At 34.5% G+C, this 72,089-nt stretch overlaps 6 protein-coding genes, 1 long non-coding RNA gene and 1 pseudogene across 7 annotated transcripts; 6 read left to right on the plus strand and 2 right to left on the minus strand.

Annotated features, from left to right (window-relative positions):
- The first annotated feature begins 422 nt into the window (after positions 1 to 422).
- LOC145580851 (BAHD acyltransferase 1-like) lies at positions 423 to 1,689 on the plus strand. The gene is made up of 2 exons (XM_081637937.1): positions 423 to 1,364; positions 1,453 to 1,689. Exons 1-2 carry the CDS (start codon positions 423 to 425, stop codon positions 1,687 to 1,689), a joined length of 1,179 nt encoding a protein of 392 aa, XP_081494063.1.
- Positions 1,690 to 8,134: 6,445 nt separating this feature from the next.
- LOC145580852 (BAHD acyltransferase 1-like) lies at positions 8,135 to 10,058 on the plus strand (annotated as a pseudogene).
- A 2,141-nt stretch (positions 10,059 to 12,199) lies between these two features.
- On the plus strand, positions 12,200 to 25,619 carry LOC145581960 (importin beta SMX1-like). The gene is made up of 21 exons (XM_081639001.1): positions 12,200 to 12,389; positions 12,501 to 12,673; positions 12,784 to 12,954; positions 13,072 to 13,182; positions 13,279 to 13,356; positions 13,665 to 13,861; positions 13,945 to 14,005; positions 15,484 to 15,558; positions 15,735 to 15,812; positions 18,283 to 18,345; positions 18,419 to 18,502; positions 18,616 to 18,791; positions 19,041 to 19,080; positions 19,162 to 19,305; positions 19,416 to 19,535; positions 19,634 to 19,849; positions 20,883 to 21,059; positions 22,196 to 22,874; positions 23,467 to 23,675; positions 23,911 to 24,046; positions 25,232 to 25,619. The coding sequence occupies exons 1-21, from the start codon at positions 12,248 to 12,250 to the stop codon at positions 25,378 to 25,380; spliced, it is 3,279 nt and encodes a 1,092-aa protein (XP_081495127.1). The 5' UTR covers positions 12,200 to 12,247; the 3' UTR covers positions 25,381 to 25,619.
- A 2,642-nt stretch (positions 25,620 to 28,261) lies between these two features.
- On the plus strand, positions 28,262 to 32,770 carry LOC145582983 (ADP-ribosylation factor). The gene is made up of 7 exons (XM_081640063.1): positions 28,262 to 28,411; positions 28,799 to 28,953; positions 29,697 to 29,767; positions 31,550 to 31,669; positions 31,811 to 31,929; positions 32,078 to 32,159; positions 32,568 to 32,770. Exons 2-7 carry the CDS (start codon positions 28,806 to 28,808, stop codon positions 32,571 to 32,573), a joined length of 546 nt encoding a protein of 181 aa, XP_081496189.1. The 5' UTR covers positions 28,262 to 28,411; positions 28,799 to 28,805; the 3' UTR covers positions 32,574 to 32,770.
- Positions 32,771 to 33,439: 669 nt separating this feature from the next.
- On the minus strand, positions 33,440 to 34,611 carry LOC145581961 (uncharacterized). The gene has a single exon (XM_081639002.1). The coding sequence runs from the start codon at positions 34,579 to 34,581 to the stop codon at positions 33,541 to 33,543; it is 1,041 nt and encodes a 346-aa protein (XP_081495128.1). The 5' UTR covers positions 34,582 to 34,611; the 3' UTR covers positions 33,440 to 33,540.
- Positions 34,612 to 35,552: 941 nt separating this feature from the next.
- LOC145581962 (U4/U6 small nuclear ribonucleoprotein Prp31 homolog) lies at positions 35,553 to 42,613 on the minus strand. Its single transcript, XM_081639003.1, has 5 exons — positions 42,426 to 42,613; positions 42,242 to 42,313; positions 41,605 to 41,670; positions 36,767 to 36,904; positions 35,553 to 36,549 (listed from the first exon to the last, which is right to left on the minus strand). The coding sequence occupies exons 4-5, from the start codon at positions 36,770 to 36,772 to the stop codon at positions 35,674 to 35,676; spliced, it is 882 nt and encodes a 293-aa protein (XP_081495129.1). The 5' UTR covers positions 36,773 to 36,904; positions 41,605 to 41,670; positions 42,242 to 42,313; positions 42,426 to 42,613; the 3' UTR covers positions 35,553 to 35,673.
- LOC145580853 (zinc finger BED domain-containing protein RICESLEEPER 2-like) lies at positions 38,159 to 39,819 on the plus strand. Its single transcript, XM_081637939.1, has 2 exons — positions 38,159 to 38,969; positions 39,245 to 39,819. Exons 1-2 carry the CDS (start codon positions 38,159 to 38,161, stop codon positions 39,817 to 39,819), a joined length of 1,386 nt encoding a protein of 461 aa, XP_081494065.1.
- An 866-nt stretch (positions 42,614 to 43,479) lies between the features above and the next one.
- On the plus strand, positions 43,480 to 50,058 carry LOC145581963 (uncharacterized). Its single transcript, XR_014099712.1, has 3 exons — positions 43,480 to 44,062; positions 47,025 to 47,123; positions 49,464 to 50,058. It is a non-coding gene; the product is annotated as an uncharacterized LOC145581963 (long non-coding RNA).
- The last annotated feature ends 22,031 nt before the right edge of the window (positions 50,059 to 72,089 follow it).

Consider the following 72,089-nt stretch of genomic DNA (forward strand, 5'->3'; position numbering starts at 1 on the left):
TGTGATAAACTGATAAAAGGAGATGTTATAAGTCATGATGAGTTGTTCCCTTGGTATATGAATCTTTGAATATCTAACGTTGACTAATGCGTGATACACGTAATTGAAGAGTACGTTCATATCAAATCAAATAAACAAATATTTATCCAGCTCTCCCTTATTTGTACTCCGTATAATTGAAAATAAAATGCATTCATGTGATGCATCAACCATTTTATTTAATACGAAGTAAACAACTTGAATTGGCCGGCATTTATTTAATGAAACTACACATTAGGTGCTGCCAAACGTCTACTTAAAGGTCCAAAGAAGCTAAAATATGGAAATTGCATGCAACTCAACAAAAACAAAAACAAAACCAAATCCAAAATTATTTCTTCCTTTCTAATTACAAGCAATCCTTGTTGTTGATCAATATTTCAATGGAGGATCAACTTGAAGTAGATGTGAACATAATATCAAAGGAAATGGTTAAACCATCGTTTCCTTCACCCTCAAATCCCACAACGTTCACCTTTCCCTTCATCGATCAAATTTTCCCTACCTTTCACATTCCCTTGCTCCTTTACTACACTTCGAGCTCCTCAACACCACAAGGAAAAGTTGATATAAGTGGTTTGAAAACATCCCTAAGCCAAACACTTGATCAATTTCTCCCTCTTGCAGGTCGACTCATGGACGAGTCAACCATTTCATGTAACAATGAAGGCATACCATTGATTGAAACTAAAGTCAATTGTCATCTCTCTATCGCATTGACATCACCTTATAAGGTGAAGTTGCTTCCCAAATTTCTCCCTTCTCCAGATTTACAAGCTTCTGGATTGCAACCAATCTTAGAACTTGTACCTTTAGTCTTTCAAATCAATGTTTTCCTATGCGGAGGGGTGGTAATTGGATGCTACATGCTCCATAAATTCCTCGACGCAGGCTCCATTGGAACTTTCTTTAGGTATTGGTCAGCCCTCAATAGTAAACGATTAAAGGACCTAGCTCCGCCTCACTTTGAAGCCACTGTCAATGCATTTCCACCCTACCCTAAGAAAGAACACATACCTTCGTTTAATACTCTAGATTTACTTCCCCCACCTGCACAAACAAAGTCAACTTTTGCGATCAAAACTTTCATTTTCGATACAAGTTCCATACACATACTTAAGACCAAGGCAGCTAGCAAGCTAATTTCTAAACCTACGGGATTTGAAGTCGTGCTAGGATTTCTTTGGGAGCATATATTAGCCACGAAGCATAATTTGAGTTTGCAAGTTGAACGTACACCGGTAACAATTGCTATGAACATGCGGCCGAGGATGAGCCCACCACTCCCTAGAGAATCCATGGGCAATATCATCATAACATCAAATGTATTAGTGCCCAAACAAAGTAACAACAACAAGTTTCAAGAGCGAGCTTGTTAAGGAAATCCATTCAACTTTGTCAACTACTTACCAGAAAATTAATAGTAGAATTTTTCAAGGGGAAAATGCGAAAGTTGAGTTACTACGTTCGATGTTGCCTGTAGATGGTGCCTTAATGGTTAGCAGCTGGTGCAAAATGGGGTTGAATGAGGCAGATTTCGGGTTCCGAAAGCCTTTATGGATTGTTCCTACAGATGGAAAACAACCCCCTCTTTTGGTAAAGAATGTTTGTTGCATGACTGATTATTCTCATCCTATTATTGGAGATTGAATTGAAGCATGGTTGATGTTGGAGGAGAAAGAGATGGAATATTTAGAGTCCAACGCAGATTTTCTTGCCTTCGCTTCTCCTAATTAGCACCTCATTCACTACTTTTTCAGAGTGTTTGTCATAAAACCCACAACTTCTTCGCATCACACACATTTATTTCATTTTATTTATAATGTCTTGATTTTTATCTAGTCGTTTTTAACTTTATACTCAATCGATAATCAATAAATAAAAGTGTGATTATTAATATTACTCTCTCTATTTTACAATACTTGAAATTTTTTTCTCTTTCAATCGTTAAAGAATAATTGACATACTATTTTAAATAAAATAGATCATCATTATTGAAAATGTACATATTTACAAGTTACAACACACACTATGGTCCAATACTTCTCCCAACATCACATGTCCCATTTTATAACAATATAAATGTATCTACTATTTAATTTTACATTAAGCAACACACTTTATGGCCCTCAGCCTCACCTATTATTTTCTTAACCTATTTGGTAGGAAGTGGCTAATTATTTCGAAACTGATGAAGTACTATATAAAGTGAAATCATTATAAAGTTTGTTTAAAATGCCAAGTAATTTTTTAATAGTAAAACAAATTAAAAATCATAGAGAAGCACTGGAACTCTGGTAATCCTACAATTTCATTGGGGTGGGCTGTTTGACGAGAGAAAAGAAGTCAAATTAATTAGTTGTGTAGAATTGAAGTCAAATCATAGAATTGAAGTTTTGTCTAATTGTATTACAAGTTGTTGACTAATTTAAGTGCATGATTGTTAGTTAGCCTCTTGTTATCTTGGTTCTTAGAGCCATAAATTATCAACCTCCGAACATTAGAACAACCCTTGTTGATTTAGGTAACCTTCTTTGATAAACATGTAAACAAAGGAAACGTCTAGTTGGTTGTCTTTGAACACGTACTAGGCTATTTCTTCCTAGCTATAACCCTCATAGTGTATTGATAAAAACACCCACCAAATTAAGCTACTTATTATTACTTCCTCTGTTCATCCATATTTTTTTTGCCTTATTGCTAAATTTGGGTCAAACTTCATTCAATATTTTCTTTTACCATAGATTCATGATAATTTACAAGAGATAATATAGTCATGTGAAATTTTCTTAAAATTCATCTCATTGTATATTATTAATATCAATTGTGTATGAAAATGGATAATATGTTTTAAAACATGTCTTAGAGACCGTAAAAGTCAAATAGGGCAAAGAAATAGATTTGGAGGGAGTACTTATTACTCCCTCCGTCCCCAAAACTTTGACCCTTTTGGCCTAATTTTGGTCCCAAAATGATCGACCCATTTGCATTAAAATACCCACAAATTTACAACAATATTTGTGCAAAATTAGCTTCCTCATGTAAAATTTTGTTTTTTCATGTATTTTAATATTTTATCTCTCTACTTTTTTACAAATCCCATATAAATTTATCTTTCCAATATGTTTTTATTTCTTTTTATTTAAGTTTCTTAATAATCGCAAAATCAACCTAAAAGGGTCGAAGTTTTGGGGACGGAGGGAGTAATAATTAGAGATGTTTACAACTGAATCTATTCAATAATAAATGTGATAAGTTTGACTTTTATTTGACTATATTATATATTCAGTAATCAATAAGCTAAGACTCTGTTCCCTTTACCTTAAAAAAATAATATTCAGTTAAATAATTTAGATTCAGTAAAAATAATTTTACTTCAGTAAAAATAATTTCAGTTCAGTAAAAACCAGTAAACTTAAAAAAATATATAATAGAAAATCAGTAAAAATAATTCCAGTTCAGCAAAAATAATTTCAGTTCAGTAAAATTAATTTCAGTTTAGTAAAAATAATTTCAATTCAGCAAAAATAAGGTAAAGTGAACGGGGCCTAAGTATTATTTCCATCCCAAAATTAAATGTATGTGGTTTTCAATAAACGTCTTTGACCATCAATATCTTTAATTACAAATCAAGAAATAAGAAGTAATAGCACACACGTTTTCTGTGTGGCTGGCCACACTATGTGGTTGGTTGACAGATACCAAAACACTTACCGAATAACTCTTGATCGAGTAACCTCAGACCGACTAGGCGACTAACCCTTGGTCGAGTAAACCCTGACCGATCATACTACCTTTGTCATATAATGCTCTTAATTGATTTTGCCACAATACCTATGCATTAAAATCTCATTGTTGTTGGTATGTGAGGTGTCTCACATTTAAGAAAAAAAGTGAGCAAAAAGTTGTAGCAGGTCAGAACACTTGCGCTTTTATCATATTAGGTTAGATCCCGTATCACGCACGGTAATTTTTAACTACTTATTATTAGTTTAACACTGAATATAATTATAAAAATTTAAATTTTGCAAAATAAGATGAAAATTTTGTAATCACAAAATATAAAGAAAATTATATCATACTAAAGAAAACAAAGAGAGTATTAAAGTTAAAAAAAATAATATAAAAAAATAAATAAAAACAGAGAGAGTATTACATGCACAGCTAATGGAAAATTAGATAACATTACAAAGTTAAGATAGGAAAATATTATTATTTAGTTTAAATTAAAATCAAATAATAATTTTGTTAAATGTGTATCAATGGAATATACTTACCAAATAGGAAGGAAAATATTGTTGTATAGTAATATATATTCTCTAAGAAAATTTGGGAAAAAAAAAAAATCTTTTGGAGTGAAATCTTTTAACCAAGATATGACACATGTCTTTCTTGGTTTAGCCTAGGGGTGCTAATCGAGTTGAGCAGCTCGCGAGCAACTCGAGATCGACTCGGTCAACGCTCGGTCAAAACTTGACTCGAGTTGGCTCGACTCGAACTCGACTCGAACTCGACTCGACTCGAAACCTTAACGAGCACGAGTTGAGCAAGGTGTAACTCGACTCGATAAGCTCGCGAGCAGCTCGATAATATTTTATTATTAAATATTATAGAAAAGTTTAAAAATAAAAAAATAAAACGTGACATATACAAAAGAAATTATACTACTCCAGTAATTATATTTACCCAAAAAGAAATATTTACCCAAAAAGAAATTAAAAAAAAAAAAAGGTAAGCACTCCTCTGTAATTACTACGTACACTACTAGTCAGTAGTCACTCACTTGGCCTAACTCATTCAGTAAAAAAAAAATAAAAAAAAATAAAAAAAAAAAACCCTAGACACTTCCTAGCCGCCAACTCCTCCATCCTTAGATTTTTGCTCTGTTTTTTCTCTTTTATTTTCAAATCTCAAGTAATAAACTCATAAAGGATATGAACTGAAGAAGGAAGAAGGGAGAAGGGATCAAGGTCAACTAAAAGACAATTTTAACAAGGAACATGCTTTTAACATGACAAGTGCATTTTATTACTCTCTTTTGTTGTAGATCTGTAGTTGTTCTTGTAGTTTTATTCGATTATTGATGAAATTTATTCTAAAAGTTGGACAATTTTTCTATTCTTGATCGAGAAATTAAAGGATAAATTTGGGCGATTTTTAGCCGAATATACAATTAAGTTGGGTGTTTGTAATATGTGTGGAAAAAAATATAATTAATTTAGGCGTTTCCAGTAGATCTAGCTAAGTTTGCAAATCGATTAAGTGTGGAAATTGATATCTTTTATCTGACTATGCTAGCCCATTAAAGCCGAATTTGTGTTTACGTTTTTGTTACTAGTAGTTGATCAACTCATAAATTTCTCAATTAAAAACTGTACTTTTTATGTTCTGTTTTACCCGAATGTATATGTTCTTTTTAATACTCCTATATGAGCTTAATATTTATTAATTTGATTTGGAATATTGTTTTTGCAGGATATTGCAATATTGGAGAAGATTGAATGACGGATTTGCAACCATAGACGAATTGAAAAAAAAGAATAATTTTCTGTATTAATATTCTTTGGTTTTGTGATGATGATTATAGTACTTAATTTGATGGTCTAATGGTTTGTTGCGTAGGAATTTGAAAATATACTACATTTCAAAATGTTAGATTTCATTTGGTAATTTTTTAAAAATTGTATATGTAAAAATAAGGAGTTTATATTAGTTGAAAATATAAAATAATTAATAAGTTACCAAAATAGAGAAAAAAAAACATAGATGAGTTGATTTAGTTCAGCAATCGAGCTTAGTGAGTTACGAGCTGAACAATTGAGTTTTTGAGTTATAAGCTGATTCGAGCAATTAAAACTTAACGAGTCACGAGCCAAGTCGAGCTCGAGTCAAGCTACGAAAAAAATTAACGAGCACGAGTCGAACAATGATTTAACGAGCTTAACGAGTAACGATCACGAGTCGAACACGAGACACGATTTTCGATCACGAGTCGAGCACACCTTAGCTCGCGATCGACTCGCTCGATTACCACCCCTAGTACTTTCACCTTTAATATATAGTCGTAAAAGAGATAGATAAAGGGAAATAAATAAATAAGTAAAAAGAATATATTGAAAGCAAAACTTGGCAAGTCAAAATCACAATTGAAGTACTCAGAAAATAATATTGCTAATATTATGTAACTATCTTTTAATAAGATACTTAAGCTTGCATCATAAGTCATAATAAAAGAGAATAATTTTTTCGGAAAAAATTAACTTAATCAATTTTTTTTTTTGGTACAATTTTTTATTTTTTTATTTATGTAAAGTGGAAACTGTATGGAGTATATTAGTTAAAATATAATTAAGGGAAATTATAAAAAGTAAGATATTACATGAAAATTTTAAATTTTCATTAGAAATTAAAATCGTATCATTAAAGTTAACTTATTTACTGCCTAAAAAATTTTAATGTGTTTATAGATATTTACCAAAAAAAAAAAAAAAAAAAAAAAAAAAAAAAAAAAAAAAAAAAAGTGGTTGATTTGATTACGCGTATATATAAACATTACATAAACTGATAAACGTGCTAGACAAGAAGGATACTTGCTAATAATAAAAAGATTATTGGAGATTTTATTCCACAAAACCAAGAAACTTCTGCAAATGCTTACTCCAATAATTTAAGCATGAAAGTACATTAATACTACAGTGCATTTCTGGTGCAGCTGGCCGCACCATGCGGCAAGGTGTCAAATCAGCAAATGACAAAGTAACCTCACCAACCTAGTAATCCCTCCAACCAAGTAACCCCTGACCGGACCAAGTAACCCTGATCGGACTTAGTAACCCCTGACCGGACCAAGTAACCCATCTAGTAACCCCTTAAGTAACCCCTCAGACTTAGTAATCCCTGACCGGATCAAGTAACCCCTCAAGTAACCCCTCCGACTTAGTAACCCCCCTCTAGTAACCCCTCCGACTTAGTAACCCCTTAGGTAACCCCGCTTAAGTAACCCCTCAAGTAACCTCACTTAAATAACCTCCCAAGTGACCCATTCAAGTAACCCCCTTCAAGTAACCCCACTTAAGTAACCTATCTAGTAACCCTCTTAAGTAACCCCCGACCTTGTAACCCTTGACACACCACCACCCCCAAAACGCCACTAGCCTCACCCCCAATACGCCATGCCACCACCATCACCATACACCGAACCCACAAAAAAACATAGATTCAACCAAACCCACAACCAAATCGTAAAAAAAAAAATTAAAAAAAATCGAATAAATACCTTTAAAATTAACAATGGGTTTCGAATTCCCCTTCAAATACGGCTGAAAAGGTCAAATTCGACCATGAAAACTCTAGATCTAGAGTTTTAATGGCCGAATTTGGCTTTAAAAACCTTTAAGTTGAGTTGATTTTAATAAAAATGGCGGAAAATCAAATTGAAGCGACGACTTCGAAGATCGTACCAATAATTGCAATTTCTCTCCTCTTCTTTGTTATTGATTCTTCTGTACTATTGAGCTTTCAAATCGCTGCAACACAAATTGTTGAGCATAATACCAGGTTAATAATCAAAATTGGTGAAGAATCAAACAAAAATGGAGCAAAAATCAGTGGTTTTCTAGAAATTTTTCTCACTAGTGCAAATGAAAGAGGTAAGAGAGAGAAAGCTTGAATGATACAAACAGAAAAGAAATGTTCGCTTGGAGAAGAAGAAAAGAGGAGAGAGAAAACTAGTTTAAAATTTTATTTTTTTTAAAAAAAAAAATGGTGGTTGGCCACACCGTGTGGCCAGCCACATATGAAAGTTTGTGTTAATACTAACTAATGAGATTCACGTCATTTAAAAAACATGTGTAGATGGATTAAATGCTTAATAATTTGATAATATAAGATTTGATTCTATCTTCAATAATGGTGTTTAAATTAGCAACTCTTTATAAAAAAAAAAAAAAGTAGGATTAGAAATATATTTTTAAAATCAAATTATTGGCATTAGATTAATGACCCCTTAACTAAAAGGCTTGAGGTCTATTTAAAGGTCCCATAAGAAATGAAGAAGTTTAATTAAAGCTAGAAAATAAATCCAAGTTCATTATCAATGGGAAAAGAACTTGATATTATTGATAATGAACTTGAAGTAGAGGTGAATATAATATCGAAAGAGATGGTAAAACCATCCTTTCCACCACCCTCTAATCCCGCAACGTTCACCCTTTCCCTCCTCGATCAAAATTACTATATCTATAATGTACCTATGCTCTTTTTCTGCAATGCCAACTTCCTAACTCGACAAAGCGAGGTTGATATAAGTGGCCTAAAAACATCCCTAAGCCAAAACACTTGATCAATTCTTCCCTCTTGCAGGTCGACTCTTAGATGAGTCGACCATTTCTTGCAACCACATGTTGGATATATTTTGAATTATTTTGAAAAATAGATAATTATCAATTAAGTGAAGTGGTCCATTTATTTTGAAAATTAGTTTCCATGATCAAGGAAACTTACTACCCATTATCCCACTAACTTAGAAAACCACTCATAACCAACTCACGTAAAGTAGGAGTTTTTGAAGGCAAAACTTCCTAAATATATGTAATTCAACGTGAGTCTCACAACAACAAGGTCACTGCATCCAACTCTCAAAATCACATAACCACCATCAAAGGTGAGAGTGAGGGTCCTGCACCAAAGTTGATAAGAGTTCATTCACGGTTTTTCTGGCATCGCGACGAGGTTGTTCGGGTCTTTGTGTTCCTCGTAGTTAACTTGCAATGGCTGGAGGTATACTAAATTATCGCTTCCGCAATCATACATGTTTTGTATGTTTATAATTCAAGCTATGAACATGCTGTTTGTTATCCTTGATTTAACACCACAAAGGCATATCATTTATAGAGACTAAAGTCAATTGTCATCTCTCGTTTGTTATGACATCACCTCATAAGCTTAACTTGCTTACCAAGTTTCTCCCTCCTGAAGAGTTACAAGCTTCTAGGTCGAAACCAGTCTCAGAACTTGTACCTTTAGCCTTTTAGATCAATGTTTTTTGTTGTGGAGGGGTGGTGATTGGATACTACATGCTTCATAAACTCCTCGACGCAGCTTCACTAGAAATCTTCCTTAAGCATTGGGCATCCCTTGCTAGTAATCGATTGAAGGACCTAGTTCAACCTGACTTCAAAGCTATTGTCAATGCATTTCCTCCACTTCTTAATTCAGAACACATATTTTCACCTGATCTCTTTTCAGAGACCCCTGTTAAAAAATCAAATTCAACCAATGTCATCAAAAGTTTCATATTCGACGCTATAGCTATAAGCAAGCTTAGGGCCAAGGCAACAAGCAAGCTTATTCCAAACCCTACGAGATTTGAGGTCGTGGCAGGGTTTGTTTGGGAGCAAACCTTAGCCGCAAGGCTTACTTTAGGAGTGCAAATTAAACAAACAGAGCTCTCAATTGTTGTGAACATGCGGTCAAGGTTAAGCCCGCCACTCCCAAGAGGATCCATAGGTAACCTTATGACAAACACACAGGCACGCACGCAAGTTGTTCACAAAAGTAATAACAACTCTAGGCTTCAAGAGCTTGTTAATGAAATCCATTCAGCTTTATCCAATACTAGCAAGAAAATTACTAGTACAACTTTTCAAGGGGAAAATGCAGTGGAGACCGTTAAATCTGAGCGGAAAGCTGAGTTGCGAGGTGAGATAGAGAATGAAGTGGGCAATTTCTGGGTTACGAGCTGCTTCCATATTGGGTTAAATGAGGCGGACTTCGAGTTTGGAAAGCTTGCGTGGATTGTTCCCACAGATAGGAAAGAACCTCCTCCTGGATTTGTGAACTTTTTTTTTACTCTCACTGATTATTGTCATCCTATTAATGGTGATGGAATTGAAGCATGGTTGATGTTAGAGGAGAAAGAAATGCAAATTTTAGAGTCCAACCCGGATTTCCTTGCTTTTGCTTATATCCTAATTGAGTTATTGCCCCCTTCCCCCCTTTTGCAAATTTTGCAAATTTAGGTTCAAGTGATCGAGAATCATTCTATCTAATAAATAATTTCTAGTTTTATTTTATATTTTCAAATGTAATTTAAATTTGACATTATTTGCACACTAACCTTTAATAATATTAAAAGTTCGAGATGTTAGATTCATATTAATTTTGTCACCAAATTAAAGATATTTAATGATAATAAACATAATAAATATAAGGCAAAAGCTAACGAATGTCCTGCGAGCGGCGTTGGATAAGTTAGCTAAAAGTAGAAAGATTAAATTAAAATTAACATTAATTACACCGATGATGCGTGATTTTGTCACGCTTTCCCAAATTGATACAACTTTAGGTAATAAATGTTTATCCAACGCTCTAACCTTGGGGGGCGTTCGTTAGCAAGATCCTAAATATAATTCTAATTTGATATAGCCTGTTTTGAGCAAATACAAATACTACGTATTCGTTTAGATATCCTGAATTGAACATATTCTAAATAGGAGCATATGAATCTCTTTATACGATATTTAATCGTCCATAACCAAAACCTAGTACTTTGTACTCCACATTATTTACAAAGCGAAAATTTCAACAAGTCAATTTCTTTTCCGAATTCAAATTAAATCCAATTTAAAACATTACAAATATTTGGTTTGTACTTGGTGTGAATCCTGTAAATAGGGCTGTCAAAAGCTGACACGATACGATAACCCGACACGAAATAAGCGGGTTTGGGTCAAGGATTCTCGACAGTTTACATAATTGGGTCGACACACGCATGACGCGAAATTAAACGGGTTAGGTTTGGGTTGAAATTTTCAACCCGAAACCAACACGCATAACCCGATTATATAAATGGGTTGAACGACAACCCGTCAACCCGAACCCAACACGCTTAATATATTAATTAATTAGTAAAAAAACTGAAATTGTTTATTTAAAATTTGTAATTTTGTAAATTACATTAACACCATTTATACATTTTGGTAATTTTTTTGGCGGTTAATTTGGCGAAAAAATTATTATTTTTCATCTTTGGTAAATTAAAATTTAATTTGGCCATTAATCTAAGACAATTTTTATGTATGGTTGTATTGTTAAAAACTACTAGCTTTAAACTCTTGTGGTATCGTTTGCTAAAAACTATTAACATTAAACTGTTGTAGTATACTTAATGAATTAATGATGTCTGTCGTTTTTATTTTTGAATTGAATATTAATTGATTTATTACATACTATGTGGGTAAAAGGTTACCCGAATAATCCGTTTAATAAGGGGGTTAGGTTTGGGTCAAGGGTTTTCAACCCGTTTAATAAACGGGCTAGGTTTGGGTCAAGGGTTTTTCAACCCGCTTAACGTTGACACGAACTCAATACGACATGACCCGTTTGACAGCCCTACCTGTAAATCACTACTCATCGCTGATTTTCACTACTTAAAGTGTAGTTTTATAGAGTCTATTATGAGCTAGTTTTTTTTTTTTTTTTTTTTTTTAGATCTATTATGAGCTAGTTTCATTTTCGCCCCTTGTCAAAAAAAAAAAAAAATTATGTAATAATCCTATTGAGGTGTTCATTCAAATATTCAATATTCGATCGGATTCAATAAGGGGAAGTACTCGATCAAATTCAATATAGCGTTCATACAAGTCAAATCTTAATCGATTAGTTTTCGAGTAGATTAAATTGAGTCCGTGGGGTAAATTTTTGACATCTCATTAATCCCTCAACTAGTGTGTAGCCCGGGCGTTGCACCGGTTACTACTTTAATTAGAGCTTGTGATTATTATATACATTTATTTTCATGTATATAATATAGTTTGAGATTGGCTTAGATGGTTAAGTAATCATCTTTCTTATAAAAGATTAGGTGTTCGAATCCCCTTATCATCATCTTTTTAATATGAAGCAATATTCTAGTTGATTGAGTAGCGATGATGTGGCATACTGAGAGATGGAGTAAGTGACGTGGCGTAATCTACGTGTCACAGAGACGTTTTTAGTAACGCCTTTTAATAGATTAGTATAGATTAGTATAGATTTGGTAACGGGTATAACGGCATTTGAAGTTTTGAACAACGCGAAACACTTTTTCCCGGCTTTAAATTAAAATCAGTGCTTTATAAAACCCCATCATTTTCCCGCCATTTACCCACTTTCACTTACTACTCCAAAATCCCCAAATTTTCTAGGGTTTTCTCTCTCCTCTTCATCAATGGCGGACACTCTTCGAATTGCTCAACTACTCGATGAAACCTTCAATTCCGACGGCCAAGTAGTTCGCAACGCCACAAACCAACTTGATTGCCTTTCGGCCGCCTCCGATTTTCCTTTCTCACTCCTCTCCATTGTCAATGGTAACTCATTTCTGCTCTTTTTGGAATTCAGTTTGATTTCTGTATGTAATACTTTGGATTTCATTTTGTGGTTTTGAAATTCGATAAGTTTGGATTTGATTGATGGTGTAGGAGATGGAAATCAAGGTCAAAAAATAGCTGCTGCTACTTATCTTAAGAATTTGATTAGACGAAATGTTTTTGGCGAAGGAAAATCTGGTTCTTTTAGTAAGGATTTTAAGGAGAAGCTACTTGAATCGTTGCTTCGAGCGGAATTTCCGGTTCTTAGAGTTTTGGTTGAAGCGGTACTTAATTTTGAGCTTGATCTTAAGATTTCCTTTTAAAGTTTTAATTGAGTTTTGTTTTTGTACGATACGAAATTGTGATTAGTCGAATTTTTGTTTATGATTTGCAGTTTAGTTTTGTTGTCGATGCTGAATTTGTGAAGAAAAATGAATGGCCTGAGCTTGTGCCACAAGTAGGTTATGCTATCCAAAATAGTGACATTATTAGTGGAAATGTGAATAGTGGGTTGAAAACACTTAACGCGCTCAAAGCTCTTCAAACATTACTTAGACCCTTTCAGGTAATTGTGATACAATCAACTGTTGGCAATTACTTGTAAATAATTGGATAAACTCATGACATGAACTTGTTATTGTCTAGAATTCACTCTTTACATTATGGTTTTAATGTTCTCCAGTACTTCTTGAATCCAAAAGTTGCGAAAGAACCTGTCCCACCGCAGCTGGAGAAGATTGCCAATGATATTTTGGTGCCTTTGTTGGCTATATTTCACGGTTTCGCTGAAAAGGTTCATTGCTTCTGTCTGCTGTTCTCAGTTGAGTCAGTTCGTCCTTGTTTTGCAGCTTTGCCCTTATAATGTCTAATAGTGGTAACTTATCTACAGGCTTTAGCTACTAAAGGAAGCTTGGACACAGAGACGGAGCATGTCCTTCTAATTGTGTGCAAATGCACATACTTTGCTGTAAGTAGCTTAACATCTCTATTTCTGATTATTCGGTGCCTGATGCTATCTCTTAAAATTTTGTTCTTAAGTTTCAAGTAACTGACCAAAGTTTTTATAATCATAACCATGTTCTGCAGATGGACATAGTTGATGTAGCCATTTTTGTTTGCTTATCCCTTTTTTTTCCTCTACCCGTTATCCATTTAAATTCACAATGAAGTTTTGCCTAATATTGCATCCTTTTAGTTTCAAAGAATGAATAACTTATGCATAAACACACTTTTGTCGATTTACTTATCAACGCTGATTGCAATTTGGATATTTAGGTTAGGTCATATATGCCAACTTCTGTTGCAACTCTGCTGCCTTCTTTCTCTGGTGACTTATGTGGCCTTTTGCAAACATTAAATCTAGAGGATTCTGTATCTTCAGAAGGCAGTCAACAAGTAAGACTAAAAACTGGAAAGAGGATCTTGCTTATGTTTTGTGCTCTTGTTACTCGACACAGAAAGTATTCTGATAAGTAAGTTAATTGTGATTGCGGTTTGTGTGCAGACTTTCAAAACTCGTATTAACATTTTTTTTCTATTGATTTCACTATTTCAGGTTGATGCCTGATATTATGGAATGTGTTCTGAATATTGCCAGATGTAGCTCCAATATCAGTGTATGTTTTCACTTGTTTGTTTATTGACTTTGTTTGCAATTTAGTTTTAAGAAGATTATTGTGATGTATCACTGTAAGCATTTTCCAATGCCTGTAATTCTTGTTTGGTAAAATGTGATGATTAAGCACTCTCTTTGGTTTTTATAAAGCAGTTAAAAGAGAATGGCTCTTTCTGATCCATACTAATTGAATAACTTGTTAGTTAGGCTCATTATATATTAGAGATGTTTCTGTCATGTCAAGGATCATAACAATGGAAGACTAAAAAATGTGGATCTAATGATAATTTTCCCGTATTGAAATCATAATACTTCTATAAGCTGAGGTAGAAATGAGAGGTGGGAAGCAATAGGTAAGACTGCAAGTAACATAGAATTCTGGGAAATATTTATAAAATTTAATAAAGATGAAATAATGTCTGATGAATTTAAATATTGCATCTTAGGGTCTCAATAAGACCCACATTTAAGAACAAGTATTATGGGGTGCATTTTGATGATGATGTGAGAGGTCATAAGACTAGCGCAAGTGATGTAAAATGCTCATTCTTTAACTAAACTGTATAAAAGAATATGGTCTAGTAGTCTACAGAATCCTACATAGTAAACATAAGCTATAAAAATTATTGAATTTTTCTACTAATGCATCATAATAATATCACATGACAAAAAGAACACCAGATTGATTTTATGAAGAACTCAAACTTTATGGTTTAAATAAGTGTCTAAATGAGCCTTAAGGCACCCTTAGCAGCTATAATCTTTTGAAGTGGCTAACTTGCCTTTTTGTTTGAATAGCAGAAGACCTCGATGGCCTCATCTTATCTAGGGTATCCTTTGTCTTACTATAGCTTGCTTACTTTATTAGATAGGCAGGCTTAAAAATCCTTCTCTTTCCCTTGTCTGTTTAATGTTGTGGAGAAAAACTAATGGAACAGGACAGGAAGTTTCCATGCTCATATAATTTAACTCCGTTCTCTCAATTTTAAATAAATAAATATACGAAGGGGACAATCATCAACACAACAATCTTTAGGCATTCCCCTGAATGCAGTCATGTCTTTGTTTTAAACACCAGGCTTCTACTTAACACTACTTTCCCCCTTTTTTTTCTTGCATTGAATATGGCTGCAAAAAGTTGGCTCAAGTAAGAAATTCTCATAACAAAGTAATTAAGAAAAGATTTCCAACTTGTGGTAGAATACTTCATGGGGCAGGCCAGTCCTGAGGTGTCTGGATCTCTTAATTGCCTTTATATCAGTTGCTTTCCTGCAACTCAAATGGTTCTCACTGGGTAGCCTACCAATTACTCCAAGGATTCCATTAGTAGCAAGCTATTTATAGTCTTTGTTCATAAGTTCTCTTTTTAATTTATTTTCTAAAACATATCTATGTTTAATTTGTTACTTTTTTCTTGCAGCATTGGTGATCTGTCATATTATATACTCTGAAGTGAAAATTTTGTTTATTCTTATGCAGATTCTGGACTGCTTATCAGAGAGGGTCATCTCATTGGCATTTGACGTCATTTCTCATATCCTGGAGACTGGCCCGGTGAGCTTCTACAGTTCATAGTTACTTAAGAACTATTTGGATGTTGCAATATTCAATGTCTGGATTACATTATAATAGCTTTCGATTGGTACAGGATTATGTTTTCTTTTGGTTGTATCTGGTACTTTTAGTTATTATTTCCCTTATAGTATTCTGATAGCGTCATTTGGAAGCAGGGATGGAGATTAGTTTCACCCCATTTTTCATCATTATTGGACTTAGCTATTTTTCCAGCGCTTATGATGAATGCAAAGGTTTGTTTCTCAAATTTACATATTTACTGTTTCTTTCAGTTATTTCAAATATGCTGTCTTAGAGGCGAAATAATCAGGTAGTTTCAACCTCATCTGATAGTTTAAGTCCAAGGTAGACATATTGTGTGATGAGTAATATAGCAGCATTATACTATATCTTTTATCGCCTTAAAATATGATAGTGAATTAGTGGTAATAGGACAAAATTGTGTGCTGAAATTACAAATATGAGTTTGTTTGAGGATCAATCAATCAATCAATCAATCAATCAAAGCCTTAATCCCAAAAGTGGGGTCGGCTAACATGAACCAAATTTGATTATTCCGTGTAGTCATCAACATAAATCTTTCTCCTCCATCCCTTACGATCCAAAACTTCATCCTCACGTAAATCCATGCACTTCATATCCTTCCTCACTCCTTCCAACCAAGTCATCTTTGGTCTCCCTCTTCCTCGTTTAATCCCTCCATGGTCCCACTCTTCCACTCTTCGCACCGGTGCACCCTCGGGTCTCCGTCTTACATGTCCAAACCAACGCAGACGATTTTCCCTTAATTTATCTACAATGCCCGCCACACCTACTTTCTTGCGAATAACCTCATTTCTGATTCTATCTCTTAAAGTGTTTCCACACATCCACCTTAACATGCGCATTTCCGTAACCTCCATCTTTTTAATATGCTCTTTCTTAGAAGCCCAACATTCTGTACCATAGAGCAACACTGGTCTTATGGCAGTCCTGTAGAATTTTCCCTTCAACTTTAAGGGAATGCTGCGGTCGCATAGCACTCCCGTGGCCGCTCTCCATTTAAGCCACCCTGACTTAATCCTGTGGGTCACGTCTTGATCAATGTCACCATTCTTCTGGATGATCGACCCTAGGTACTTAAAACATTCACTCATGGTCAAATCCTTTCCATCCAAACTCACCACTTCATTGCTTGTCCCCCTCTGAGTGCCAAAACGACATACCAAATATTCAGTCTTACTCCGACTTAGCTTAAACCCTCTAGATTCCAACCTTTGCCTCCATTGCTCCAACTTGACATTAACCCCATCCTTAGTCTCATCCACCAAAACGATATCATCTGCGAACAGCATACACCATGGAACCTCATCTTGAATTGGTCTAGTTAATTCGTCTAGAACCGTTGCAAAAAGAAAAGGGCTTAATGCAGACCCTTGATGCAATCCGATTGTAATAGGGAAATCTTTTGTCAACCCTCCGCATGTCCTCACATTTGTTGACACATCCCGATACATATCCTTAACTAGGTCTACATACCTTCGTGGGATACCTTTCTTCAACATTGCCCACCAAAGTATCTCTCTTGGCACCTTGTCATATGCCTTCTCTAAATCAATAAAGACCATATGAAGATCTTTCTTCTTTACCCTATAAAACTCCATCATTTGTCTTATCAAATGGATTGCCTCCATAGTAGATCTCCCAGGCATAAAACCAAATTGGTTATCTGAAATGCTTGTGCATGCCCTCAACCTTTGTTCAATCACCCTTTCCCACAACTTCATAGTATGGCTCATAAGCTTAATTCCTCGATAGTTAGAACAATCTTGAGCGTCTCCTTTGTTTTTATAAACCGGGACCAAGGTGCTCTTCCTCCAATCTTGTGGGATCCTTGTAGCCGTCCATATCTTGTTGAAAAGGTTTGTTAACCAATCAATACCAATCTTACCCAAACACCTCCACACCTCTATCGGTACCCCATCAGGGCCAACCGCCTTCTTAGGTTTCATCTTCCTCAGTGCAATCTCCACCTCTACTCTCCTAATCCTTCGCACATACTCCATGTTGATTTCTTCATCACTCATAGAGGTATCTCCTATCACAACTCCATTACTTCCATTAAATAATTCATCGAAGTACCCCTTCCACCTGTCCTTGATGCCCTCCTCTTGCACTAGGACCATTTGGTTCTTATCTTTGACACACTTCACCATGCCAATATCCTTCCTTGCCTCTTGTCTTCTCTTTGCCATCTTATAAATGATCCTTTCTCCCTCCTTGGAATCAAGCTTTTCATAAACCTCCTGATATGCCTTTTCTTTTGCTTGGCGAACAGCTGCCTTTGCCTTACTCTTAGCCTCCTTATACGCTGCAAAGGTTTCATCACTCCTACATTTTCCTAAGGCTTGATAGCATTCCCTTTTTTGCTTAATTACTGCTTTCACCTCTTCATTCCACCACGAAGTATCTCTCTGTACCGAAGTTCTTCCCCTTACTTCCCCTAAGACCTCTTTGGCCACTCTTAGGAAACAGTTCTTCATTCGTAACCAGGTCATGTCCGGATCCACCTCTCCATCCCAATCCGCTTCTTCAATTACCTATCACGCCTATCACGCAGATTCTTATAGCTCTCGCCATTCCACCTTTGTATCCTCTTTTAATTTACTACATATCTTTGTTTTTTCTAAGACTTCCCCTCTTGGTGTTTTGTACTTGTATCAGGATATCTTGGAATGGGAAGAAGATGCAGATGAGTTCTTAAGCAAGAATTTACCATCTGAGCTGGTATGCTTTTTATTTTTTAAAGTTTTGCTTCGCCCAACAAGATGCTCTGCTGATGGCGTTAACTGCCTTTTAGGAAGAAATATCTGGTTGGAGAGAGGATTTATATACCGCCAGAAAAAGTGCTATGAATTTACTTGGTGTCATTTCTATGTCAAAGGTCAGTCAAGAGTCCTATAAGTTTTCTTTGCGTTTTCTGAAAGAAAAATGTAGTGTGATTGCCTGTTCAAGATCAAAAACCAGAAACAGCTTCTTATCTTTTAAGTTTTGCAGGGGCCTCCGGTGGTGGCTAACAGTCACAGTTCTTTGTCATCTTTAAAACGCAAAAAGGGTGATAAGAAGGGAAAAGACCAACTCTGTTCAGTTGGAGAATTGCTAGTTCTTCCTTTTCTGTCAAAGTTTCCAATTCCTAGTGATGCAAATGCTTCTGACGTTAGTATTTCAAATAAGTAAGTTTCTGACTACCATTGTTGTTTGGCAAGTTGGCAGTCTACCTACTTATTATGTATTTCTATCACTTTCCAACGCTCTGTTAATTTGGAGTTCTATTATGACTTGGTAGGGTGTTTCCTTGGTGTTATTCTGATGAAACTTCTGACAGCAATTCCTTAATAATTTGTAAAGACTGTCTGTATTGTATAAAACTTTCTTAGTCACTCTACATTTGTTTTCTTATGGTGTTCCCATGATAATGACAGTTATTATGGTGTTCTCATGGGGTATGGAGCTCTACAGGATGTAAGAACATCTCCTTTCTTTTCCTAATCCGTTCTGATGTGAAACAGTTATTTATGGTGGTTTTATCATTTTTATCGACAGTTCTTAGGGGAGCAAAAACCTGAACGCACAGCAACCTTAATTAGACACCGGGTGCTACCACTTTACAAGGTCTCCATAACCCGCCCTTATTTGCTTGCTGCTGCAAACTGGATACTTGGAGAGCTAGCATCCTCTCTACCCGAAGTTAGTATTTTAGTTATAATTTTATGAAATTTTCATTTCATGGTCACAGAGCTCAATTGAATGTATTCTTTCTAACTCTCAAATATCCAATCTACGACTATGGTTTACAGGATATGGCAGCTGATGTATATTCTGCATTGCTTAAAGCACTGACGATACCTGATTGCGAAGACGTGTCTTGTTACCCTGTGCGAGCAAGTGCTGCTGGGGCAGTGGTCAAGATTCTTGAAGTAATTCCCTTTCTGAAGAAGTAAACTTGACTTGTTGTTTTTTCTTTTTGCCTCTATTCTTAGCCTTCATTTTTAAATACATATACAACACTTTGCAGAGTGAATATTTACCACCTGACTGGCTGCCTATTCTCCAAGTAGTAGTTGGTAGAATTGGTCATGAAGAAGAGGAGATTTCCATGCTATTTCAACTACTTAGCTCTGTGGTTGAGGCTGGAGAGAAAGAGGTAGCAGTTCATTTACCTTTAGTTGTATCACGGTTGGCTGATACAATTGCCAAGTATATGCCTTCCAATATAGAGCCATGGCCTCAAGTAAGTACTGACCTCCTCCTCTAGCAATGCATTATTTTTTTGATCTATTAGTGTTTTAAGACGTTTACAAAAATTATACCAAAACAATGTAATTGAGCAGGATTTATTGATTCAGTTTCTATTGCAGGCTTAGAAAATCCAATTTATAGTCTTAATGGAGAGGTTTTGGAAGCCATTCCTTAAGTGGTTTAAAGCTTTTTATATTATTGGTTGGTTTGGGGGGGGGGGGGGTGTGGTTGTCGACAGCAGGGGTTTTTTTTTAAGATTAGGCAAATTTGTTGACAATTCATCTAAATCATCACTACTATATTTGGCTATTCTTTAGTGTAGTTGTCACCACATGAGCATTAAATGTGCCTTCCAAGTAGAATTGATCTTGAAATCTCATTTGGTCCTTCAGCAAAATGACTTGGATAATTTTCAAAATTGCACACATGCAGGATTGCCAATTGGATCGTTGGAATTGCCCATGTGATTGTTTTGGCTCATAAGGATCATCACTACCCTATAATGAATTTAACTTTCCCTTAGAATACTGTTTGATGGGCATGAAAATGCACTTTTCGAACTCTTAGATTTTTTTAAGCACTTACAAAAGATCTGTCATTTGACTTCTAAAGAAATTTATTTAGTCTCTCTGTTGCTTCTTCCTCGGAACTCACAGACTGCTCACAAAAGCAAATTGCAGAAGAAGATCAACACTCACATACAAGCAAATCAATTACTAATCAGCAATCAAAAAGCTAATACTAATTTTTAGAATTTTGTGAGTAAGCAATTAAATTTGTACGATTGTACAATCTAATTTTCCAATCTTATGATCCGATCCCAATAGCCCCTTCTGATCCAAATTAGGATCCCAATCCTAGTAACATTGGTTGCCGCTTGCCTCTTGTTTTTTTTTTTTTGGCCTCTCATTTTTCTCTATTTAAAAATGCTGATTTTCTTTTGGTTTTTTTTTTTTTTTTTTTTTTTTTTTTATCTGTTAGTATCCCGTGAGATCTTAGCAATAATCCTTTCTTACCTATGGCAGGCAGTTATAAAGGGCTTTGCAGCACTATCTGTAATGGCTAAATCTTGGCAAGATGCGGTGCCTGAAGAAGAGGAACAGAACCACATAAGTGCAAAGTGGGAATCTGATCAGAGAACTATGGCTAGAGCCTTTTCTGCCCTCTTGCAACAGGCATGGCTTGTAACCAAGGAAATATCGGTGAGGGTCAAATTACAAAATAAGCACTTGTTTTGAGTACCTCGTTGATTTAGTCAACTATTTGCATTAATGGCCTGCATATATTGTGTACAAATCTTTTCATGTTCACCTTCTGTGCATTATCTACATGCAAGTGCTTATCTGTTCTACTGCTCTAACCACCCTTTTTTTTTGCCTTGTCAATGTTGTATATGTGTTATAGACTAGGTATTATTGTTATAGACTAGATATTTAAGCTATTCAATGTAACAGTAAACACACGAAATAGAGGGAAAAGCTTTGAACTTTCTTTGATTGGAAATGGAACTAACGGTTACAAAGACTAAGGCTAAATTAAAGATTGAATCTTGGAGTACTCTACGGCTACCTACTACTCTATGATTAACATCAAAATCCACATGCCTTTCCCTTTCGCCCTCTTTCTCTATTTATAATAAAAACTAAGGACTTAACCTAAAGATTCTAGAATACCCAAAGTGCTCCTCCTTAAATCAGTTTATTAAAATATGCCTCTCTCAATATGATCTCCCGATGTTGATATCATACGATGTGGTCACAACAATGTCTCTTCTCAACTCTATAGACAATGTACAAAGTATATGATCAACATGCATAGGCCACTTTCTGTCATTTGCCTAAGTAAAAGTCTAATTACTAGGACAAAGATGATTATTTTTTATTAGCTTCATGTCTTTTCCTTAAGCTCCTCCACATGCTGAGCAGTTCAGAAGAATAATCTGTTTAAGAAGTTCAGTTAGCAAATTCCTTGACTTGGACGGACCAAGTACGAGTAGACTTAGTTGTATCAACTTGTATAGAATGTACTTTTTCGTTGCCTATGTTGTCTGATCAGTCTTTTCATAATATTCTTTGGTAGTTAGAGTAAAATCAAAGCTGGCTGAGAACGGCAGTTAGAAACATACCCACGTTTTACCTCTATAGCGAGTCTGAGTAGTCCAGAAAGTGTTTAATTGGTTGCTTTTCTTAATGAGTCATTTAGTTTAACTCTTCCTTTATTCGTTGTTTCCTTTTACTTTTTATCAACAAGATAGGGAGTTCATTCGACTTAAAAGTTTGCATATCTTAATTAGTTGTAGAAAAGGTTTATACATTTTGATAGTGGTGACAATGGTCAGGATGATGATGATGATACTTCAGCGCATTCATGCATTGATGATGCATCAACAATCCTTTGGTTCATCATCCGGTCCAGTACCAACAATGATGCTCTTCTGGAACTCAAAGTATCAGAACTTTTGTTAGCTTGGACTGAAATTATAGCAGATTGGCATTCCTGGGAAGAAGTAGAGGACTTGGCTGTCTTTGACTGCATTAAAGAGGTTGTTAATCTAGAGAAGAACCTTGGCCTGCCGAAATTTTTCATCGCTAAGATGCCTCCACCACCAGCTCCTCCTGTACCAGAAAAATCTCTCATTGAAAATATTGCAGCATTTGTCTGTGAAGCCATTTCACAGTATCCTTCTGCAGCATCAAGGGCTTGTGCATGTGTACATACCCTTCTTCATCTGCCATGTTATTCTTTTGATACAGAGGAAGTCAGGCGTTCATTGGTAATTGCTTTTAGTCAGGCTGCAGCATCTAGATTCAAAGATATTCAAAGTAAACCCTGTCCACTTTGGAAACCATTGTTGCTTGCGGTATCATCATGTTATTTGTATTATCCTGATGCTGTCCAGTCAATATTAGAAAAGGTTGAAAAAGGTGGTTTCATGGTCTGGGTATCTGCTGTAAACTCCGTCTCCTCCATCTCATTCACACCAAACACTTCAACAGAGTCGGAAATTAAATTAGTTGGTGGGTTTCTTTTTACTTTAACTCTCTGTTTGTTATTTTCCATTGCATTTAGTAGCACTAGAATATGGCCACGCATACTAGTGAACTACTGATCATCAACAGTACTTGTGTGTCTTGTGCATGGATTTTCTTGGTGCTATTGATAATTTGATGGTTCTGATTCTCGTGAATTACCAAGCCTTTCCTTTTCTCCTATTATTCTAACAGAGAAGTACTACTATGCAGTCAACAATATATCTCCAATTCCAGCTCCAGTTCCAGCTCAAATGTTATCAATGGATTTAGTCAATTGGATCTTATAAGATTCATAACTTAGTAAGGAGCTTTCTAATAAATGGGTAGAGTACCAAAAATTTTAGGATAGTTTTCTTCATATCCTGTATAGTTTTTGGGCTTATCCTCTTTTGTACAATACAAGCTACATGCTTGAGCTTGGAATGTCATACTTACCCCACCTTCCCCCTCCACCTTTCTTACCTCCCAAGGGTGGACACTATTGAAATATGCCAGTTGTCCATTAGTCTATCTCAATCTGCAAATTTCTTTTCTTTTTATTCTACCCGGCTCTTATCTATTGCATTCTTGATTTCAGTTATCACTATTGGCAAGGTGGTTGAACAGCTTTTAACTGTGGGAAGCCCAACTACTAGTGGCTTGTTATGGGAATGCTTTAATTCGCTCTTGTCAGCATTTGCACGATTAAAAGAAATTCAGGAAGCAAATGACTTGGATGAAGAAATTGAAGATGTTGAAGAAACGGGAAATGAAGAGGAAGAGGAATCTGATGACGATGATGATGAGGTTTGACTTATGTTGCTTCTCTTTTATTTCTAACTTTAGTTGTCCAGCTCATCCTTGTTGCTCACTTCAGATCTAGAGGTGTAAAATTCCATTGCATTGCATCTTTGAAAATGAAACAGCTATAATGGCAACTGGGTGCTTGGGAATTTAGATAAGAGTGCAAGTCCAAGTGCAAGTATTTGTTATCCAGCTTTAAACTTCTTTGTTTAATGCTGTTCCTAATCGGTGAAATTAGGACTCTGATGATGATGTACAAGAAGAAACTGAAGAAGAGTTCCTGGAAAGATATGCTGAGGCTGCTGCAGCTTTGGAAAATGGAGATCTTGCTGAAGAAGGGGACTCGGAGGATTTTGATGAAGAACTTGAATTGGGTTAGACATCTACTCTTTAAACTATTAAATCACTTTACCATTTAGAGAAACGTTGCCACTTGCACACAAAATATTGACAAACTGTTTATACTCTCTTTGTTCCATAGTATCTGCATGTTATTCCATTCAGGGATTTACCAAAATGTTTACAAGAATTTTACTGTTAATGCATACTTTAGACATTCATTTTCCCCTTTCGGCCTTTCCCCACTTATTCTATTGTGTAATCAATGCTAGCTAACTTGACCATTTCTCAAAATTAGTGCTAAGGGTGATCAGACAAGTAGTTAGAATGGCACTGATGGACTAAACAAAGATAAAAACAGCCAAACAGGTGCATACAGACTTGTGGAGGAATAGTGTGCAGAGTTAGGCTCTTAGAATGGCAAAGTCTTTTTGATGCTACTATGCAAGATGATTATCTTAGCACCCCAATTCATATGCATGCTACAAATGCAAGACAGTACGAGAAAATTTCCTATGTCTCACAAGTTGAGTATGAAAAGTTGATATCAAACTTTGTTGTTTCATGCCTTTTCAGCATTAATCAATTTAAGGATTTCTCTCTATGTTGCTCCAACTTGGCATTTTTGTTGACACACTCATGCTGAATGACAAGGATATAGATGTGGAATTCATACTTTACTCTGGGTTTCATCAGGACAACAAATCATTTACGAAATCCGTAATTAACTCTTGCAATTACAATAGGACATCAAACCACTATATCTTGATCACTTGATGCAATTAACCTACATGGTGTAGATGCAGATTTACTGTTACTCTGTTAGGTTAATACAGTGTCAATTCTCTCTCTGTTTTTGGGGATTGCAATCTTGAGATAGTATTTAGATGGGTGCATCCAAAAGTTTTTAAAAATTTAGTTGACATCAAACCATATTGAGTTATGGCAAGTCCCACACTCGAATTTAGGATAGTATCCCCCCATTCCCCCCATGTCCTAATATTGAGTTATGGCAAGTCCCACACTCGAATTTGTATCCATATATAACTATACCCGAGGGCTGAGTCCAATAACATAGGTTCTCTTTTTTCAAACAAATTCATTAAGCTGATCATGCATTCATGCTGCCATGAACAAGCTGACAGACAACCTATTGGTTTTAATTTTTTTTTTTTTTTTTTTTTTTTTTTTTTTTTTTTTTTTTTGTGTGATTTATACAGGTTCACTTGAAGAGCTTGATCCACAGATATTTCTGCAATCTCTGCTGGAAAGATACCATCAAACTTTTGTACAAAATCAGGCTCTGTCTCCACAACTTATTTCAAGCCTGCATAGCTTGTTTCCGGAATTCACTGGGTTCAGCCAGTAATTTGATTGTGATCACTTGCTCTTATGTGCATATTACAGCCAACATGTGTAGAGGAGAGCTTTTATTGCAAGCCATGTTTCTCAATTGATTCTTTTCATTATTTTATTTGTGTGCTGTACCCTTGAGTGATTATCAAGCTTGGATTAGCTCATATGCAACACTACAACCTGTTGCATATATTATAAGCAGTGTATGAACTCGGATCAATATTATACAGGAATTAAAGTTTTGAATTTGTATACCCTTTTGTCACTTTTGAAGATTGGTTGTTTGATTTAATTATGCACTCTATTACTATGGTAATTGTTTTATGGTAAGGGATTTCCATCCCCAAACACTCTCGAACTTTAAACCTCTAAGATCCGATCCGATGCAATGAATGTGATATTGAACTATTGAAATTTTAAACAGATGCAATAATCAAAAGATTTGCAGAATGTAAATTTACATGAACAATAACCATTTAACGCAGTATCAATCTTTGCAAAAATATAATTGAAGTATATGCTCATCAACATTAAAATACAACTCAATTTGTAATTCATTGCCTACATTCGTCGAAGAATTAACATAATGTATAAAATAATACTTCTTAAAAAATCTTATGAAAGAAATTGATCTTAAACTCCAACAAGAAGCTCCGAATTAGTATTAGGAATAAAAGTTAAGCCGCACTTGCCGCAAGAAAGACGGTCGTAGTGAGCCGCCATGAAAGAGCCAGCACCACATTGAGGAGAAGGGCACTCCTGTCGCAACTTCTGGAGGTTTCCAGAATCATCATCAATTTTGTAGAGCTTGAGAATGGAAAGAGGCTCTTTCTTCTTCTCATGGTGGAGTTTCTTTGGGGTTGTGAACGTCTTCTTCTTGTGCTTCTTGCCGCCCATATTTTCCTTTTTTTTATCACCCTGTCTAGGGTTAGTTGATGAACTACCTTATGACGTTTGAAAGAGACAGAGGAGAGGAGATAAGGGTTTGAGGCTTTGGGGGTTTATATAGGCATTGGCTAAGTTAATTTACCAAAGAAATTTGATACTCTCTCCTAGAGTCCTAGGCACGTATGTTAATACTAGAAAGTTCTAATGTAAAAAAAGATTCGTTAGTTTTCGATTTTATTTTATTTTATTTTATTTTTTTGGTAAAGTGTAAAAAAATACAAAAAACTAGTAATAGCGAATGGATCCTCAAGAGTTAACCATTTACTCCCTCCATTCCTAAATGAGAGTCCCTTATGGGCAAATTGTAGTCCCAAAATATTCACCCCATTTGCTTTTTCCAACAACTATTAATATTAATTTTTACTAAAATTCCCTCCAATTTGCAACAATATTTGTGCAAATTTAACTTCTTCATGTAAATTTTGTTTTTCCATGTACTTTTATTGTTTTCTCTCTCTATTTTTTTGCATACCCAATGTCAATTTACTTTTTTAATTTACTTTAACTATTCTTATTTGTGTTTATTAATTCTCGTGAAAAATGCCCATAAGGGACTATCAGAAGGGGACGGATGGAGTAACTCCTAAATTATGTTATCTTAAGTGCTTTATTTACGAGCTTGTCACTTGACACTTGTTTTGCTTTAAAGCTTAATAAACTTGAATTTCTCTTATTTACTCTTCATTTACTATTTATCTCATCCACCTCTCTTTTAAGTTGAATATTTTACATTGGATATGAAGGAGCACATGCCGCATCTACATTTTAAGCTCAACTGGCTCCCATAGTATAAGGTGTGATAAATTATACTTCCTCCGTTTATTTATTATTGCACCATAGGGGTTGGGTACAAATATTTTGGTAGTGGAAAAAAGTAAGAGAGAAAAAGGTAAAAATACAAAATTGCCCATATAACATATTGATAAACTAAAAAGTAAGTGTGAAAAAGCAAGGGTATGTTGGGTATTTGTAGTGTGAACACAAATAATTTTTTTCCTAATGAGAAAATGGTGCAATATTTGTGAAACTTCCTAAAAAAGCAAGTGGTACAATAATAAAAGAACAGAGGAAGTATAAAATCAATCTTGTGCTTCAAGCATCAGCTTAATGTTTTGATTAAGTAGGTCTCCTAACATGGTACAGAGCCCCGGGTTGGGTTTAGTTGTGATCTGGCCAATATTATGGACAACGCACATGTGAGGGGGAGTGTTGAGCCCATAAACAACTCTATAAGAAAGTTGTGCCTACTTAATAAGGATAAAAGACTACTCCCCTCATTGACAATGGTTTTGAGGTAGAACCTTCTTGGACTTATAAAGTGTACACTTGTGATAGGTGCGGCTCTGACACGTTTATCAGTATCCCTTCCTTAAAGTCGTCTAGTTGTAGTGTGATCAAGGGTTGCATAGAATGTTGTTGACATTACTATATTTTTCCCTTTTTTTTTTTTCATTTTACAAAAGAATTTCATTTTTTAATGCTCATCAAACTTTCATTAAAAAAAATCCCCAAGTGAGCAAACTCCATCAAATCGAATAATTGTCATGTCTATAAAACACAAATAGCTACAATTACATTACATTTTCTACTTCCATTTACATATTCACACCCCATGATTTCGAGAGATTATTATTATACACATTCGGGTGCACAACACACCTATGAGCATTTTGTTCACATTTTAATAATTGTTTTCATTTAACCATCAAATTTAGATTAGTTGGGTGCACAGTATATTTAGGTATGTATAAAATTTTTCACTTAATCTCATTCCCTTTTGATTCAATGATCCACTGTCGTAAATAAAAAAACAAAAATCATACATCACAAGGGATTAAAAAAGGTAACGGCAAAAGCAAGTAGCAAGTTAGAATCAAACATTCCGTCCAAGTAATAGCGACTGAAGAGCGTACACACGAAATGACAGATCGAAATAAAAACGTCCGTCTTTTACGACAGAGTAGCATTTATATACTCCTCTCATCTCCCCTCCTTTCTCTCTCTCTCTCTCTCTCTCTCCTCACCTTCGTGATCGTGGACGCTTCAGCTTTCTCAGATCCTCCTCTCTTCTTTCTTCTCCTTTCTCTCTCCTCTTCGTAAGTTCCCTTTCTTCAGATCTCTTCATCTTTTTTCAGTTCTTCATCTTTTTCCGATCTATGTTTTGATCGCTTTTTTGTTTATAGAATCGCATCGCATCGCCTTTTGATTTCAATTTTTTCATTTCTGAATGATTTTTGATTGGAGATTTGGGTGTGCGATTATTAATTTCTCGATTTGTTTGGTGTAATTTGCATTTGAATTGTGGTTTGATTGATTGAATTTCGTTGCTTAGGTTAATCGCTGACTTTGTTGATTTTAATTTTTGTAATCGCAATCATGAATTTGTTTTTACTCGTAATTGAATAAATTAGATGAGAATTGTGATTGATTTGATTAATGGACTTTGGACTTGATATTAAAATGTATTTGATTGGATCTGTTAGGTGAAATATGGGGCTATCATTTACGAAATTGTTTAGCCGGTTATTTGCCAAGAAGGAAATGCGAATCCTTATGGTGGGTCTCGATGCGGCTGGTAAAACTACAATTCTTTACAAGCTTAAGCTCGGAGAGATTGTCACCACCATTCCCACCATCGGTATGTCTCTAGATTTTTAATTTCGAGCTTTCAATGATTATATTGTGGATTCTGCTCATATTGAATTGGTTTGTCGTTCTCCTTCGGTATTATGATGATGCAGTAGTACTATGCTCATAAAATACTTGACTTGCAGATGACTAGTGTGTTTGTTTTTGGTCATTGTCTCCCCTTTATATTGGCCTATATTCGATATGTATGTTTAGACACAGTAAACCGATTTAGAGACTTTTCCTGGTTTCCCTTTCATTGGCTATTGTATTCCTCGCGTTGAATTTGTGTCCAAATCAATGCAGTCTGTTGACGTTTTTCAGAATTTTAAGTCCTTTATTGCAAGCTTAACTGAATGACTTTTCCTGGTAAATGGCATCTGGAATGCTAAATTACCAGCACCACACTAGTGTAACTATTTGCCTTCAAAATACTGCTCGTTTTTGTTGACCCTTACTGTGTATAAGTTCTGTATTTTATTGTGATACAGGATCATATCTTTTAAATTTGAAATGTTAGCTTTTCAATATATTGAGCAAGGAAATAATGCCCTTCTTTTTTGTAATTTAAGAAAAGTGACTATTTATCCTTTTGTTTGTCCTCCTTGTAACACTCCCTAAAAAGAACTTTCCTGGCCTATCCTGTTTAGTTTCTTGGTATTGGTCTGATCCTATGTCTCAGACTTATTGATGTTTTTTGCATATACTCGGCTGTGTATAATGTGTTTGGAACTTGTTCTTATGTGCTGACAGGATTTAATGTGGAGACTGTGGAATACAAGAACATCAGCTTCACCGTGTGGGATGTCGGAGGTCAAGACAAGGCAAGTCCTGTCTACTTTATTTATGTGATATCATCTTGTGTTGCTATTTTTTAAGTCTTACATTAAATTCTTGCATGGCATAGAGTCATAGACATATCTATAATTTACTTTTCCTTGAGGCCTAAATATTACCTTTTGAAGTTATGCTCATAAGGTATAGCAACCGTTCCTCAATGACATGATTTTGACTGCATGTTTTTGCTTATGTGGTCAGATCATTTACATTAGTTGAGGGGAGAGATTGAACAGGATTAAATTTATTCCCTTGTCATTTCTTGTTTAGTTAATTCCTAATTTACATTGGCTAGGATATGAATGTTGCCTGGGACAAAGTAGCAGTTTAATGGTTTTTGCTCTTCCCGCCTCTTATGAAGAAATGTAAATGTTTTTGGAGCTGATCGCTTTGACTTTGTTGAAGTGGGAGTGTAAATTTGTCATAAAAAGCATCCTCACATTCTTTTGCAAACACATGTTAGTGTCTGATTGATCAACAATGGATAATTCTTCACCTGAAAGCTGAAAAACTATTGTCTGAACTCAGTAGCCTCTATCTGAATACTGGTCCTTATTTGAATTTATTGACCCTCATCTCATCTCTCTCTCTCTCTCTCTCTCTTTTTTTTTTTTTTTTTTTTTTTTTTTGATGAACTTATTTTAAATAGTGAAAAATTGGGCAAACTAAGAGTTAATCTGGATAATTAAAAGTTAAGTATTCATTTGGTATCGCTGTAGTTTTTTGTTTTTTATAATCATGTCATATATGTCATTTAATAAAGCAAAAATGGGTCAACCTTGTTAAAGTTATAACAATTTTGTAAACTGACAACGGAAAAGTGAAATCAACTTTTTCTAGTTTCCTATTTTTTGATTTTTGTTTTCAAAAGAATAGAAAACTGAAAACAAAAAACCATCCCAAATAGTTTTTAATCATGTTAATTTGGTGATTTTTATTTTGGAACCCAAATGCACTTTTGACTTGCTAGCTGGTGTTAGGCCAATAATAGATATCAGATATAGTATGACTGCTGGCCCTCTTCTGTCATTTCGCCCCGCCCCGCCCCGCCCCCCCTATCCACCACTAGTAATCTTTGCTTACTTGCATTTTTTTGTCTGTGATCATTTGTGGAGACACATGTATTCCATCACAAATTTAGCCATATAGAAGGATGGATGTTAATGTTACAGTGAGCCGGTGAAGGATTATTTGTGATGCTGTAGGATTCATTGGCCCAAATTTCTAGTAAGCTAGCTAGAGTAGTGAGGCAGAGAGGGGGGGGGGGGGATAAAGTATTGATTGTTCAAAGATGGTATAAGGTGGGTCTTCTTTACCTTCGTATTGGACAGCCTTCTTGTCCAATTATGGTCTTATCGCCATTATCAATCAATTATCACCATTATGGACATGAAATATGAGAGCTTAAGGATTTTCTGGTCAAATTATGGTCTAATCACTCTCTTCCCTTACTTTCCCATTCACCTCCCCCATAGGAGCTTGGGAAAATACTAGTGCTTACTGATTTGTTAACTGTTATGCCAGATTGTTAGGCTGTGGCATGCTCAATTGTGTGGGTTATTGATCACATGTGGCCTATAGTATACATTTTCTTTGTTGTTGATTATTTGTGTACTTTCCTAAACCCAAAAATTGGCATTTTAGTACATGTCTACTTGTATGCACCTTAAGAAAAAGATTTAACTTGTTTTCTTTTTGTTTATGTATCTTGTATAATTGAATTATGCCCTTTTTTGGTTCCCACTCTAAATTTTTATTGATGATTTCAGATTCGTCCATTGTGGAGACATTACTTCCAAAACACCCAAGGGCTCATCTTTGTGGTTGACAGTAATGATCGTGACCGTGTTGTTGAGGCTAGGGACGAGCTGCATAGGATGTTAAACGAGGTAGGTTTTTATTCTCTGGTTTTCTTGGTTTTTCTGTAGCTGTACAAATGGGAGCTTTTATTAAGCTAGTCCACTGAAATAATTATGGCGATTGTGAATCCTGATTACATTGGTCTTTCTTACACATTTGAATATTTGTAGGATGAATTGCGAGATGCAGTTTTATTGGTGTTTGCTAACAAGCAAGATCTTCCAAATGCAATGAATGCTGCTGAGATTACTGATAAGCTTGGCCTCCATTCTCTACGTCAACGTCACTGGTAAGCTTTGCCTCTTTGGTTTCTTCTATCTTCAGCTGAGTTGCATGTCGTTGCATTTCTCTGCTTCTTCTTTTCAGTTACCTTTTCACTATGTTGACAGATGCCCTGCTCTGTATTGACTAATCTCCATCTGTTCCTGTAATTATAGGTACATTCAGAGCACATGTGCCACCTCTGGAGAAGGACTTTACGAGGGTCTGGACTGGCTCTCAAACAACATCGCTAGCAAGGTGGGTTTCAACTTTCACTATAAATGGCTTTATGCACGCACGTGTGTTTTAACTTAGTGGATAGGTGTCCACCACTTTATTATGTGTTTGATCCTATGTCTCAATTGTAGTCTCTTCTCCCTCCTGCTTCCACCCCGGTTTCTGGGGAGGCTGAGGACTGAGAGATGGGGGAACGTACTATTTTTAGTGTCTTTAGCCTAGAGTCAGATGCATTTCTAGCATATTGACACTGTGTTTGATGCTGTTTAGGCTGATTACCTTAAATCAATATTATTGACTGTTTTGGAACTCTGGTATCCTGGAGTAAAATGCTCTTTTGATTACTGAAGCCTTGCTATCTGCTATCAATCTGTATGCAAAGTTGTGATTTGTGTACCTTTTTTCTAATACCGTCCTTATCTTTTGCAGGCTTAGAAGAAACAAAACGAGTAACGTTAGCTGTTCTCAGAAAAGAGGCTGGAGTATAGGCTGAGGACTGTCATTACTGCTAGTGTTATCTTTTTTATTTTTCCCATTATATGTTCTCATTTTTGGTTGCTACCTGGACAAGGATGTTTTTTCTGGTGTTCATGTTTACTTGTTATAATACCATACTTTATAGTTGGTGAGCTTCTCTCTGGGTTTCTGTCATTTTCTATCGAGTTGTAGACTTGCAGCATACATGTTGCATAGTGACCACCTAGTATAGCAAAATGGTGATCCTAGACAGCTTTAGGCATCGGCCTATCATTTGAGTTAAAATCTAAGAGACTGGATTTGAGGTTATAGTGGGTTGTGAAGGATCCTGAACTTTTACAGTTATGCGTGTTCGAAAGTAGTGGCTGCCAACAATGGTGTTTGGAGTGCATGTTGCCATAACATAACTTCTGCTGTCCATCTTATATGAACTCTTTCTTGGAAGCTAGTGGTAACTACATACAAGAGTCAAATCAAATCGACTAAATTAGAGTTTTCCTTTAAATAAAAGATAAAAGTACATTTATATGTCTAAAATTTAGCATATCTTGTCTATTCCTGTTTTTCCCGTAAATTTTACATAAATTGGACCTCTCTTCAGTAGCAAACTAGCAACTTAAATAATTTTTCCCGATTGTTATCTTTCTGAATAAGCTCTATATCTGTCTATAATGGTGTCAAATCTATCTAAATCACCTGGTTATCAAGTTTGCTTCCTTATGAAGATGTCTAAACTTATATTCCCCTTGTCTATTTTTTTTGCCCCATTTTAACTTTTCATAGTCTCTAAGACGCTTGTTAATACCATAGAAAATACCAGAAGATACAATAATACAATATACACCACAGATAATTTGTAATTCATTTCAGTTTGAGATTACATAGGTAATTAAGGGATACAATATACATTATACACTAATGCAATTTAGCAACTTCTAGGAGGGATTTCCTCATCTTGGTCATCAACAATAATGGCGTCTGCTCTTATTGTCTGTAATCCGCCTTCTGAAACCATAATTGTGGTCAATTCAGCTTCTTCACGAGGGTGATTGTCATCAAAGCGATTGGTAGAAGTGACCGATCTTCCTAAAGCCTTACTCCCCTTACAGTGATGATAATACATAACACACGCCATCCACTTGATCAGAATCGCCAACCATAGCAAGCTACTTCTCCCTATAACTCCAATCTTCCCATCATAAAAAAACATGCAAGAAATTCTTAGACCAAAACCCCATACAAGGAAAACCAGCATCAATTTTTCTCCGAGCTTCTCATTCCCTTTGCACAGGTAAAACGAACGGGTTAATGCATCAATCCCATGAATCTCTTCCAAGACCGAAACCACCACACTCGTATTCCAAACAGCATTCAATGCCAAGTACTTAGGCAACATCCCAAGAAAAGCAGGCACATAGACTAGTGTAAAAATCAGGAAATAACAGTTTGAACCAAAGCTGTAGTAGCTCAACACTAGCAGAATAAATCCAAGTGAAAGACAAGTGGAAAGAAACAAAGCATACAAACATGTAACAAATGAGCCTTTCATCCTTTCTCTGCTGGTCATGATGGATTGTCTTAAGATCAATTCTTTGAGGCTGATGGTTTCATACGTAGGACGGTCTTCGTACGTCTTCGATGACAGAACAATGGTTAGGATAGCAGCAAGGAAATCTAGTACGTGCAGGAGGAAGAGGTAGATTAAAGCTGGAAATGGATAATCTATCCACTCAGAAATTTTCCTAAACTTTTGGGAATATGAGAGAGGAGTTTTGTAGTTGAAAGTTTTTGTTAATGAATTTTCAAAAAGTATTTCAAAGTAAATCATAAGGAAGAGAAAAGGGAGAGAGCTAAGAATTATATAGCTAGTGATAAGGGTGTTTTTCATGGAAATTTTCAGGGTTTGTTTCAGTAGGGTGAAGAGTTTTTCTAATTGGTTATCAATGGAATGGCTAATTTCCCCCATTTTTGCAGTTTTTTTTTTTACTTTTTTATTTATTTATTTTTTTTTTATAAAACTCTATGTTTTCATTTTCAAAGATATATAAAAAAAAAAAATTGTAGAGTGAGGAGACTTGACTAGTTGACTTGCTACCTAATTAACTATTGGCTCTTGCATTGTCAAGTGGGCTAGAAATTTAAGTATACAGTCAGATGCTAATTTTGACTACAAGTACAGTCTACCTCTAGAAGACTTGCTATTATGTTTTCACTCTTTTCAGGCTTTTGTGAATAAATACGATAAAACATATTTTATGTGGGATTTTGTTTGAATCGCCTCAATGTATATTTTATTAATATCTACTTTTTTATAATTTATAATAACATAATTAGAGATATTAATCGTTAAAAACATGCGTTGACAGGCGTGATAATAGAATCAACTAAAAAAATTGAAGAAGTATATATCATGGGAGTTCTTTATTAATTATTGTTGGAAATTGTTTGGATAAATGATACTCACTTCATCTCCACTGCCTTGTATGAAATACATTTTGGAGAAAGTTTTTCAAATTTAATACTCTTTCTGTCCCTTGTTTTTTTTGCACCATGTGGCTCATATAGATCTCATATATAGGAGTTGAGGTGCATGGTCCCAGAAAAAAGAAAAAAAAAAAAAATGAAGACGAGGGAGTAGGTGCTAATAATCATCATTAAACAATTTAAGGTATGAAATCCTAAAAACAAAAGGGAAAATCACCCCAACGTTACTTTGCCACAACAATAATGCAAATTATTTGTGATCAAGTTTGCTTCCCTATGAACATGTCTAAACTTATATTCCAATGTCCTTAATTTTTTGCCCCAACTGACTTTTCACAAGTCTTCGCACGTGTTAAGTGTTTTATATCTCCATTTCCATATGCGTAAAAATTATAAATAGTTGCTATTAATAAAATATAAAATGAGACAAATCAAACAAAATTCTAAGTGACTTTATAATAATAAGAATTTATGATCAAAAATTTTAAACTTTGACCCGACTGGTTCAATATTATGATTAGAAGAAAATTGATCTGCCAAGAAAACAATATTTACTGTCCTATTTGAACTTTTTTTAAAAATTAAGGAGTCTAAAGTAATAAACAAGACTTGAGCACACAGGGATAAGTTTTGGGATCTTAGGAGGTGATGGCTCTTGCCAATTCTCAATCTTCTTGCGAATCTCTTCACGTAATGTCCTTCCAGTCTTTCCAGTTGAATCTCCTCTATTGGAATCTACTCGAGCTGCAAGGGTTAACTTTGCAGCCAAAAGAAGACATGAACGCATCCTCAAAGGATGGGGCGTACTCTGAAATATCTCTGTCTGCTCAATGTACCCAACGCGGTATTGTGATGTTGCAGTTGAAAAACCTGCCAAGTTCTTCCTTTTGGCTCCAAGAAGCTGAACATTGCACGCTGGCATCTTAGCTAATGCGGCCAAACCTCCAGCAGTCCCCATAAGTTTTGCTGCAACAGCACTTCCAACAATAGCTGAAAGGTTTGGTGCAATATATACCATTCTGCTTTCAACAAAATCAAGGACCTTTTTCCTTCCTGAATCAAGGTCAATTGCACGATCACACGCCTCGACAGTCTTCTGTAAAACTTCTTCTGGAAGTGGCTTACCACTAGTGGTTGAAGCAGTGACTGAAACCACTGTAATGATCACAGAAGGTAGAAGCCCTTCCAGATCAACTAGAGTCAAGTCAATTTCATTTCCTATCTTCTTCACAACCCGGGCATAATCAATTGGGTGATGAACTAGAGATTCAAGCTCAGGAAATTTTAGACGGTACTTGTCACGAATAAAATTGTGGATAATAATGATTTCATTCTCAATATCCACTGACAATGCATTACTGTCAACAATCAACTGATACACAGGATCATCTTTCAAAACAAATCCTTGCTCGGGAATCTCAGAACCTTTTTGCAATGCATCTTCAACTCTCTGCAAGTTCACAAACACATTTTGGTAACTGTTTAACTAGTAAATCATGTGTTACATCTTGAAAAAGTTACAAAAAGAATACATAACTGCAGACAATGGCATAGTTAAAAAGGCTTGGAACAAAGAATCAAATCGATACAAATCTACTTAACAGTCTTGGGAGTTCATACAGTATGTCAAGACTCAAATGTAAAGTGTGTAATGTTTATGAGCTAACCTGCATTATGTCAGCCTAACGTTGAGACTTCTGTAGTTTCAAAACAGTATCAAGATCTTCATAATTTAAGGACTCTATATCAGCCAATTCTCCATCAATATCCTCCTTCAATTTTTCTGCATCAGCACCTTCTTCCACCTGCAAAAAAAAAGAAAAAAAAGAAAAAATTTAAAATTGCAAACTGCTAAAATGACTTGTAATCAATCTTCCTACTACCTCTACTTGCAAAAACCAAGTAACTACATACTATTCACACTAGGGCTGTGCAAAAAGTGGGTCGGACCGGAATTTTGGACCGGGCCGACCCGGACCGGTCCGGAACAAACCAGACCAAATATAATCGGTCCGGTCTTCGGTTTCGGAAAATTATATTTCCGGGTTTCGGTCCGGTCCGGTCAAAACCCGGAAAAAGCCCAGACCGGTTACGTTGGGCTGCGTTAATTGCTAACAAAAACCCTTTGATCTAAAACGTTCTAGACTAATTCTAGGGAAATTAAACGTCAAAACATAACTGTTGAAAAAACCCTAAAACCTACAAACGTTAACCGCAATACTGATGAAAAACGCAACTAGTAAGTTTGCAGACCCATCATCACATCTTCCTAAATTTCTTTTATGATTGCTTCTCTGATTTGCTTCTCAATATTATTATCAATTATCATCAATTTAGGCCAAGTGGAGTAGTATTGTTTCCTGATTTGCACCGACAAAGGTAAAAATCTTAGTATTTTAAATTTATTGTATGCTTTCATAGTTTCATGTATTGGAATTTCTTCTTGAAATTTGAGATTTGTGTTTATTCTGCATGAAATAATTGTAATATGCACTTGAGTACTTGATAACTTGAGTCTTTTATTTGACAGTTGCCTCTTGCATGTATAGTGTATAGTTGTATACAATTGTTTAATTGTTTAACATGATTACAAAACTACTATATTATATTTATATACTAATCTTGCATGAGGTCACGAGTTGCATCTTTAATAACAATATATCATACTAAAAACATAGATTATATATGCATTGCAATTAAAAACTACTATATTATATTCTTCAAAAGTTAAAGATGGATTATATCACTAAAACAACCTACAAAGTAATATAATATATTCTCCAAAAGTTAGATAGATTATAGCACTAAAACAACCTACTATATTATATTCTCCAAAAGTTAGATATATTATATAGCACTAAAAAACTACTATATTATATACATGCTAGTATGCTACTAGTCCACTAGATATATTAGTAATATTACTATACAAGCTAAGCTTATAGCACTACTATCAAGCTTATAATTTACATCCAACGAATATGTCAATAGTTAATTGCATTTAATAAATAATATATTTTATGCATAAGAAATGCTTTATAATTTACATTTCCTTGTAGATGTCAAGCTCCAAATCAACAAATAAGAGGCCATTCTCTGAGTTTGAAGATTCAGAGGCAAATGATGCAACTTTTAATGAGGACGATGTTTCTGATAATGTTGATAAAGAGGAGCAAAATGTGACAACACTACTACCACCTAGGAAAAAGTTGGAGGGAAGAAATTATGTTCCAAAGGCAAAAGGAAGAAGAGCAGAATATTGGGTGCATTTTTGGGAGTACAAGGAAAATGGTAAGCTTAGAGCTGAGTGTATGTATTGTGAGAATAAAACATTTGCTTGTGATGTTAATATCAATGGGTCAAAAAACGTGAAAAATCATTGGCAGAGTTGTCCAGCTAATCCTAAAAATAAAACTAGAGGAAAACAAACTGAGATAGCTTTTGACCATGACGTTGAGGTTGGACAAGATAAAATGAAAGCTTGGGCTTTAAATATTGATGATGCTAGAGATGCTCTTGCTTACATGATTATTGTGGATGAACTACCTTTTCGTCATGTAGAAAAACCTGGTTTTAGGCATTTTATGTCTGTAGTTTGTCCTAGGTTTCATATACCATCACGCACTACTATTGCACGTGATTGTTTACAACTTCATGCAAAAGAAAGGACACAATTAAAGGAACTACTAAGAATGAAATGTCAACGGATTTCTGTCACTACTGATACATGGACAAGTATCCAAAGAATCAATTACATGTGTCTTACGGGTCATTTCATTGATACTGAGTGGAAGTTGCATAAAATGATCTTGAACTTTTGTCCTATTTATAACCACAAGGGTAAAGCTATTGCTAAGGGGGTGGAAGAATGTTTGACTTCTTAGGGTGTGGATGAAAAATTATTCACTATTACTGTTGATAATGCAAGTTCTAATGATGTTGCATGTTCTGAATTAAGAAAAATGATGCAAAGTAAATTGTCTTGTATTGGTAATGGTGATTATATGCATATGAGATGTGTTGCACACATTATTAACTTTATAGTGTGGGATGGGTTGAAGAAGAATAAAAAATCCATCAATAAGGTTAGATAAATGTTGTGAGGTTTGTTAAGAGTTCTCCATCTAGATTGAAACTTTTTAAAGACATAGCTGCAAGGTATGCTCCAAACCATTCTTCATTGTCTTTAGATGTTCCAACTAGATGGAACTCCACTTTTGATATGCTAGAAAAAGCATTGAAGTTTCGAGATATTTTTTGGAGGATGGATATTCCAACTAATCCTCAATTAGATCAAGATACGATTAGTGAAACCCATGACAAATATGATGATAATCAGAGTGGTGGTATTGGAGAAGATGATTTGAGAAATTCTGGAGCTCCCCTTGAGAGTGATTGGAAGGTGGTTGAAGGGCTAGTAGTTTTCCTAAGAGAGTTTAAGGTTTTGACTGATGCTGTCTCTGGTTCATTGTATGTAACAAGTAATAATACTTTTTTTCACATTGCTCGTGCTCTTGATCAATTGAAAAGGTGGATGAATAGTGATGATGGAGATTTTAGACTTATGGCCATTACAATGCAGCAAAAGTTTGACAAATATTGGGGAGATATTGAAAAGATGAATGTGTTGATCTATATGGGTACCATACTTGATCCCAAGGTGAAATTTGTAGGCTTGAAACTTGCTTTTGCTCGTATGTATCCATCACCTAAAGATTAAGAGTTAAGTCAAATTGTGTATTGTAGAGCTACTTCATTGTTTGATGACTATAGAAAGATGTATACTCCTTTCACACCGCACAGTGATGACTCATTCACTACTAGCAGTAGATGTACTTCTTCACAACCTACTATTTTTTACTTAAAGAAAGATATTGAAAATCAAGTGAGGAGTTTAGCGACAGATGGAAGATATTCAAGTTCGGAATTGGATAGATACTTGAATGATCAAATAGGTGAACATGAGTTAGAGATGGACATACTAACTTGGTGGAAGATGAATGCTCATAGATATCCTATATTGGCACACTTAGCTCGTGATGTACTAGCAATGCCAATATCCACAGTTGCATCCGAGTCGGCATTTAGTGCCGGGGGTCGTCATCTTGATTCATTTAGAAGCTCCTTAACTCCTAAGGTAAGGTGTACATCTTTTTTATTTTTCTTTCTTATCTTTTTTGTTTATATTAAATTAGTAATTAATAATTTTATTGATTTTTGTGAAAATAATTGTATTTCATTTAAAAGATGGTGCAAGGTCTTATATGTTCACAAGATTGGCTTCGTCCAAGGAAAGATAAAGAAAGAGGAGTTGAGGAAAAATTAGAAGAAATTGAGCAACTTGAGAAAGGCATTTTCTAATACATCATTACAATTTTTTTTTTCTTTTATAGTAGCTAATTTGATATATTTTTTTGTATAGATTTGGGGAGCTCTACTTTAAATGATGGTGAATCTGATGTAGTTTTTGTTTGATAATTAAAAAAGGTAATACTACTATACTATTACTAATACTTCAATACATATATTATCTCTTTGGAATTTTTTAATTTATATGTGTTTTCGTTTTCTTTTGCAGATTGATACTGATGATATGATGATGTTCAAGATTCTTGAAGGAGTTGGAGCAATTTCATTATTTCATTTTTATTGTCCTTATTGATGTTTTGGCTTTAATACGAATTGTAGTATATTTAACGTATACTTTTGGAATTGTGGATTTGTGATTTGACTTTTGAGTTGTAAATGGGTACTATATGACTTAATGACTTGATTAATAATAATAAATATATGTGTAAATAGGCATTAGGCAAGCAGTAATGATTAATATGTTGATAATGTACAGTACTCAAAGAATTAAAGGCTTAAAGGCCATAACAATAAGGTCCACATTAGAAAACTATTCAGGATCATCGATTATCGGTCTGGTCCAGGGTTTAACCCGGACCAATCGGTCCGGTCCGAGACCGGACCGAATTTGACTGGTCCGGTCTTCGGTCCCAGCTTTCCTAAAATTCGGTCTTCGGTCTGGTCCGGGTCGGTCCGGTCCGGTCCGGTTTTGGACCGATGAACAACCCTAATTCACACACTCACACACTGAGCTCAAACAACGATAATTGTAGACTATGTTAATTGGACTCTTTATTTCACCTCAAATACCCTCATCGGATCCTAACTGCTAAACTGACTCGTAACCATTCTTCCTACTACCTTTGCATTGTAATTAAACAAATCATATTGTACTTGCAAAAACCAATTAACTACATACTATTCACACACACTAAGCTCAAACAACAATAATTGAAGACTATGTTAATTCGACTCTTCATTAAACCTCAAGTACCCTCATCAAATCCTTGACACTGCAACATGGATATGGTACACAATTAGAAATTTCATTTTGAGATCATGAAATTTTTTCACAAGTCGACACTTGGAACATGCCCAACACAAGTACAAGTAACATAGAGTAGAACAACAATAAAACCAAAATTCATAAACTTACCACAACATCAGCTTCATTGTCTGATAACTCATTGAGATCGGCCAAGAACGAATCGGCAGGAGTTGCCTGGAACAAAAAGAAGAAAACTCAGCCAGTAAGCAAACGAGGCAATATAACTACTCAAGTATATACTAACGCTGTTTCATATTATTTGCAAATTTAGAATATTTTATATTTCACAAATAATACTTTTAAAGTTGCAAATAATATGAAACAAAGGTAGTATTATCAACTATTTAAATTAGTTGCTCCATTATATTATATTATAACCACAAATTCGATACACAGTTTCATCCATACAACTTCCCTCTAACTCCATTGCCTTAAACCGTGGCGTCTACTTGATTTTTGGTAAATAAGACCTCGTTTTCCAGAAAAATTGCGTAAAAGGTATAACTATTAACAAAGATTTATAGTAAATTGATGAACAATAGGCAATAGTAACAAGCTACACTCAAATAACTGATTTAAAATAACTACAATGAGTGGAATTAGGTTTCTCAATAATAATTAAACATGAATATGAGATAATTTAATTACAATGTTGTATATAGTTCAACGAAGCAGATAACAAAAGAAAATCACAATCTTAACACAAAAATTGCAAAGAAAGAGAGAAAATTTGCAGAAGACTGACCATTACGAATTTACGATTCAATCTGGACAAAATAGCGAGTATTCGACTTCAAAAACTTGGCTTGTTCAAACCCTAAATTACAAATAGCAATTTGCAAAATAAAAAATTAAATCCCTTAAATTGATAGCCAAAAAAGTGAGTAATAATCCGATTGTAAAACGAAGTGATATGATTCGGTACTAACCTAACCTCAAAATTATTTACATGCTAGGTGTGAAGCCTGTTGCACAGCTTTATTTTTGTGTCTTATTATATAATAATAATAATAATAAAGTCATAAACTAAAAGACATTTGTTATTATTATTATGATATTAACAAAAATTAAAAAAAATTAAACAATTTGTGAGATCAAATAGAATTCTCTCTTCTACAACCCTATGCAGAGTATTCTATTCTTTTTTGTAATTCTGGTTTGTGTATCTTGGGTCTCTTGTGAATGATGCTGACAAGATTATTCTATTCCTTTTTTCAGCCGTAAATATGTAGTGTGTAGAGTATATCGTTTCTTTGTAATTCTGGTACATATTTCTTGTGCCTCCGATCAATGACGGTGATAAGATTAATTTTTTTCCATCTCCAACCTTAGTTGTATATTTGTTTACCATTGCATCCTCGAAGGTATTGTAAATTTCACTTTGTGTAGCCATGAATCTTGGGATCTCCGACTATAAAAAGAAACAATGAATATTTTTCTATGTATTGTGAATTAAATTAAGTCCTATTTATAAGGAAATACAATACATTATATCTTCTCTACATAAATTTTATCATTCTTTGTAATCTAATCCTTTTTAATTGTTATCCATATCATTTTTATTTTATTTTTTATTTTATTTTATATCATACTACGTTTAAGAATTTTAGATTTTAATAGTATTAATTATTATAAATTTTTTTATATACAAATACGAATTTATCTTGTTAATATAAAATTTTATCATTTTTTTAGTTGTTATCTGTAAGAATAATTATTTTTTGAATTTGTTTTTTTTCTTTTTTATATATTCAGTTGATGTATTTTTCTTTAATTATTTGTCAATCGCCCAAAATAGTGGGTTGCAAATAAAAAAACCCGGTAAAATATTGTAGTAGTGTAAAAGACAGACTCCGTTAACCATAATAATTACTCCATATTTTTAATCTTAAAATATGAAATATCTTTGGCTTTTATTTTTAGGACATGGACTTTTATTGTATGGGGTTATTTAAAAAAATTATATGGGTTAAAAAATAAAAACCCACCCTTTTACATCTTGTTCAATCTTGAGCTGTTTCATTTTTCCTCTGTAATAAACCCTAACCAAATCAAATCAAACTCAGAAATCAATCACGCTATCCTCCATTTTCAAAATTGTAGAATTGAAAAATGGGCTCAGTAAATCGCTTAATTTCATCAATTTCTCTTTCATTTCACTCTCTGTTTACATCAATTGAATCGGAACCCAAAAATTAGATCGAATCGCAAATGAGGTTTTTCCCCTCAATCCCGTTGAACTTGTCGATTGTTATTCTATTTTGTCTAATTTCAGACCAAGGAGAAGGCGATGTTTGATGTAAAATTGGAGTAGTTTGATGCAGGGGCGTAGTTAAAGGTGATTAAATTGTGGTTGAAGGAGGCAAATGCTTTGGTTGAGAAAACACCTGCATTTGTGAGGAAAGGGGTTTCTAATGAAGAAGGTGAGGCTATTTTATATTGAGAAATTGAAGGTCCTTGATGCTACTGTCATTTTCTTAAGTTCAAAAGGCTGGAGTTGCACACAAATAAAATTGGTCTTAGAGAAGGTCCTGCGTTGCATGTTGTTGACGAAATGGTCGAAAATGTAAGTATTGTTTTTTTTTTTTTTGGATGAAATTTAACTATTTTTGCTGCAACTCTTGTAAATCATATGATAGAATGGATATATATATTGATGTTTTTGGTATATATTGTGTGTCAGTTATGTTTAGAGATTATGTGAGTCAATGAATTGGGTAGACCTGATGTTAATGCTATCAAAACAAAGTTAATGGTAAAAAATAGGTTGGTAAAAGGCAAAATTAGTATAGCTTGAATGTTTTATACCTTAAAGTTGGTCAAGATTCATTGATTCATGTAATTGTACATGATATACCTTAAATGAACTCTTTCTTTAAGTTTTTTAAGTTAAAAGTTTTGGTAAATTCTATAATCATTTTAAGCTGTATTCAGTAATTTATCATAAACCGCTAATTTTAAATTGACATATTTTGTTTGAAAAGTAATTAAAATTTTTAACTTTAATAACAGTCATTGGATGTCTTTAAAAAAAAAATAACAGTCATGGGAACTAAATCACAAAGCTTATGATATGTCTAATGTTTTAAAAGATTTTAGAGGCTATCCTCTACCATGCTTGACAAGTTTGAGAATACTTCCTTGTAGACAATGTTCCTTGTATGCTTTTTGTATTTTTGGTAGGAATCATCAATGAAGAACTTTAGACCCTCGGGGGAAGTTGTTCTTGATGTTGCCACATAGAGTTGTCCATGACTAAACACGGGCTTTGGCAAGTAAACACCAACATATGAGAGTGATTGGCCCTGGCTCTTATTTATTGTCATAGCATAGCAAGGCTTTAATGGGTATTGTCTTCTTTTTAAGATGAAAGGTAATTTTGGGTCCGTAGATGTCATCACAATTTTGGGAATTAGGAATTTGTTACCCTGTTTCGACCCCGTTATGATCCTTCCTTCAATTACAAACTTCCCTAGGTGGGTTATAACCAGTCTAGTACCATTACAAACCCTTGTGGAGGGGTTTATGTTTTGAAGTAGCATGACCGGCATTCCTACCTTCAATTTAAGCTCGTGGTGCGGCAATCCTGGCAATTTTAAGCTGTTTAGCTATTCAGTTGGGTATTATGAGAATTGTTGGTCACATTCAGTAGAAGATAAGCATACTTCATCACAACTTTTGTAGGTCCTTTCATCTATGGGCAAGAGGCTCATCATGTACTCGTTTATGGTGTCTGTGGTCTCATTTAAGGGAGTGAGTATAGCCCTTTCCTTTAAACAATTGTCGTCATATCTTCTTAGCTCAAAATCTGGGTAAGCTGTTTCCAATACCTTATATAGTTCAGATACCCCAACGTCAGCCAAATACTAATTTGGTATTTCAATCCAAGTACCTTCAACTTCGTGGTCCCCAGATTTTGTTTCAAGTCTTCCATCACCCATAGCCAAAAGCCACTCGTTGAACCGTTTGTTTTTATAATAGCTCTCGTTCTTGGCTTCCCCTTCTCGTACTCTCATGCTTTGCTTAAGAATGAACACGTTGCATGCATTCCATATGTAGGATCTGTTTATTGATGCCTGAACGATATCTTGTCTACCTCCTTTTGTGACTATCGGTAGTACTTGGCGAAAGTCTCCTCCCAGTAATACAACCTTTCCTCCAAACAGCTTAGCTTCTGCTCCTGGTTTTTTGTGTCCTACTATATCTCTCATGGTGCGATCAAGTGCTTCAAATGTGTATATGTGGTCCATTGGTGCTTCATCCCAAATAATCAATGATGTATGTTGGAGGAGTTCTGCTAACTAGGTGTTGCATTTGATGTTACATGTTGAGTTTTCTAGTAGGTCTATCGGTATCTCAAATCGACTATGAGCTGTTCTTCCTTCTGGGAGAAGCAGTGCCGCAATACCTAATATGTCATTCCAAATATGTTAGTTATATATATATATATATTGAAATACTTGTGTTTTCAAAACTTGGTTAAATTTATGTATAGAGGGGATGTAATCTATTTTTAAAATAATTGAACTAATACTGTGTTACCTGATGATGCTACATTCATAACTATTTTTCGATATGCCCGAAGCCTTGTTGTGATGGTGCAGTGTAAATATGTCTTTCCAGTCCCTCCATGGTCGTATAAGAAAAATATCTCCCCTGTGTCCTGTTCAACTGCTTGCATCACTTTGGCATAAACATCTAACTGCTCTTTATTCAAGTTCTTTATTCTCTTGGACCAATCTTCTTGGAGTTGTTTGATGTCGTAAAGTCTTTCTTCTGCAATAAGCTTGTTTTCCATAGTTTCTGCTTCTGTAAAATCAGGTTGTGGTAGGTCTTTGAAATCTGCCAAGCACTTTTCGAATTTCACCAGAATCCTATCAATCTCAAGTAGTGTGTACGTTTTTATCTGATCCTCTGTAAGAATGAGTTATGGATGTTTGAAAAACCTTCTCTTTTTCCATTGTATGTCTTCTGAGAGGGCGTTGAAGCTGTATTCCCATAGTTTTGATATATCAGTTACTTCGCAGAACAATAGTAGGGTTACGAAAAGTTCCCTCAATTGCAGTGGCATTGCCCACTGATTTGCTTCTTGTATAGCATCATGCCACTCTTTTTCGTTGAGTAGGCCCAGTACGTAGCAAGCTTTCCTTGTATGTAGGATACACTTGTCCATCAATCTTCCTAATTTCCGCAAAGGTTTTAGGGCCCTTAACAATGTTGAGTAGTAGGCGAAGGTAGTACCTCTCCCCTACAGTAGGATGAACATGTGCAATTCTCCCGATGCATTTACGTTCCTGCCGCCTTTCCCACGACTTTTTCTTTATTTTATTCCCAATTTCATCGATTTGTTCAGTGGTTGTCCACACAAATTCCGTAGGAAACTTTGCATATGTTAATGTCCTGGCTTTTTCATCGATGACATTGGTTTTCATCCATTCTGTGAGAATTGTGTCATCAATGTCTTCTTTATTTATCACAAAGCTCAAACTATCGCTGTCTCTTATCACTATTTCTTGTTCTCCTTCTAGGTGTACAGGCAGTCGCATTACCGCTAGAGTTCTTTCCTGAATTTCAAACTCGAAGATTCTCCATGCAGCTTCACATGCTGAGATGTATCTACAATCAAGGTATGTTTTTATCTCATCTTGTTGTTCACCAGTTATGATCATGGTTGTCCTATCTGGTCCTTTACACACATACTTGAAAAGGTACTTGATTGCTCTTGCAGTGTTGCACCATTCTACATTGATATTTGCATTAAACATCATTAACAGTCCTGCATTATAGGACACTATTGACCGATTGTCCATGAGATGATCACCTTTTTTTATAAACCTGTTTTCAATAATTTGTATTTGTATAAGCATCAGTCATGTATGTTGGTATATAAGCATGTATAAATCTTATCGCTTTAAATAAAAATAAAAACCAATCATGATGAAAATGGTTATTCTGTCCCTAAAAATCTAAAAATTTTGACCTCTGATAATACAGGTCAGTCTAAGAAAAAGACTCCAGAAGACTCGGAAAGTTGCTTAGCTGCTATCAATTCTGATAATATCAGTTTCATATAATGTATGAATGCTTGAGTTGTTTATTTTCCTGTTGATGTCAAGCTATATATAAAGCTTTTATATTATTAAGTAATGACTCTAAGCCATGGTTTGTTGATGAATTGCTAAATTTTTGTATATTAGATAGATTTACTTATTAAGTTACAGGTGTCAAGGAAGGTACTTTAGCTGCTGAAACAAAGCCCTCTATGCTTGTGCAAATTTTAGGCCTGACAGATGTCATTAGCATAGCTAAACTTTCAGATGACATTTTTTCAGAAGTAAATTTGATCTTTGGTATATAAGTTGATTAGGACTTTAATCAATATATATATATATTTTATTTTTTTTTCTTTTTGCAAGTTGGTAATTTACACTGTATATTGTAAGTCTATGCTTTAATTCTTTTTCCACTTTTACTTGGCCTATTTTCATTAATGTATTATTCTTATAGCTTTAAATAGTATTAAAAACCAATCATGTGTAGTTACCTCCCGTTCTCCCTCCTTCTATATATGGGTTGACCATTACTGTCGATAATAGTCTCTTGATTAAATGATTTTGGGAAATTTTTGCTGCATTTCTTATCTACCATGCATGCACAATTTGGATTTGCACTACCGCAAGGGCCATGAACCATGTAACGCGATATAGTCTCAAACAAATCTAGATTTGTTTCTTTGTCGGGGATTTCTACTTGAATGATGTTATCTATGTACTGTGGCGTTATTTGTGCTCTGTCTTGCTGTAGCCATAGAAGTATATGGGCATGTGGCAAACCCCTCTTTTGGAACTCAATTGTGCAGACATCTATTTTGATAAAAAAAATGTATTGTCAAACTAATGTAATGTAGTTATAAAATAATCAACAATAGATATATATATATATATATATATATATATATATATATATATATATATATATATATATATATATATATATATATATATATATATATATATATATATATATTCTGTATGGTTTTTTTTAACATTAATTCCGTACCTGCCACGTCAAGTCCAAAGTAGTGGTCTTCCTTCAGACACTTCATTAGTTGCTTTAACTTGAGCTTAAAAACTCTTGCCATGATATTAGGCCGATCTTCCACTTTTTGTCCTTCTATGTGATTCATCATTTCTTCTACTTCAGGCCATTTTGGGTTTGCAGTGAATGTTATAAACAAATGTGGGCTGCCATACCATCTATAAATTGCCATTGCATCTTGGTAGTTTTGATACATATATCTTGGGCCTCCCGTGAATGATGCGGGCATGATTATTCTTTTCCCCACTCCGGCCCCGATTGTATCTCCATTCACCATTACATCTCTGAGGTTATTGTAAATTTCACACCTAAGTTGTGGTTGGTGGTGTCGGATATATGAAAACCTTTCTTCTTCGATTGTGCATTGGCAGTCAACTATAAATTGTGAGAATAGTCGACCTCCTCGAATTAGAGTTTATGCTTCTGTTTTTCTAGTTTGCAGCCTATATGCATAATACTCTTTCATTGTTACACACTTTCTTTTGCCTTTTTCGGATCCTTTTTTATTGTTGTAAAATATCCCAAGATGATAGCTATCTTCACCATATGGGAAAAGTAGAGGGTATTGTAGAGCCATGAAACTTGGATGCAGTTCACTGATTCTTTGTAATCCTTCAGATTCTTCCGCAAATGTTGTCCATATCTCCGACTATTAGAGCGGTATCTCAGATGACGTTGGTGCATTGTATACCTTATTTTTGTTGTCCCTTGTTCCTAATAGCTTGATGATCCAATTTTCTCCTCTCATTTGTTTTATTCTTTCTTGTGCCTTACGAAAGATTTGAGCTAGAGGGTTCACTTTGTCTAGCATGTTTTTTAATTTGGAAAGTAAATTTGAATCTAATTCCGTGCTATTATCATTTTTGCAGACAACATTTGTTCTCATATTGATCTCTGGAGCAGCTCCATCGTATATATATAGTTGAGCAAATGATGGTTGTTTGTCATCAACAGGGAGCAGTGATCCTATGTGGTGATAATTCTAGCCGCTTACTCTGAAAACATACGACCCTGAAGTTGAGTTTATTGAAGCATCGATCTTAGCCCCCATCGAAGTGAAGGCAAAGCATGAATTGTAAGGACAAATAAGTTGCCTAAACATTACAGTGCTTCTATCTCCCTTGTAATTTAGTAAGTTTGCTAGCAGGTTCTTTTAATTTTGGCAATTGTATTTTCCCTTCTCGACAACACATGTTAAAGGTTGTGCAATTCTTGCTGCTCCCTTTCCTTACCCTCTCTTCACACCACATTAGTGCTTTACAATCTGGGCATTCATACTCAGGTGGTCTTAAACTCACGTATTTCTTGTTCTCGTTTTTAGTTCCTGCATGTTAAAAACAATCAAATATCTTGCAAATTAAATTAGATTATAAGTTTTGCTAGTCTGCAAAAATGTTAAATAAGTATCATGCATAGTCTAATTGCTAAGATAGATATTAAAATTATTGATACACACAATAAGTTTTGCTATTGTTTGGCATACAGAAACAATTTTTTTCTTCTACTATTGTGTAATATTTCTCTCTTATTTTGGCCTACTATGTTAACTTTCATTTTATTGCTCACATTATTGAAACCAAATAATTTTTGTTTGACTGTGCATCGCTTCCTCAAAGTAATTAAGTCATTTTTACACTTCACAACCACCTTATATTCTCTGTTGTTGTATGGTTTTCTCATGTTTCTTTACACAGTTACCTTCTGGGATCAATGGATTCAAGGTGGTTGAGCAGTGGATTAGCTTGGAAAACAATTTGGAGAGATTAAAGTGATTAAACTCTAAGTCACTATCAGTTCAGTCCATGTTCCTAACCAGGATGTATAAGCTGGTGTGCCTCGCAGGATGTTCAATTGCATATATCGATGATGGTTAGTATCTTGAAGAACAACTCTAATCAAGTCCTTGAATTCGTCTGATATGCTTGGCCTGACACAATAAGAATCTTATGGTCCGTATACACCTTACATCTCACACCATACAAGTAGTGTTCTCCAAATCTTGAGATCAAACACTACAGCTCCTAGCTCCAAATCATGAGTAGGGTAATTCTGTTCATGTTGCTTGAGCTGCCTTGATGCATAAGCTACAACCTTCCCATGTTGCATAAGTACACACCCAAATCCATTCTTAGATGTGTCACTATAGATTTCAAACCCCTCGATCCCTGATGGTAAGGTTAAGACTGGTGTTGATGTGAGTCTTCGTTTCAATTCTTGAAAAGATTGTTCACACTTCTCATCCCACTAAAACTTAGTAGTTTTCTTCATCAAATTTTTTAAGGGTTGAGCTATCCTCAAAAATTCTTGTACAAATCTCCTATAGTATCCAGCAAGCCCTAAGAAACTTCTCACTTCAGTCACACTTTTGGGTCTTGGCCAATCAGAAACTGCCCGAATCTTAGATGGGTCTACCGCGACTCCTTCCTTTGAGATCACATGGCCTAGAAATGCTACCTTCTCTAGCCTAAATTCACATTTTGAAAATTTGGCATATAACTTCTTTTCTCTAAGAATCTCCAACACTTTCCTTAGATGGTCTTCGTGCTCTTCTCTATCCCTCGAGTACACCAAAATATCATCTATGAACACCTCCACAAACTTATCCAAATATGGCTGAAAAGTTCTATTCATGAGATCCATAAAAGCTGACGGCGCATTAGTGAGGCCAAAAGGCATAACAGTGAACTCATAATGTCCATACCTCGTGTGAAAGGTTGTCTTTGGTATATCTTCCTCAACAATCCTCAACTGATGGTATCCTGTCCTCAAGTCAATCTTTGAAAAGATCCCAGCACCTTTAAGTTGATCAAACAAGTCCTCGATCCTAGGCAATGGATATTTGTTCTTTATAGTGATATTATTTAACTCTCGGTATTCAATACACAACCTTAAGGTTCCATCCTTCTTCCTCACAAACAAAACTGGTGCTCCCCACGGTGAAACACGTGGCCTTATATAACCCTTCTCCAGCAACTCCTCCAACTGTACTTTCAACTCTTTCATCTCTGCTGGTGCCATTCTATATGGTACCTTAGAAATAACCCCAGTCCTAGGTACTAAGTCTATTTTGAAATCCATCTCCCTAACCGGCGGCATCCCTGGAATTTCATCTGGAAACACATCTTGGAATTCTCTTACCACTGGAATGTAATCTATGGACTTCTCTTCTACACTCACATCTTGCACATGGCATAAATAAATAGGGTAGCCCTTTCGGATATAAGAATGGCTGACACAATACTGATCCCTGGTTTTGACACAACTCCCTGATAAGAGATTCTATTCCCCCTTGGCCCCCTAAGAGACACCTTTTGGGTATAACACTCAATTCTAACCTTATATTTGCTAAGCCAATCCATCCCCAATATTACATCAAAGTCAGTTAAATCAAACTGAATAAGGTTTTCAAGCAACTCAGTTCCAACAATGTTAACTGGAATGTCTTGTTATATGGATCTACAAGGAACTACCTCCCCTGAAGGAATTGTTATATTGATTTGACACAAAGATGAAGGTTTTAAAGCATGTTTATTCACAAAAGTAGTGGCTAAAAAAGAATGAGATGCCCCAGAATCAAAAAGTATATAAGCAGGTTTTGAGTTCACGAGAAAAGTACCCGTCACAACGTTGGCATTAGAGTCAATTTCGCTCTGGTTCATGACATAGATTCTTCCATTACTGGTCCTACCATTGCCATTGTGGTTGCTTCCTCCGCCATTGTTGTTGTTTTTGCCATTCCTTCCTTGAGCATTGCCATTTTGGCCTTCAGAATTGTTGTTGTTGAAACGGTTGTTGTAGTTTGAGTTCCTCCCATAACCACCTCCATTATTGCCATTGTTGTTTCCTTGCCCATTCTGAGCCTGATTATTGCCATTCTGCTTCTTTGGGCACTCAAATTTCTTGTGACCAACCTCCCCACATTTAAAGCAAGTAAGCAAATCTCCATTGCAGTTGCGTCCTGGATGGCTCTTGTCACATTTACGACATGGTCGATTGCGAGATCCTTGCTGATTCTGTTGTCCCTGGCCCCGGTGTTTATTGCTTTTATTGTTGTTGTTACTGAAGGAGTTATGTCTTCGTCGTGTGCAATTACTAGATATATAATTGGATCAAATTATGGAGATAATTAAGTCCGGACATTTGGGTCGTCGTTTTGCCATAGCTAGAGGTACTTACGATCTTTGGACTAGTAAAATAGGCCAAAGCCCAATTGGACGGATCCTATAAGGTCACACAAAGGGGCTAGATCGAGCATTAGAGGACGAGGCCCATCATGGGCCTCATCTCTCTAGGTGGCCGGCCATGTAGGGGCTTTGAGAGGCTATTGGGCTTCGTGCCCTAGTCTAATTATAATGAGATTATAAATAGACTAGGTGCCTAGGTTTGCAGGTAAGGAATTAACTGATCATTTAGATCAAACCCTAATTAGCAAACACGAAACCAACCCCCTCTCATACTCCCTCTCTCACGGCTCTCTCCTCCTCCCGGCGCACGGTGGTGTCTCGTGGTGGTGGTGGTTCGTGCGGTGGTCGGTTGTCCGAAAAGGTGGTGATCGCGGTTTTCCTCAATCACTCGACCAATCTAGTATTGGTGGACGGCTCGTTCGAATCTCGTGGACTAAGTAGAGGAGCAACACTTGGGGCTCTATTCTCTCCCTGATTTGCCTGTCGAATAGCTTCGTGGAATTCACGCTTCAAAGGTATGATTATGTGTCTTGTGTGTTATGCATGTGATTCTTGGGATTAGGTACTTTATTGAATATGATTCATATATGTTTTTTCCGCTGCGTAGTACCTATAAACTCCTACAGTGGTATCAGTTAGCCTCTTGCATTAACGCGCTAGATCATAATAATACCATTATTTGATGTCCACGATAATTTTATAATCAATTAAGAGGGAGAAATTAATTTAATTATGGTTCGATTATTATTTTAATGTGATTAAACTTTTGGAATCGGTTAAATGCGATTTAATTATGCTCAAATAGCCATAAAGAGACCGAATTATGCCCTAGTATTTCGAAAATTTTCGAAAACCCTAACCCTAAATTTCGAAAATTTCAAGCCCTAAAATATGATTTTTGTGCTTGACTTTGGTTTTATTCGATTTGTTTTATGTTTCATAATTTTAATTGTTTTGATTCATGCACAAAAATGTTTTATGTATGATCATAGATTTAATTTTAAATGTTAAAATTAAATTGGGATTAATTTTATGATGAACCCTAATTTTAAAATTGAATATGATTTAATTTTAATCTTATGGACTAATTTAATTTAATTAGGATAAATGTTATTTTAATTAAATTAAAACACAAAAAAAAAAAATTTTTTTTTGGCCGGCAACCGCGGCTGGGTGGCGCAGCCACGGCGGTCGCCGACCAGGTGGCGTCCAAGAGGGAGGGAAGGGAGGGCGGCGGTCTAGGGTGGCTGTGGGCAGCAGCGTGCAACCGTTGCACGGCTGCTGCCACGGCTGCAGCTTGGTGCTGCTGCTGCCTTGCGCGGCAGTGGCTGCTGCAAAGCAGCCAGCCACCGTGGCTAGCCTTGGCTGGCCACGCACGGTGGCCTGCAGCCCCAGCAAAGCAGCTCCACGCTGCTGCCCTTGAGGCAGTGGCTGCTGTTACGGCAGCCAGCCACCGTGGCTAGCTTCGGCTAGCCAACCACGGTGGCCGGCGTTGGTGGTTGCGATAATTTTATAAAAAAAAAATTCTGTTTTAAAAATTTATTTCAGGATAATTACGAATTATTTTGGGATAAAATTGGTTTTATTTTGGATAAGTTCAAATATTTTCAAAAATATGATCTTTTAATTTAAAAGATAAAGTTGGTTTTATTTGGATAAAATCTTTTTTGTTTTAGGATAAAATCAAATATTCAAAAGTTGTTATATGTGATATTATCCATATTTAGTTTGTTATTTTGATAATTATCCTAAATTAAAGTGGTTAATTAAGGATAAGATTGATGAGGATATTCTGAGCATATTCCAAAAGGATAATAATTGATTTAAATAATGTGATTATCCCATAATTAGATTAGGATGTAATTGATTTTAAAATTATTTGATTGGCTAGTAATTAGGATAGAATCTCCTAAATTAGTTAGGATAATCATGGAAGATTAAATATGATTTATCTTTCTAGATTAAAATATGATTTGATTCTATCTCATGACTATATTAAATATATGATATTTTATGAACCGTCATGAATAATAAATGATATTATCTAATTATGATTAAAATATAAGATATTTTAGGAAATGCGTTGTCTTTATTATGATCATCAGATGTTATAGTTTAGATAAGCATGTTGAGTGATTTATTATATGGCACTTTTCTAATATATGATATTATGTTGCTATATATAGACTAATATGGTCCATAGATTCTTAAATACGATCTGCGTATCGTGATGTATTTTTGTAATCTAAATACGGTCTGCGTACCGTTGAGTATTTTCATAACTTTTATTTAATGTAAATAGAATAGTTATTTAAATGGTGTTAGCCCAAAAGAAGCCCATGAAGTGAAGGCCCAAAGGAGCAAGGTGGATGAAGATCCATGATGATTCAAGTGGGAGCATTTTATTTCTAGTTTTCCTAGGACTAAGGGGCCATACTATGTCATATTTTATTGCATTAGTAGATTATGCATGTTTAGGTTTATTTATGTTGTTTGATGATGCGCTAGAGTTCACTAAATAATCACAACATAATAAATCTAGATCCCAGCAATATTGATGCAGCTTTTCCAATTAAAAACCCGATGAAAACCTTGATCGTTTGTGGTGGGTCGGCCTCAGCAGAGCATCATAATATATCTTGGGGAAGTGGGGGTAGATCACGTTCTACACTTTTAATTGGTTATATTCAACAAGGTTACCTAAAGATCAGTTTAGAACCTTGAAGCTAAGGGTAATAATTAAACATGTGATGGTTAATTATTCAACCAAGAATTATAAGAGTTGTAATCAGTAAAGAGTTTACTCACCTTGAAAATGTAATGGTTGATGGCAGGGCCTCAGTCCGGTCAATTATTGCACAAATAAAGGATCTTGGAATCACTTAAAATTCAATTGGGATCATTTAATTATTGAATAAAGTGTTTTAAAGTTACCAAATGAATGTTTTTATGGTACTTTAATTTATTAAACATAATTTTAAACTTTGCCTTATTTTGACATAGATGGGTAGCCGTAATAACAATGACAACAACGTTTACAATTTGCGACCATTCCTTGAAAAGGATAGGTTGACAGGGGAAAACTTTTCCAACTGGGAAAGAATGCTAAGGCTTGTTCTGAAATCTGAGGGCAAGGAGGATATCATTGATACCCCATTACCAGGACCTCTGCCAGAAAATCCAACTGCGGCAGATATCAAGAAGCACAAGGAAGCTCATGATAGAGCTATGCCTATCACTTGCTTAATGATTGCTACTATGGAACCTAGTCTTCAAAAGCGTTTTGAGGACTTGGATGCCTATTCAATCATGGAAGAGCTCAAAGTTTTGTTTAAGAAACAAGCTAGAGTTGAAAGGTATGAGCTTCATCGTGAGATTATGGATTGTAGAATGGAGAAGGGTGCCACAGTTCATGATCATGTTTTCAAAATGATCGGCCTAATTCAAAGTATGGAGAAACTGGGGTACCCAATAAGTGATGATTTGGCAACAGACATCATTCTCCATTCACTTCCAGAAAGTTTCAACCAGTTTATCATGAACTTTAACATGACTGCGAATGCAAAGACTATGAGTCAATTGCATGCAATGCTGGTTAGTGCTGAGAAACAAATCCCTAAGGAATCTAAGAAGGAAGTTCTTATGATCCAAAAGGGAAAGGGGTTCAAGAAGAAGGGGCAAAAGGCTAGTGCCAAGAGCAAAGGCAAGCAAGTTGCCAAGGCTCCTGAAAAGCCTAAGGCGAATCCAAAACCCAAAGTTGCAAGTGAGAGTGAATGCTTTTACTGCAAGAAGAAGGGGCATTGGAAACGCAATTGCCAGAAATACCTTGATTTCCTCAAAAAGAAGAATGGAGCATCAACCTCAGGTATTAAGTTATAATCATTTTAACCTTCACTAAGGTATGTGATACCAAGTTGCAGTGCTTAACATTATGATGTTGCACAGGAACTGCAAGCAAGTGAAGCTAGCATGGAGATGGAGCTTGAAGGTGCACTAGGAGTATTTGAGTGGCCAGAGATAGCTTCATAGTTTTAATTTCTGATTAGTTTATCATGACATTTAGAACTATTTCCAGTGTTTGATGAGACAATATTTCGGTTTTCTTGTTTTGAATACTGATTTGTTTTTACTTGGCTTGGACAAATGTTGATCCATGACCAAGGTAATAAATTGTTTTCATTTTGCTAGATATGAGTTAATTTTATTTATGACATTGATATATGTAGATCACAAAAGTAAATTTAGATGATTCAAAGCAAACATACTTATAACAAAGTAAAGTTAGGTCACATAAACCATTTGCACATCCAAAGTTATGGATGGACTCTTACTCTTATATGATTATGAATCACTTAAGAATTAGAAGTCATGCTTGATAAGTTATAATGACCAAGCTACCTTTTTAGTTGAAAGGGTAAAAGAGCTAAAATGACGTTTTGGAACACAAACATATGATGTGTGTGTACCATAAGTTCAAGATATAGCAAAAAGATTAAACTATTTCATTGCTTTTATTAACGATTTAAGTAAATATGTCGATAATTACTTAATGAAATAAAAGTTGGAATCATTGAAATGTTCAAAATTCCAAAAATGAAATGTAAAATCAAGTTTGAGATAAACAATTTAGCACCACAATATGATTGTTGTAATAAATATTTAACTCAAAACAAATGATCATCTAAAGGAATTGTTGAATTAGTTCACAATCCAGGAACATTACAATTACAATGTATGTATAAAGTAGGAATCAAACTTTGCTTGCCATGGTTCGATCCAAGATTTAATGATTTACAAATATCGTTTTGAGGATATGCATTAGAACAACAACAATTGCGAATATACTAAACAGAAACTTAACCAAAGCAATAGAAAGGATGGAAATATTCCAAAATAATCTTTTCTAAACAGGATTGAGGGAATATGAAATCTATGTAAAGATGACATCATAAACCCTAAATCAGAGGTATTATTCCTACAATCGCGTAAAAACAAAATGTTTGTTGCTCGCGATAGTGTGTTTATAGAAAGAAAATGTCTTCCTGCAAAGCCAAGTGGGAGTAAAGTTAGATCTCGATGAGATTCGAGACGAGCAACAAAGGGATGTAGATAACACTACATCAGAGACGAATGCGCATGAAATCAGCTAATTTGATAAAATGTGTGTCGAAGCAAGCTAATTCAACTAGCGAGACTTCTATCGTCCTACTAGAATGAAAGGCTTCAAAAGTTGAAGAGAATAATTCTATTGTCGCTCATACCTATCGTAGGTTACTTAGGATTAAAACAAACAGTTTGTTGGAATTCTAGTAAAAGGTGGATTCTAAAATTTTCCTATTGGAATGGTTGGAATCCATACCTACAAGCAAGCTTTGGACAAGTGCCAACTCAGGAAGTGGCTTAAAGCCAAGAAATCCATAATGGACTCCATGTCTGTAAAGATGTGCTAGTCCATGATAGTCTTACAAATAGGGTTAAACCTATTAGTCATGTAAGCCTATTCGGATTATTTCTAGTTATGGAAATTAAAATCACCTTCATGAAATGTTCTTGATGGATGGCATGTATATGATACAACCTAAGAGTTTTGAATTCCAGAAATTCCTAGAAAGTTTTGCAAACTTCAGAAATTCATTTATGGATTGAAGTAAGCATTAAGGAGTTGAAATATTCATTAGGAAATCAAACAGTTTGATTACCTTGGAAGAATGAAAAGAAATCTTGTAGAAACAAGAAGTTTAGTGGGAGCAATTGGTCTTCTTAGTCTAGTATGTAGTTGACATACATTTCATATGAAATGACATATCAATGCTTGAATAAATCAAGCAATGGTTAGAAAGATTGTTTCTATATGGGAGACTTAGGAGATGTTGAGTACATATTGGGAATCAAAATCCACAAAGTGAATCTTGAAGGATGACTGGGCCTAATCAAGAGACTTATGTTGATAAGGTTCTTGACGAGTTCAAGATGCAAGATTCTAAGAGAGGATCTCTTCCCATGTCTCATGGTTTTACACTCAGTAAAACTCAGTGCCTTAAAAGCTAGTTGAGTTGAGTTGTAAAGGCAGTGGACCTAATGCTTTTGCAAAAGGGACCATTACATGTACCATGAAATGTACAAAGCAAGTTGTTACATATGACTTGTGCATGTGTAGCAAATTTCAAGCAAATACAGAATAAGCATACAGAAAGTTACCAAGAACAAATCCTTGAGTACTTGAGAAGCGCTAAAGGAATTTTCTAGTTTATGGTGTTAAAGATAAACAAGTTGTCAAAGATTTTACGAATGCAAGTTCCTTCCAAACAGGCAAGATGACTCCAGATTTTGATCTAGACGCACAATTTTGTCAATATGGAGAAATACAGTGAGCTTGAAAAGTTCAAAGCAGAGCACTATTGCATGCTCAATGTCAGAATATGTGTATTAAGCTATAGTCGGATAGTTTTAGAGGAAGTTCGGATTGAAATGTAATATGACTAAAGGGTCACCTTTGCCCAAGAACAAAGGAGCCAGGGTCACATTACAAATCCAAACAAATGGATATAAAATATCGCCTCAGTTATGAGATCATTGACCGGCGGAAGGTCACGTTCTGCGAAGTTTTATTATGAGTGAGAAATCACTAAACCCCTTCCATAGACAAAGGTATGAAAGTCATATTAAAGTCTTGGTTTGTAGCAAATTATGTAATTTAAGTTGTGTATGTTTGTGGAAACATATTACATGAGAAAATACATCAATTTGCAGAATTATGTTTAAAACAGAAATTATTATTTCTCTTATTTAATTATGGTTTTAAAATTAAATAAAATGTCCAAAATAATTATGGATTGATGGGCTCATCAGGTTATCTATCAGATAGAGACCTGGTGTATGAAACCCCACAGGTGAACAAAATCCGTATATTATTTAGTTCCTAGTTCGAAATCATTAAAGTGGACATAAATGATTTCAATAAATGGACTAGCATGTAAGATTGATTGGATAGCTTGGTTTCATGGGCTATAGGGGCATAGTGATGCTCGATCAATCACTTGGATATGCATGAATGATGCATGATTGAACTATTGACCTACTTTGAAGTTCAAGTATAGAGCTTCCGTATATATTAGTGGATTCCTTTGACATGAGTGGAACATTGATTTCATTCAATGGATGTTATAACTGTGGTACATTCAAACGTCTTCCCGTAACTGGAGATTATAAAGGATGTTTCCCGGTTATTTCAGAAGTTGAGTGGGAGGCTTGTTGCCACAAGATTGGATAGAGTCTACCTATTAAATTAGGAAATGTGTCATGGCCGCTTGAAGAGGGAGAATTCAGAAAATACGTGGCCGCGTTCAAATGCATTACTCAGTAATCATTTGGTTTTGTAATTCTAACTCAGATTTCAAGAAACGATTTGTAGATTAATATGATCTCGACATGTGATGCAATCATATTATCAAATCGACATATACATTGACTTAAGGAATTTGAACATTGCACCCTTGTCTCAGACAAGTGGGAGATTGAAGGAGTTATGTCTTCGTCGTGTGCAATTACTAGATATATAATTGGATCAAATTATGGAGATAATTAAGTCCGGACATTTGGGTCGTCGTTTTGCCATAGCTAGAGGTACTTACGATCTTTGGACTAGTAAAATAGGCCAAAGCCCAATTGGACGGATCCTATAAGGTCACACAAAGGGGCTAGATCGAGCATTAGAGGACGAGGCCCATCATGGGCCTCATCTCTCTAGGTGGCCGGCCATGTAGGGGCTTTGAGAGGCTATTGGGCTTCGTGCCCTAGTCTAATTATAATGAGATTATAAATAGACTAGGTGCCTAGGTTTGCAGGTAAGGAATTAACTGATCATTTAGATCAAACCCTAATTAGCAAACACGAAACCAACCCCCTCTCATACTCCCTCTCTCACGGCTCTCTCCTCCTCCCGGCGCACGGTGGTGTCTCGTGGTGGTGGTGGTTCGTGCGGTGGTCGGTTGTCCGAAAAGGTGGTGATCGCGGTTTTCCTCAATCACTCGACCAATCTAGTATTGGTGGACGGCTCGTTCGAATCTCGTGGACTAAGTAGAGGAGCAACACTTGGGGCTCTATTCTCTCCCTGATTTGCCTGTCGAATAGCTTCGTGGAATTCACGCTTCAAAGGTATGATTATGTGTCTTGTGTGTTATGCATGTGATTCTTGGGATTAGGTACTTTATTGAATATGATTCATATATGTTTTTTCCGCTGCGTAGTACCTATAAACTCCTACAGTTACGGCCTCCCTACTGACCATATCCACCATTCCCACTGCTATTACCCCTGAGGCGTGGTCTCTTGTCATAACCTTGATGGTTCGATGAACTCTCACCATTCCTTTTCCTCTTATGCCTATCCTTGACCTCCTGCTCACGTTTCAAAATCCTTTAGATATTACAAGCTTTATCATAGGCCTCCTTATAAGTAGCAGCAGTATCAGCCCCAATCACCTTCTTTGGATCCTAAAAGTCAATCCATCTTCAAACTTCTAAGCCTTGGATCTCTCATCAGGCACTACATTGGGACAAAACCTAGCATACTCATTAAATTTCTCAGCATACTCCTGCACACTCATACCAGATGTTTGGTTAAACCTACTGAACTCACTGTACTTCTGTCTCTTAATGTGTTCTAGAAAGAAACGATCCTTGATTACTTTCTTAAAAGCCTCCAGTTAAAATTCTGTTGAGCTCTTATAGTGGCTCCTTCATTTTCCCACCAAATATCAGCAGCCTCACGTAAATAGAAAGTGGCTTGATCCACCTTCTGAGCATCAGGGGTACCAGCAGCAGTAAAAATTTTGTCAAAGTCACGTACCCAGTTTCAACCAACATGGGATCTTCCTTCCCCATGAATAGTGAGGTTTCAATGCTGCAAGTTTCTTAACCATGGCAGCTTGAGGATCGTTGTCATTGTTGTTGTTGTTGTTATTCAGATAGTTTTGCAACAACATTCCAATGTTCTGGTTCATTTGCTCAAGAGCTCTTAACCTAGTAGCAAGTTGTTCAGGAGTCTCAGCCATTTAAGCAATTCTTCTCCAACGAGACCTAGTGTAAACGTGGTAATTTTGCATACACAGTCTGCACAATTTCAACACTGGTGTTACCACCATATACATTTTAACACAACTTATTTAGATTGTGTGAATTGCAATTAAATTATCAACCACATTCTTTCATGTAACACATCAACACATATAGACAAGAATTAAGTGATTTATTAAATCTCAACAACATTCATAGCATCGAACAAATTCCAAACCAAATAATGCAACAACTTAGCATTAGACTATAAATTCGCGCAGTGCTTTTGTGATTTCACTATCATTCAACCAAGTCATTACTATACTTGACTAAAGTAAGCACAAGAAAATAAGAGCTTTTTCTCCATAAATAAAATAGATAGAAAATTGAAATGATTTTATTACATTAAATAATAAACGTAAATTAGCAAAGTATAAATATGTTAATCAAAATTATTTTATTACAAAACCAAAGGAGAACGGAAATCGTCTTTAAAAATACCAGTACTAAACAACTCAATAAACTATTAGTTACAAATAACCAAAACTATAGTTTCTAGTCATAAGAACTAGCTTTTATTTGTAAAATTTTAATCAAATAAACTAAACGCAACTTTAAAAAAAAAAAAATATTCAATCATTATTTTCCCCTTGACTCTCACGAGCTTCACTTTCCTGGGGCTCATCCTCCTCATCATCATCTAGGTTATAGTCAAAGCCTTGCTTGGCCTCCATCATTGCCTTCTCAAGGTAGTCCACAGTAGGGATCCATCTTCCATCATAATAACATTTATCATTTGGTTCACCATTGATGTATACACTACAAGAAAATTTATATATAGAGGCAAAACTTTGAGGCAAACAATTTTTGATAGCCTCTAAAAGATATAATTAGTATCAGTTAAATTATGGTTGCCTCTAAAAGTCATTTTTAGCATTAGTGGATTAGAGGATGCCCCTAAATGTTCTTTTTAGCATTAATGAAATTAATATTGCCTCTAAAAGTTAGTTTTAGCGTTATCAAGTTTTAAGTTGCCTCTAAAATTCATTTTTAGTGTTATTGAAATTGTGATGGCCTCTAAATGTTCATTTTCAGCATTAGTGAATATATTATTGCCTCTAATTGTCATTTTTAGCATTAATAAATTTTGTGTAGCCTTTAAATATTCTTTTTAGCATTACTCTAAACATCCTTTAAATAATTGTCTCTAAAAATTATTTTTAGTAGTAACGAAATTTACGTTGCTCTTAAAAGTTCCTTTTAAGCATTAAATTAGTAGATTTCAAGTTATTGCTAAAAAAATTTATTTAACAATATTAAAATTTAACGAAGGTACGTGTTTATCTTCTGAAAGAAATGGTATCATTCAATTTGATATCATATCTGCAACAAAATTAACCAAATCAATAAATATACTCCATTGCACAAACTTACCGACAAAAAAAATATATTCTATTTTCAATTCATGTATCATTTCATAAATCATCAAAACAAAAAATAAAAAACCCAATCATGAAATAAAATTATTCGAATTTAAAATAACACAACTTCTAAGTTCTATTCCAATATGTCTTCAAAAAAAAAAATGTTCTATTCCAATATCTCTCAGGCTGAATTGAAACAAATTGATCAAAATATTAGCAAAAGCAATTGGAACATACAAAAACATCATTACTATCTCAAGTCCCAAATTTTTTTAAAAAAAAATATAAAAAAATACTATGAAGAGTGGTACTATTATTCATATCATATTGAAAAAGGTATGGAGTATGTGAATTTGTTCTAAGAATGGAACCAAATATTCACGTCATATTGAAAAGGAAGGAAGAGAAAGGAGGCGAGGTGTTGGCTGCGAGTGAGAGCCTTGATACAGTGCCGGTGATGATGACGATGTCTGAAAAAGTCGATGCCCCGCGTCGACATCCACCATTTCTATCTCTGCAATTCATATGTAGAAATTACTGCAATAATTGAAAATAAAAAATTGAACATTGAAATTTAACTTCAAAAATCAAACCCTGATATCTCATAAGTAGAAATTTGAGTGAGCCAAATTGAAGAAAATAACTACATAATTAATCTTGTTCAACATGGTTATCTACAATTAACTTATGAAACAGAAAATTGCAAAATAAAAAAATAAAATAAAATAAATAATTCTACAATGAGTTTTTTTGCCATTAAAAGTAATAAGTAAATCATCTACTCTGTATATATTACCTGTGCATGTTTTGCAGATTACAATTCTTATTTTTTTGTTGTGTTAGAACTAATGACAACCAAAGAATTTCCAATTTCTTCAAAATTTTAAAAATATTGATTAGAATAATTCTAGGTGTATCAAAGGAATTTTCAAATTGGGTTGAGCAATGACAATTGTGAATCATGGGATCGTGCAATTGTTAATCCCAAGGTTTATTAAAGAGATTAACCCTAAATATTTTTAGTGTTTTGGCGGCAATTAAAAGTGGAATTAGCGCCTAGCTAGCCGCCTATAATTAATTATAGAACTGAAAGAACTTTGTTTTTTTTTTTATTATTATTATTATTATTTTTTTATTCTTTTTCCCTTTTTATTTTGTAGGAGTGTAAAAATATTGATTTCTATGATATTTTATACTACCATCATGAGTACAATTATAAATAAAAAAAAAACTCTAATTATGTGTAACTTTGGGTTAGTATTTCTCAAAAAATAAAAAAAAATAAAAAAAAAATTCTAAAGTTGCACATTATAATTAACAAAGACGTTCATATATTACACTATTTACATAATTATATACTTAAATTCACTAGAATTTGGATTAGTACATATGAGACATATGTTGATATGTAAAATCCTTTTGTATTAGTCTTTTATACCTCTACTCCCTCTGTAATTTATTACTTGCTCTATTTTTTCTCTTGATCACGGAGTAATAGGATAAATAGGATATATTATTATATTATAAAAGAATAGTGGAGTTGGTTGAAGAATTAAAAAAATACGGTAGCTAATGATACAAATACTTCTTCGCACAAATGTCATTTAAATTGTGTACAAATTATACACATTGGCTATTTTCACTTTACAATATACTATTTAAGTTGATAAAAACTTATTTTATAAATAATAAGGGTGTGTTCTATTCACCTGTTTTTCACTGATCTTAACTTATTTTAACTTATCTAAACTTATTAGACCTTATTAAAACTTGTACTAGGTGTAACCCTTAATCCTGAACAGGACTTATCTGAACTTATTATACCTGAAATAATTTAAGTGAAAATAAGGTGAACTCAACAGACCCTAACTTTTGTATGTAGCTAGTCATACTATATGACCATCCACCATGATTTACTCGGTTAGTGTAATAAGGGGGTACTTTGTTATGGTTATAAGGGTTACTTAGTTAATAGTAAGGTAGGAGTTAGTTTGTTAGTGTGGTAAGAGTTATTTAATAAGTAAAATAAGTGGTTACTCCATTAGTGTGACAATGGTTACTTAATAAGTGTATATAATAAGGGGTTACTCAGTCAATATAATAAGGGTTACTCTGTCTGTGTTATAAGTTTTACTCGATTAGGGTTACTTATTTAAGGGTTACTCGGTCGGTCAAGGATTATTCTCACATTAAAAACGTGGTAACCGACTGAGTAACTCTATAATAGATAACCCTTGATGACCTACTGAATAATCCTATAAGTAACCCCTGCAAAACGCGCTAACTGACTGAATAACCTCAAAATAAGTATCATTCACTAACTGAGAACCCCTAAATAAGGGCCTGCTCACATTTACTCAATTTCAGTTCAGTTCAGTTCAGCTCAGCTTCAATCAGTTCAGTTCAGCTCTAATCAGTTCAGTTCAGTTCAGCTCTAATCAGTTCAGTTCAGTTCAGCTCCTAATTTTCCTCTCTTATAAGAATATTCATTTCAATTCAGCTCAGTTCAGTTCAGTTTAGTTCAGCTCCAATCAGTTCAGTTCAGCTCCAATGAATTCAATTCAATTCAATTCAGTTCAGCTCATTTCAGTAAATGTGAATAGGAAGTAACCCCGACCCAGCGACCACGCAATATGACCAATGTCCACAGAAAAATCACCGCATTTTATAATACTACCTCCGTTTCTTATTAGTTGCAACTTTGGGGTATTATTTGTGAGATATAAAATATTTCAAAGTTGCAACTAATACGAAACGGAGGTAGTATTAAATTTTACTAAATTATTTAAAATGATCTAGTGGTCTAATTATAACACTTACAAAAAAAAAAAAGAAATTTTGTTTATTGAACTTTATAACTATTCTTGGATTAAAATAAATAAAATTCTAATTAAAATACAGTAACAAACAAGAGCATAGTAGCTTTATAGCAATATTACAAACAAGCCTTTACATATATATTCAACAAAAAAACAAGCCTTACATACGTAGTATATAATTACAAAAAAGAAAAAAAAAAATGCAATGGAGCTTCTCGTATCTTCCGCCATTATTTCTCAAAAAAAAAAAAAAAAAAAAAAAACCACCAAATCCTCCAAATATATCTTCAATTCTAACAATTAAAAAAAATAGAAAAAATCACTTTTCATGATTATCTTCATGATAAAAAAAATTTCAGCGGAATTTCGTTTCAAACTAGGAAAATTTTTCAAAAATTGAGGGAATTATTTTGATTTCATCTGTTATTCCCTCCCAATTTTGTGAAATATGTGGTGATTTATTCCTTATCTATCTTTCTTTATCAAATTTTCCTCCCGTAATTTTACCCTAAGCAATTTCAAAAAACAATCTTACTGAACTCTGGACGAGCGAAGCGAGGCGAATTAAAATAGCGTTTGGAGTTTGCGGCCGATCGAACTTGATTGATCAGAGTACATATCACTATCCCAGCTAATTAAATTGTTTAATAATCAATAGAAGTAAATTGTTTTGGTTATTTTTAATTATTTTAAATTTAAAGTATTCTTAATTTTAAGATTGAATTGATTTAGGGTTATTAGTTTGATTGTCGAATTGAAATTGAGTGCTATAAAATCTATCAATTTGATGCAATGTTTATTATCTACTATTATATTGTAAGGGAAGTTTTGATTTATTGTATAACACTATTTAAAAATATTAATATTAATAGTAGGGGTTGAATTTGGTGAAAATATGTGTAGATTAACGATTTGTGTAAGAAAAATAAAGAAGAGATATAGAAGAATGAACAGCATAATGTGTTGTGTGGGATAAGAGTGAAACAAATGATAAGCATGCATATCAAATAGTAGTAGTAAACATAGGAGAACATGTATTTAAAAGGATTCTGTTTGATCAAGGATATGATCATACACCACTAAGTTAATACTCCCAAGTCCCAACCCCAACATATAACGATTTAGCAATTTGTGAAGGCTAATGATGATTTAGCAAGGTCAAAAGAATACATGATATGGTTTATTATAATTTTGTTCAAGGATAATGGCTTTGGTTGCACACTGAACTTAGTTCTTTGTTTGTAATCCGATTATCATTAATCTATTTTAAGTGCCTTTGGTTTTTGGAAAAAAAAAATGACCAATGTATTCTTGAATCATTCACTAACCAGTTAAGCACTTAATTATATCACTTATAAATTATCTATATTATATTGTTTTGATCGTTTGGTCTATTAAATGTAGTTATGGATTATATAATTGTCACATATATGCTGTAAGTAGTTTATTTGTTTGTTTTTTTTTTTCTTAAGATTCTATTTGCTTATTTTTATGATTATTTGCATTTTTGTTAGAACAACCTTTAATGTACACAACTTTGATCTTGAGCAACCTTTATCATTAGCTTTTTTAAACTTTGATTTCTAATATTTATTTTACACTTATACTTCCTCCGTCTCTTTTTAGTTGACACGTTTCTTTAGTCACGTACTCATGTTTGGCAATCCACTTATTCAATCATTAATATCTTTAATTATCGATAAGCAAAAATTATGAAAAGTTGATACTTTAAAAGTATATAATGTGACGAATCTAACAAGATCCCACATAATTATATTTTTCATTACGTATAGAGCACAAAATACGGTCAAAGGGAGGTGGATGAATAGTGCTAAAGTCAAAACGTGTCAACTAAAAAGAAACGGAGGTAGTATATGATTTTGTTTTTAGTGCTAATATGTCTAGATCGGGTGGAAAGACACATTAAGCATGATGATATGAGTCAAAATGAGTATGAACAACAAAGGCTCAAGACAAAAGATTGGAATGAAGACATTGGGCATAAAGCGCATTGCTGCCTCTTTGATAAGCTTAGTAAATAGTTCAAAAGTTAAGAAAAGTAAGCAGAAGTACAATGGTTCCCTTGAGAAAGATGGTGATTATGTACCCAAGGAGAATGAGGAAGTTGAGTTCGAGCAAGAAACTCACAATGTGACTTCAAATAAAAAGGTATTGTCTTATTTTTCAAAGCTAGTTATTTTTATTTACTTTTCATAATTACGACAAATTATTAATTTTATACTTATACAATGGCAGGATATTATGCAATGAAGATGGCTAGAGATCGTAATGGAAGGAATTGAAGAAAATGTCTTTTTTTTCAAGCTTATAGTTTTAATGAAAACTCTTTGTTATTTCACTTTATGAAATGTTAATAACTAGTCATGTAAATATGTAATTGTTTTGAAGCTAGCAAAGTTGTTTAGTAATAACTTAATTACATTTTTGAGATCAATTATGTAATGACTATTTAATTTTAAATAAAATTATTTTAGTTTAATATAATGAAATCAACTTTGTTAATCTTAAAAATGGTAATACATAAGTTGTGTATATCTGATCCAGAACCAATGTATGTATTAGAGGCATATATTATGTATTGTACTATTGTGCCTCCAAAAATCATTCATGTCAATTTTTATTTGCATCAAAATATCATTAGCATTAATATACAAATTGCTTCTAATTATATTTTGTGACAAAATGATATGACTGCCCCTAAATGTATATGGTATTTGGAAGCAAATTTTTATGATGCCCCTAATCATATATTGAGGCAAAATTATATGGTTGCCCCTAAATATATATGGTATTTTGTAGCAAGCTTTTATAATGCCTCTAATTATATTTAGAGGCAAGATTATATGGTTGCCTCTAAATATATGGGTTTTTAAAAGCAATACATTGTATTGCCTCTAAAAGAGGCTTTAGGGGCATTCCATCAATTAGCGACAGACTTATTAAGGGCACTTACTTTATTGTCTCTAAAAGTAATTAGAGGCCACATCACTATCATTTGAGGCATTATCTTCTTGCTTCTATAAGTAATTTTTTTTGTAGTGATAAGTCAGCATATTTCTTCTTAAGTTGAGAAAAAGGTCCCCTTAAATGTAGTGTGTGTAAAAGAATTTGAGATCGTCTCTCCGGAGTAAGGTAATCAGATTGGCCCTCAAGTACATTGTAATGGAAATGTTCATTGCAGAGATTTAAATGGTTCACGTGATGTCGAATGTTTTCATTGTACTTCATACGAACCATGTAAGGAGAGTCAGGTAATACATGTGTACTCTTCCTAGCACTCGACTTTCTTACAATTTTACGTTCTCGTACCATCCTCTAATAAAAGAAAAAAAAATAACCACATCATAAGTACTTAATAAAAGTACTATAAAACACATAAATCCCTTATCGTGATTCCCACACTCACGGCTTTCCTAAACTTAAATCAATTTACAAACTTATAAACAAGTTTTAAACCTAAGTTTTTAATTTAATTCATTTTAGTCCCTAAATTTTGAAAAACCTTGGCTCTGCATACCAATTTGTAACACCCCCAAAATTCGAGTCTTTTAAAACAATAAGAGTAACCTTTAACTTTCAAAAACCCAACCATCGAACTGTGGGAGTGTTACTGCTACAGTTAATAAATGCAAAGCAAATTGAAATAATATTTAAATAAACTAAGTGGTCTAATTGGCGGCAAAATAAAATAGTCATTACATCAAAACTGCAATTATTTTGTAACCAGTAGTTGAAAGAAAATAATTAAATTCGGAAATAAACTAAAATGTCTTAGCTACGTGATTATTCTAACGCCTCCTCACATGTAAACGAGTACCCTCTTACCAACCTGCAAAATAAATTAGAAACAAGAAAAGAGAGAAAATACCCAAAATCAGATAAACTGAGTAATTCCAACTCCATCCCGTAAAATAAATAATTTTAGTTCGAAAACATTTTATACATAATATAGTCTCATAGACATTATAATACTCAACCAAAATCAATTTGTCACATAACACTTTATTACTTAGTTAAGAAAGGGAAAGAGAACACCAGTAAGCCGGGACTAGTCCCTGTCACCACCTACTTTACAGAGGGTCGCGCGTAACCCCAATTGGCCATAAATTAAAACAGAATGTCCCTAGTGTGCACACCCCTCCCTAATACCCAATGATTAGGAGGAAGACTAACAACAATATACAATAATTTAAACCAACTAGTAGCAACCATAACTACTAGTGGGCAACCTGTTCTTCACCCTTTCGGGTTTCATTTCCCTTCTTAAATTAAATTTCACTATATATTTTTTATTAGATTACATTGTCCGATCACATTGCATACGAGTATTGCACAAATCAATTTAATCCCAAGTAACAACATTTTAATTCCAATATTATCAGAACATAGCCATCCTACATGGCATAGAAACTATGAATCACATATAATCCATCATCCAATTCCCAAGGTTTTATTTATTTTAAAAACGCATAAGATAAAAAATAATCAAACTTTTCGATAATACATATATTAATACACAAAATAGAAAACTTGTATATAATATGATTCCATAATATCATACGATAGCACACTCATCACCTATAATTACATAAGCACGTATTGGGCACACAATATTTCAAAACAATTTCCTAACGGGATTCTAGAGATGATGGACATTGAAAATTACCTTGATCGTGCGTAAAACTCAAGGTAATTAACCTTCGAAATGTTCACCTAGTAACCTCCGTCTACAATTAAACAAAGAAATAACCTAAATTAGATAGTTGTACGACTAACGGAAAAAAATGAGCGTAAAGTTTATTTATCACCACCTATAATCTAATCAGCCCAAAAATATAATTATCAACAACTAATTAAGGAGTTAAACGATTGATACTATGTATTATATTACAACCATCGTCACCATCATCATCATCATCACCACCATCACCGACATTCACCCTTAAAATCCACTACATCAAACATAACTATACTCCACCAAACCAAGGGAATCGGTAAAGAAATAAAAAAAAAAAAAACACACACACACACACACAAAAATTAAAGAAATAGTGATTAGTTATCAAAACCAAAACCAAAACCAAAATAAGAAGGAAGGTGACGGGTTGCAGATTACTTTTAAATTCGGTTCTTCGGCTTCGATTTTTTTTTTCCTAATCCGAAAATAATAATAATAATAATACAATTTGAAAATAATAATAATTAGTCTAAAAGTTTATTTTGGAAAAGAAATCGTTGACTAAAAATACTCCAAAATTTGGGGTATTACAGTCAATGCTTGATTAATTTCCTATTGATTGATTTAATGCTATGCAATTAGATTTGGCCAGATTTAATTTGTATGAGTTAAGCAATATTGATTCGAGATTCGAGAGATGAGAATTGATATTTAGGCTTAGTTTCAATAGGCAGGTTAATTTATAAATGGTTAAGTCAAGATTCGAGAGATGCGATTTAATACCGGTAGATTAATTCTGTGATTGTAATACGTAGCGAAAGCCCTTTATGATCTAATTAATTGATGCATTGATGATTGATTGTTATGTTTTACCCTGGATTATTATTTATTGGTGAACCTATGCCCTAGGCTTTTATTAATTGATTTCTCCTTACTTTTATTCTTCTCTACTTTTATTCTCCTTAGTTTAATTCCTTTTACAACAACAAATTTGGTTACTTGATAATCTAGATTATATTAATTAATTAGGAATAGAAAGACTCGTTTCCTTGTGAATTCGACCCTACTTCCCTATCTACTTTAGTTAGAGGATTTAGGTAATACTTTTGATTAGGTGATACAACTTTAACCTGTCAAAATTTGGCGTCATTGCCGGAGAAACGGTTTTATTTTTATTTCTAATTATTATTGAGATTTTTTTATTTTTTATTTTTTTTACGAGTTGAAAATATCCATGCTTACGCCACTACAAGAATTATATGATTTTTATGCAGCACCTAACGTCTTTGTCATGAAATTCTGAATGCCCTTATAGT

The sequence above is a fragment of the Chenopodium album genome, chromosome 15, assembly GCF_948465745.1.
Source record: "Chenopodium album chromosome 15, dcCheAlbu1.1, whole genome shotgun sequence".
Taxonomy (NCBI): domain Eukaryota; kingdom Viridiplantae; phylum Streptophyta; class Magnoliopsida; order Caryophyllales; family Amaranthaceae; genus Chenopodium; species Chenopodium album.

Bases quoted from the DNA above. Each gene is read 5' to 3' on its own strand.
- LOC145580851 (XM_081637937.1), top strand. From the start codon at position 423: ATGGAGGATCAACTTGAAGTAGATGTGAACATAATATCAAAGGAAATG. The intron at 1,365-1,452 runs GTATTAGTGCCC...ACTACTTACCAG, and splicing joins ATATCATCATAACATCAAAT to AAAATTAATAGTAGAATTTT.
- LOC145581960 (XM_081639001.1), top strand. From the start codon at position 12,248: ATGGCGGACACTCTTCGAATTGCTCAACTACTCGATGAAACCTTCAAT. The intron at 12,390-12,500 runs GTAACTCATTTC...TTGATGGTGTAG, and splicing joins ACTCCTCTCCATTGTCAATG to GAGATGGAAATCAAGGTCAA. The intron at 24,047-25,231 runs GTTAGACATCTA...TGATTTATACAG, and splicing joins TGATGAAGAACTTGAATTGG to GTTCACTTGAAGAGCTTGAT.
- LOC145582983 (XM_081640063.1), top strand. From the start codon at position 28,806: ATGGGGCTATCATTTACGAAATTGTTTAGCCGGTTATTTGCCAAGAAG. The intron at 28,954-29,696 runs GTATGTCTCTAG...ATGTGCTGACAG, and splicing joins CACCACCATTCCCACCATCG to GATTTAATGTGGAGACTGTG. The intron at 31,670-31,810 runs GTAGGTTTTTAT...GAATATTTGTAG, and splicing joins TGCATAGGATGTTAAACGAG to GATGAATTGCGAGATGCAGT.
- LOC145581961 (XM_081639002.1), bottom strand. From the start codon at position 34,581: ATGGGGGAAATTAGCCATTCCATTGATAACCAATTAGAAAAACTCTTC.
- LOC145580853 (XM_081637939.1), top strand. From the start codon at position 38,159: ATGTCAAGCTCCAAATCAACAAATAAGAGGCCATTCTCTGAGTTTGAA. The intron at 38,970-39,244 runs GTTTGACTTCTT...AACTTTTTAAAG, and splicing joins TGCTAAGGGGGTGGAAGAAT to ACATAGCTGCAAGGTATGCT.